Below are 69,478 nucleotides of genomic sequence, written 5' to 3' on the forward strand. Positions count from 1 at the left end.
CAACAGTAAGATCTCGCAGTTTCATGTTTTTGCTACCTCTTGTTTTTGGCAAAGTCTCCCAGGAGAAAAAAAAAACAAAACAGTGCTTGGGAGCATGGTGGGTGTAAGCACCTGCAGCAATCCTTGACTGATGTGCACTGACTATGCCAATCTCCAGCCTGACAGCCCTGGCAATCCATGGGGCTGCTGCTGTGGCATTCCTCATGTGGATAAGGGTTATGCCAAATCAGCCTTGTGTCATGCATGGATTGAAATCCTTGTTGAGTCTTTGAAGGCAGAGGTAAGATAAGCTCAAAGAAAGCATTCTCTGTGGAATGGTGTTCGGTGTGTGAGGACTGGCAGGGCTGGGTGACCCACAGCACCTGCACAGCACAGCCTGTGGGGCCATGATTTTCCAAGGACTCCAGTTCCACACAACTGGTACCATAAACCCACAAATGGCTGGTGTGCACATCCCAGCAGGCAACATCATTACTTTCTCAACAGAGTTACTTGTAGGTGAGTAAAGGTTAGAGTAAGGAAGGTTCAGGTTATGTAATACCCTCTTAAAATATGTTTCTCTCTTAATTGCGTGTTGCCAGAGTCAAAGCCCCTCGGGTTGTTTCTCTTTCCAGTGGCCAGTGGAGGCTGTGCAGGCTGAGCCCCAGCACCAGGCAGTTTAGCAATCTCATGTTTCTGGTTCTCGTGCAAGCCTGTTGCTCTGTGTCCTGTGGGTAACTGCAGCGCTCACATTCAAACCACGCTGAGTCACCAGGCTGGTTCCTCCCCAAGTGTTTACTCTGTTGTCACAAGAGCACTGACGTGTTATTGCTGGGGAGTCCAGCAACTACAGGGAGTGTGGCCAGGAGCAGCAGGAGCACATACAGAGGCTGGAGGTCAGCCTGAAGCTCTGCCTGTGCAAGTGTGGGCTCACCCATGGGCTTCCACACAACCCACATGAGGAGCAGCAGGAGGGCTTCACCTCCGATGTGCTGGTGCCCTTTTAGGGGCAAGTGAGAGGGAAATGAGATTCACCCATAACTGTTGCATAAACTGCTTTTAGCCACCCTCCTTGCCAAGCAACCTGCAGTGTCCCTGCCCAGACCAGCACAGGCTAGGGCAGACCTCTCTGCTGTCTTTGCCAGGGCAACACTTCCAGTGATGCCATCCCAGTGGTGTCAGCCCTTGGAGCACCTTTGCTTATGGATGCAGACAGATCCAACCTTCCTTCAGCACAGCCAGCACCTCTGTAGGGTTCTGCCAAACACCCACCTACCCAGCCTTGATGCTCCTGCTGCTCTGTGACCTGCTCAGCCCTGTGCAGGGATGCCAGGCAATAGACACATCTTTCCTACCCCTCTGAGTGCTTTCCCTCTCTTTCCTTCTCTGCTCACCTTCTGCCTGCGTGTGTGGGACTTTGTTCTCCCTGGCTCTATTTCTTTTCCACTCAGAAGCTAGTCATCCACAGTGAGGTCACATGTTTCCAAGGGAAGCAATCAATTCAGACAAATAAAAGACAAAAAAAAGCACAGCCAGATTTTTAGAAGACATCAGAAAACTAAGGCCAAGGGTAACTCTCTTGGCTTCGTGGCTGTTCACGGACCCAGGCAGAGAAATCCTACCAGCAGTGGACCCTTCTGGCACTTGATGGATTCTTGCTCCTGACAGGGATTCTGGACTCTGCTCAGCTACACTACATGCAGCATATTCTTCCATCACATCTAAACAATCCAGTCAGTAGTTTAAATATGCAGAACACGCAGCACAATCTAGTCAACTGGGTTTTTAAAAGCTTTTGGAACTGCTTCATCCTGGCTGCTGAAGCTTGGGAGGACAGGGAGGGGGTCACCTTCCCCTCTGTCCCAACACAGCAGCATTTCAGGGGCTTTGAGGTGATCCCTGTTGGGCTTCTCAGTGCGCTGAGGCTCATGGACCTCTTCCATCAGGCAGTTTGTTATGATAATTTTAACGCACAGACTGTCGTCATCTGGCAGCACAACCGCCTGCCTTATGAAATAACTCAGCTTGACAGCTCTGCTTGCTAGCGGGCAGGCCCATGTCTGGCTTCTAATCTGGCATCAGAAAGCACTCCCCTTCCCTGAGCTGCAGACTAATGTCAAACGTTTCATTTGCGTTACTCCAGCTAATCTGCTGGAGAGCGTGGGGAGAAGGGAATGGCAGCCAAGCTCTCTCAGGAGCCCACACGTGAAGCATCGCGCCACTGCCATCCCTGCCATGCCGAATCCGTTGATGCCGTTTGCCGCTGGCACCGCGGCCATGCCGGAATTCACATTTCAGATTCCCAACGTCAGCCAGCATTTGTGAGCTCTGTGGATCGGTTCTTATGATGCCCGGGTGACAGATCACCCGTGACTTTCTTCCCATGTCAACAAAAGCAAAACCGTCATGAGGACAAACACAGAATTGCTCGGGGCCCAGCGTCTGTTCAGCTGCAAAGGTCTCAGTGACTCCCCAGGCATATGCTGGGTGCTGCAGCAAGGCTCTCTCTCGGAACAGGCTGTGTGACACAGGCTGGAGGGATTAATCTAATGCTGTGTCGAGATGCTAATACAATAAGGGTTCTTTGTGGCATTAGCTGGAATCATGAGACCAGCTCTGAGATGTCATTGCCTGGCAATCGTAGGGAGTGCTGGCCAGGAGCTCTCTGGAGAGAAGGAGCTTGTCTCCTACTTGAAGCCCTAAAGCTGCTGTGGGACAGTGAAAGGGCAGTGAGACTTCCCAATCCAGGTGGGAAGAGTGTGAAATCTCTGTTGGTGAATCCAAGGAGAGCTGAGGAAATAAGGCTTATTTTAAAAGGGACAACACTTTTTCTTGATTTATCCAGGAGAGCAAAGCTGTGGATGCCAAGAGGATGATCAGAACCGCAGGATCACATCTTACCCCAGTGGAGTCTCCGCCACCCACGGGACTGGGGTTTTGCTATAAAAAGTGTTGCAAAACCTGCCAAAGCCAGCAAATGGTTTGTGTCAGTTCCAGCAGACACTTTCATCTCTTGTGCCAGCTTCACACCCACAGAGCTGCTGGGCCGGATCCTGCCCTAACTCCAGTGCCAGCAGGGAAAGCTCCATCCCACTCAGCACATTTGTCCCACTGGAAAAGCAGCATCAAGCACTAGCAGAGAAGGTGAGAGAGATAAGGGGAAGGGAGGTGTGGGGAGGGAGGATCTGTCACCAAAATTCACAACTGGCCCATGTTAACCCATGAATTTTTGTGACAGATTCAAAGACCCCACACCATGCCACAAAGGGATCCAAAAAGCCCATATGGCACCATGAGAACCCCTAAAGAACCCATATGGCACTAGGAGGGAACTGAGGACACTACATGGCACCCAAAGTCCCCCGATAGGGCTCCGCAAAGGGACCAAACTCCCTCCTCATTGTGCCATGGGGCACTCACACCCCCGCAACACCATGAGGGAACCCCATTCCCTGAATGTCCACCATGCCATGGGGCACCCAGACCTGCACAGGAACTATGCTGCCCCAAGAAGGAACCCCACTCCACGAGGGACATCCCCAGAGTGCCCACCGTGCCATGGGGCACCCAGACCATGGGGCACAGCACCATGAAGGAACCATGCTGCCCCAAGAAGGAACTCTGCTCCACCAGGGACATTCCCTGAGCTCCCACCGTGCCATGGGGCACCCACACCTGCACAGCACCATGAAGGAACCATGCCGCCCCAAGAAGGAACCCCACTCCACGAGGGATATTTCTGGAGTGCCCACCGTGCCATGGGGCACCCAGACCTGCACAGGAACCATGCTGCCCCAAGAAGGTACCCCACTCCACGAGGGCTATTCCTGGAGCGCCCACCCAGACCATGGGGCACCTGGACCATGGGGCACAGCACCATGAAGGAACCATCCTACTCCAAGAAGGGATCCCGCTCCAGGAGAGACACCCCCGGAGCGCCCGTCCCGCCCCGCGGACGGAGCGGCGGGGCGGGACGAGCCGCCCACATAAGGCGGGCTCAGGCGGGGCTGTTTGGGGAGGCGGAGGTGGCAGTGGCAGCTCGTCCGGGTGGAGCCGTCATGGAGCTGGGCTGGCTGCTGTGTGGCACGGCGGTGCTGCTGCTGCTCCATGTCCTCATGGAGCTCAGCCCCGCCGTCAACTTCGCGCTGCGCATCGGCTTCTACTGCGTGCTGTGCCTGGTGTCCTCGGCGCTGGCCGCCGCCGCCTGCCTGCTGGTCAACGGCGGCCGCACCGTCAAGAACATGCGGTGAGTGAGGGGCCACCGGGACACCGGCTGAGACACTGGCTGGGGACATCGGGGGCAGCGCCAGCCCCTGCCCGGAGTCTGTGGCAGGATGGTGGTGGCCTCTGTTACATCATCCGGGGGTCCCCCCTTGGCTCATGGGAGTTGTACTTGGCCATGGGTGAGCCCTCACCCCCAGCGAGCCGCGTTTGGGGATGAGGTGCTTGGAAGGGGAGCCCTGTTGCCTTATTACATTTTTTGGGAAGCTACAGGACAGCAGTGTTTGAGGGTGGCAGAGCACAGGAAGCTCCTGGAGTCTCCCTCTCTGGAGATATTCCAAACCCACCTGGGTGTGTTCCTGTGTCACCTGCTCTGGGTGAGCCTCCCATGGCAGAGAGGTTGGACTGCATGGTCTCCAGAGGTCCCTCCCAGCCCTAACAATTAATTCTCTTCTGTTTTGGTTCTGGTTGGGGTGTTTCCTCCCTCCAGAAGCAGAGGCCATGCCCAGCAGTGTGCCATGTGCTGCCAGAGCCGGGAGCAGGGCGGTCATGCAGCTGCTGTCAGACCATGTGTCCCCTGACAGGACGCCCAGGGCAGGGGCTGAGGAGCTGCTCTCATCCAACAGCTCCCCTACATGCCAAGGCACGTTTTAAGGGCAGAGCTGGCACTTTTGCTGGCAGCACAGGGCAACTCGTTTCCTGAATTTGTAATCCCATAGGCAAGTTTGCACCTCCATATCCGGGCCAGGTTGTATGGATGCAGGGGAAAGGGGAGCCCTGTTGCCTTAGTACATCCTTTTGGGTCAAAGGTTGGGCAGTGTCTCAGCAGGTAAAGCTGGACTTTGCTTTGCAGTGTGGCTCTCACGAGTAGGACGCAGGGCAGAGTGAGAGGGCACAGGGCACTGATGTGCTGCCTTGAGGGCTCTGCCCTGCCCAGCCCAACCAGTGCCAGGATCTCAGGCACTGGAAACAGCAGTATGCTCTGAGATGTCCAGCCTATCCTTATCTCCAGCTTTGGTTGTCTTGGCTTGCTCAGCAGCAGCTTTCCAATCCATAACCAGCTTTGCAGCTGGGAGAATTTATGTCAGTGATAGAGACATTCTCTTTTTAATTTCTCCCCAAGAACAAACGCTCTAAATTTTCTGTAAACTTAGAGGAATTATTTGGGAACAAGAGCTTCTTGCATTGGATAACTCCTCATGTTGAAACTCTGAGCTGAATTTTGGCCAGAACCACCCTTTTCCTGTAACTTAAGCCTGTTGTTTCCATGCCCTGGCACTGATGATCCTTGTGATGTATCCCAGCCCCTGCGAGGTCTGTGAGTGAGGTGATCCAGCAAGTTCCTTATTTCACCATCCCAGTCTGCTTATTCCAGCTTGGGAAGAGCAGCTGGAGCAGAGCATGTGTTGGTGGACAGACAGTGATAGCAGTGTCGCTGCCTGGCGCAGAACACCCCGTTCTTGCTGTGCTCTTGGCTCCAGTGCCAAGCTGATGTGGCTTGGAAGAGGTTGCCCTGGGTGTCTGATAGAGATAGAGCTGTTTATCTAGTGGTGAAACCTCTTGCAGTGGCTTCCAATCTGGTAAGCAGACTTCAGGAGACCTTGAAAATGAGAGTATCCTAAACAGGCCTCTGTGATAGCCTGTGGAGCACAGCACGTGAATCTGGGGGGCCTGCTGGCTTTCACACTCAGGCTGTTATGAATGCACTGAAAAAGCAACATTCCCTCTCATTTTTGTACTCCTTGTGTCTGGCAATAAGTGCATTGGATTTACAGCTCTCTGCAGCTGTGGTTGCACCAACAGAGAAGCTGTTTGCAGGGTTGGAGGGGAGTCAGATCCATCCTCTTAACCCTGTGGATGACGTGGCCAGCTCAGCAGGGCTGCTGGGCTCCCGGTTCTTTTTTGCCTGCTCTGAGCTCTGCCCCTTTGCCTCTTTCAGTGGCTCACACCACATCTTGTGCAAGGAAACACAGGCTCTGGGCTGGCAGGAGGAAGCTGGATGGTTGCTCTTGAGTAATGTGTAACCAGCCTCTCCCAGCAGCCACTGAGCAGTGTGACTTCCAGAGCAGTGACCTCTTTTTTGGTTGGCAGTCAGAAGGGAGGAGAAGTGTGATTTAGGTCAGCTTGGTGGCATGGCATCCCAAATGACCTCACTGGTTGGTGTCACCCTGTCTCTTCTCACCTGCAGCCTCGTCTCTTCACCTGGACTGCACCCCCATAACCTTGGAGTGGGCCTCAGGAGCTCTGCATTCCATGCACCTCCCTGTGTCCTTTTCCTGGGTGTGCCTCTAACCTTTGCAGCAAGTTGAAATCAGGACTGATAGCAGTGTCCCTTGGGGGCTGTGTCACCTGGGAACATTGGCCTGGCCTGAACTTCAGTGTCAAATCCTGTGCCTTGGGTGGTCTGCATGGTGGGACACCCCATGGACATGGAAACCCTCCCCGTGGGCAGGAGCAAGCTGGTGAAAGTCATGTGGTTCAAGAACTGATGGCCAGGATGTGGATACTTTTGGAGAGCAGATGCTGGGAGCTGCTGCCTTGCCGGGTTGTGATGCTGTCCAGGTGTTCCCCTCCTGCTCTGGGTGACAAGGATGCATCCCAGGACGATGGTGTTGCACAGCTCTCCAGCTGGACCCTGTGGTGGGGTGGTGGCGAAGCTGACACTGTCCCTCAGTTTCCTCCTGTAGAGAAGCAAGCTCCATTTCCTGTCTGCCAGGAAGGTGCCCCTGAGGCAGGACATCCAGGTGCTTGCTGGAGGGCAGGTCAGCTCCTGAATCAGCTCTAAGGGAGAGCAGAGCAGAGCTGGTGACTGCTCCTGGGAGCTTTGCTCACGTGCAAGTTCCTCTGCCACCTGTCCTGGTAAATAGCTGCTCCTCTGCCCAAAATAGCCCCTGTGTTCTGCCAGCTTCTGGCTGTGTCCTTTGGCCCAGTTGGAGGGTCCCCAGGTCCCACCTGTCTGGGGGGTGGCCCTGTTCCTATGGGCTGGCAGGGGCTCAGCCAGTGGGCCTGGGCTGGGTGTGCTTTGCAAGGGCATGGCAGCCTGGTAGCTCCATGTGTTGGCACGGCTGAGTGGAGCTACCAATGTCTCCTAGCCGGGCCCCCAGCCCTGGGAAAAGCTGGGAGCTTCGTCAGACCTGTAGATCCACTGGGGAAAGGAACTGACAGGCAAAAGCTTGAAGATGTGTTTGCCGGGGGGCACCAGGCTCCTGCCAAGCTGTGTGGGGAGCCTCCTGATTGCTGCTCACATCCTTGTGTTGGGCAGGGAGGTGTTTCTCACCTTCATGGCCCTCCTTTCTTGGACTGCCATGAGGTAACGGCACCCCAGGTTTGTTTGTATCATTGAGCAGCAACTTCCAGCACAGCAGAAGAGATCAGGCAGAGCCTCCCTTGGGTGCTGGGTGTGCAGGCTGATCCCTGTGTGCTGGGGAATGACAGCTCCTGGGAGAACTGTTTGAACAACCTGGGGGACCCTGCTGATTGTAGGAGGAAGATACTGGTAGCACTGGAGCAGTCCAGAGCCATGGCACAGGGGAAGAGAACAGCAGCACTCCATGGGTGGGACTGGCTGCAGGAGGAGTGGTCCTTCATCCAGTGCTGAAAACTCTCCTGGACTTTGGGGGGTTTCCAGTCTGCCCTCTTTGCAGAGATCTCACAGCTGCACTAGGCTGGACTTGCGTCTTCCAAAGAGCCTGTTGTGAGCTGATGCTGTCAGCTTGGAGGAAGCATGGGCTATTGAGTCTGGCTGAACCAGCCTCAAAATTAGAATCAGCTTCCCCCAGGCTTCCAGTAAAATCCCCACACTGAGAGTGGAGAGGACTTAGAAAGCAACTTGAAGTACCTTGAGCATGCGAGACCATGAAGGGCAGACACCTGGATGGACCAGAGGGCAAATGAGACTTGAAGGTTTCTGTCCCAGAGCTCTTTTTGTCTCCTCCCACCCACCCTGGGTGTAGCAGCCCCTGTCATCTCCCTGGCCACAGCTGACTGCTCTTCTCTTCCACAGAATCATCAAAGCTGTGGTCAAGACTTTCAAGTATTTCTTTGGACTGAGGTTTGAGGTGAAGGGACTGGAGAACTTCGAGGTGGAGGGCCCTGCTATCATTGTGTCCAACCATCAGAGCATCCTCGACATGATGGGTGAGGAGCTGGTAGGAGGGAAGGAGCATTTCTCCTGCTCACCATCAGAGAAGTCCTGCTTGTTCCTCCTGGCCAGGCAGCTCCTGTCCTGGCCAGTCTCTGCTGCTGAGCCAGCTGGTCCAGCTTTTGTGTCAGTGCTGGTTGTGGGAAGGGTCTCCCCTTGCCCTGTGCAGCACCCCAGGTACTGCTGTCCCTCAGGTGTTTCTCAGCTCCCTTTTACATCCCTGCCTCTCTGGTGGCCTGGCTGGCCCAGCAGGTGTGTCAGTGGCCCTGCTGGGCTCCTTGGGACCAAGGACTGAGCTGCCTCTGGGGGGTCTTGCTGTCACCTGCAGCCAGCCTGCCCCAATAACTCTGCTATGTGCCAAGTCTGCTGCTCTGCTGATGGCAGCAGAAGCCAGGATTGAAACAAGGCATCAGCCTATCCCTGGTACCCCTGCCCCTCCCTGCCTCAGCTCATGTCCTTGTCCCACCTGAGTGCAGGCAGGCAGGGTGACTGCTGGGTCTTGCCCTCTGCCATCCCATTAGGGCTGATGGAAGTCCTGCCTGACAACTGTGTCCAGGTGGGCAAGAAAGAGCTGATGTACACTGGCACCGTGGGGCTCATCATCTACCTCGGCGGCGTCATCTTCATCAACAGGAAGAGCACCAGCAGCGCCAAGATGGTGATGGCTGAGGTTGCCAAGACTATGGCAGCTGAAAATGTGAGTGTGACTGTGGGGCTTGGTGTGGTGGCCTGTGTCTGGGCATCCTGGGGTGGCATGTGGGGATGTGGAGCTCCTGGTGCTGGCTCACCTGGAGTTACAGCCACCTGCAGCTCTTGGCAAAGCTGGCTGGTGGCTCAGGGCATTGCAGGTGGATTGCTGAAATAAAGCCTTGTCTTGCCATGTGCAGCTGAAGGTGTGGGTGTACCCAGAGGGCACGAGGAACTGCACAGGAGATTTACTGCCGTTCAAGAAAGGAGCGTTTCACCTCGCTGTCCAGGCACAGGTAATGGTGCTTCGGCCCTGCATGGGAACCCTGAATGCTTTTGCAGTGGCATTCCAGACTGGTCATGCAGTGTGTGGTGTGTTTGCTCCCAGGTGGGCTGTGTTCCCAGGTAACACCTCCTCAGATAAACCACTGTTAGGTGTCAGAAGTGCTGCCCAGAAGGAGCTAAGAGCCTTTTCCATTCCCTGTGGGATGGCCAGACCCCGGGGATGAGTGGCTGCAGGCAGCGGCGAGCTACCTTTTCCTCTCTTCTGCCTGCCCTAGTCCCAGTGTTCCATCTGGAGGGAAGTGTGAGGGACAGGCACACCTGACCCCTCACCCCAGGCTTTCCTGGCAGTGCCTGTGCCCAGGGGTTCCTGGGGGCATGGCTGCAGCCCAGAACTCCTTCCTGAACAGGAGCCCAGTGGGTGTTTTCCTGGGGGATCCCAAAGCTGTTGATGTGTTTCCCAATCCCCCAGATTGCAATAGTGTAGAGTTGATTCAGGATTGTTAATGCTTGTGCTTTAGAGCAATATCTGGGCTTGTTCTGTGTGGAAATAGCTGCTCCCTCACTGACAGCCGTGACACTCCTTGGTATGTCTTTTTTTCCCAGAAATAACAATATCCATGAGCAGCCAGTGGGGGAGCAGGCAAACAGCAGCTTGGCTTCAGCCAGCCAGAGCTGCCTGTGCTCTCAGGAGGAGGGTGCTTGCCTGGGCACGGCACTGGGGCAGTGTGCCAGGGACTGGAATGACTTGAGGCCTCAGAGGAAACTGGTTTTCTTAGGAGAGATGTTATATAGCAGGGATTCTGTAGAAGGGAGTAGGTGCCAGATCTGTTGCTGGGTCCAATTGGCCAAACCCAGGGTGTAGCCTGTGCTGTACCATCCCCATTCCTGCCTGGGTGATGCAGCCAAGAAAGGGCCTGGCAGCTGTTGGAAAGAAAAAATTACAGTGGAACTGTATTTGCCTCTGCTACACCCCCCTGAGTCAACAACTATAAATCCTGTCTGTGTTATCAGCACTGGAATAGCGACTCTGTACCTGCCCTCCTGGCCCTGTCTCTGCTTGAAGCTTCCTTGGGAGCAATTGTTGGCAAATGGTGACTTCTTGTCTTAGAAGCTGAAGGCACAGTGAGTGCCCTGCCCCAGACTCGTGCTTGTACAGCAGGCAAGCCCTGGCAGAACAGGCATCCTGCAGTGTTTGTTTGCAGAACAGACAATACCCACGGTTTGAATCCTAGCTTGGGATGAGAAGCCCTAAAAGGCAGTGCTGACCTGAGGCTAAAGTGGAACTTGGTCCTAGTTCCTTGAGTATCCCTATGCCTTGAGTTGCTGGGGAGTGCTTTTGATGCCATTTGACTCCTGATTGTCCTAGCCTTTGGAAGTGGGTCTTGCTGTGTGTGCCCTGTGTGTCTGAGAGGCCGGGTCAGCTCTGCTGTGTGGGATTTGCTGCCTGTTTCTGACCTGCTCTGAGCTGCTGCAGTGCAAGTAACTGCTCTTTTTCTCTCCTTCTCCAAGGTGCCAGTGATCCCTGTGGTGTATTCCTCCTTCATGACCTTCTATAACCCAAAGACAAACCTGTTTACATCAGGTACCAAAGTCACTTAGAGACAGTGTTGATGTTGTCCTATGTGAAGCTCTGGTTCACAAGGGTGTGGGAGGGAAGCAGAGCTGGGGTGAACAGGAGGAGTCCCACTGGGAGATGTTTGGAGTCAGTTCAAAGCACTTGGCACCAGAGCCTGGGCTGGGTTAGCTCAGGAAAGGCTGTAATTAAATACGCTGAGGGATGTTTTCATTAAAGATTGGATACCAGCTCTCCTTTTCTGGTCAGGCTTTGGCTGGGATGGCAGTTTGGGACACAAGGGGAATACTCTGCTTGGTACAGCTGTTGGTCTGACCCAGAGCAGCCTCTGCCTGTGCTCCAGGGATGGATGTCTGAAGCCCTGGGAGGGGATGAGGGCTGTGCTGCAACTGCCCAGGCTGGGGAGCAGGACAGAGAGCAGAGCTCCTGTGGCATGTGAGTTTCTCACAGGCTCCTCTCTTGTTCACAGGCAAAATCAAGGTTGAGATTCTGCCTCCAATAGAGACCAAAGGCCTGACATCAGACGATGTCACCGACCTCACTGACAGATGCTTCCACACCATGAGGGAGACCCTCTTCAGGCTGTCAGGCCGTCCAAGCGAGGCAAAGGACTCGTCCTAGAGGCTTCTCCAGTGGTGTCACCGTGTGGTGGTGGCTGAAGGGACCTGTTTGTTGTTGCCAAATACTGAAGGAACTTCTCTTCCTCTGCAGTGATTTCTAACTCTGGGAACACCACAGACTGGCACACGCAGGGTGTTGAGCCAGCGTTGCGGTTCCGCTACGAGTGGATTTCTCTTATGGGTTCATTTTCTTACTATGAAATGTATCCTTCTTCTGAATTTCTCAGGCATCAAACTTGTGTTACCAAAGGGCTCAATGACCAGAGAGGTGAGTTCCCCCAGCCCAGGCATCTGGCATGGGGTGACAGCAAAAACCCATCTGGAGTCTGGGCTCTGCCTCACATGAGTCTCCCTGCACCTGCATTGCTGCAGGCTCAGTTCATGCTGGCCTGCCTCTGTGATGTCCCAGATGGTCAGATGGAAACCACTGGGCAGCAGTTTGTATCTGCACAACCTTGATGCCCAGACAGGGCTGAGAATTGAGTGAAAATCAAGATTTTGGTTTTTCAGCAGCACTAGGAATGCAGTGCCCTGCCTGCACAGCCCAGAGCGCTGCCACCCAGCACACAGGGGGACTCACGGGCCTGTCTACTTGAGATGCCAACAGCATCTTGTTTTGGGAAACTCCTGGCAGCTCCCTGCCGTGGAGGTGGCTCAGCCTGGTCACAGCCCAGTGCAGTGTCCCTTACAGATGCAAAGGGCTCTGTCGTGCTCGTCTTGTCACTTGTCATGGTCAGCACCGGCCGAAAGATGGTGCCTGTCCCGCGTGTCTTTGCTGGTCTCAGCAGAGCTGCCGCTCTCCGAGGCTTGTAAAACCCCCTCGGAGCCACAGGGTGGGTGAGCTGCAGCTGGAACGGGGCTTGGGAGGCTCCTCCCTTTGGGGGACATGAACTCCTTTCCCAGTCAGATAAAGGGGGTTCCTCTGTGCTTTGGGGTGTTGGACCAACAGAGCTCCCGGATCCCTTTCTGGGAGTTGTGGCCTTGGAGCCTGGGTCAGGTCCATGGTTCCTTTAGCTTTAGCTCTGCTGTTCATGGCACAGGGGACCTTCAGATAAGCCACCTGGGGCTACTCAGGTAAGCAACACAACCAGCTTTTGCAGGCTGTGTTGGTGGAATTGCAGTTATACGGTATTTTGGGGTTAAAGCCTCAACTGGGAAAGGCAGGGAATTCTGTGGAGGAAGCCCTTGGGCCAAGCTGGTGCTGGCAGGGGGCTTTATTGGAGGGGCCTTACAGTACAGACTCAGGGGTCAGACCCACTCTGGGATGGGTCGGGGTGGGATGATTGGAACTAAACCAGCACTTTGTGAGATGGCAGATAAAGGGATGTCATGGAGAGTAAACCCAGGAGAGCCCTGGGAGGGCTCCTGGGGGATGATAACCATGTCTGACTGCTCCTGGGAGTGCCTCTGTGTGTAGTTGTCTGCTGTTCACTTTAATTGGGTTGAGGATGTTATGTGCTTTGCAAAAAAAAATTTACACCTATGGTTATTTAAATAAAGGAGCCTCCTGGTCTTGTGTGGGAGCTGAGGGAGGGATGGGCACCCACTCCCTGTCCCCAGCCAGTGCAGTACCTTTGCACCTGTCCGCTGCCATGACACCTCGGGGCTGCAAGGACTTGTCCCCACCTTCTTCATGTGACAGCAAGTAGGGGGAGTGTGGGGAGGCAGCTGCCCTTGGTGGGCCAGGTCTGTGCTCTGCAGGGCAGGCAGCACAGCCAGCCCTGTGCCCAGGGCTCCCTGGGAGATGATGGCCCAGGAACAATGCTAAGGAAAAGCAGACAAAGCTGAACACCACTTGGCTTCACACACAGCCAGTCTGGCACAGCCAGGCACTCATGGCACGAGGTAAGGCATTTATTTGCTGCCTCTCCAGCAGGAAAGGGAGGAGATGTGGAGGGCTCAAAGTCAAGTTTGGAAATAAATGCATGACCTTTGATAAGGTGAGCTGGAAGAGAAAATGATGGAGTTGCTGATGGGAAACCAGCCTTCTCCTGCTACCCTGTGCCTTCCTGTAGATGATGTGGCTTTGTCCCCAGCCTGGGGCTGGAGAGTGAGATAAGAGTTGCGGATGCACTCGGCTTCTTCCAGGTCCTCGGGGGTTCAGCTAGAGCTCGTTCTTGCAGGAACCTGGGAAGGTGGGGAAAAAAAGAGAAACAATCCAGTGACATTGTTAGCCTGGGTTTGGTTTGTCTCTTTCCCAAGTAGAATGAGATTGACCTTAACCCACTGGGAATATCACCCACACTTGGAGCTTTCCCTTGGACAAACAACCCCAGGCTGGCTCTACCCCACCATGCTCAGGAGTGTCATTCTCACCTCCCTGGTGTGTGCACAGGGCCCAGGCAAGGACTGTGACAGTGTCCCAAAGCCAGTGACAGTCACTGTGACAGGCTGTGCCTGTTCAGGGCTAATTCAGATTTAGAGGGGCCAAAGTGGTTATGGCTTCAAGTGCTCTGATCTGGTGCATTTGTGGGTGGTTTAAAGAGAAAATAGATTTTTTTTTGGTCCTTACACATATCCCCACTGAGCAGCTAATTGGGGAGTGCAGTTTTATTGTAGAATTCAGTTGTGAAATGCTTCAGCAGACACAGAACATGGATGACTGAGTAACTCCATGGGATGCTCTGCAAGTCTCAGGGCTTGCTGGAGTATGACAGGACAGTTTTGTGTCCTCCAGAGATTGCAAGACCATAAAAAGGGACAAAACCAAGGTTTGCTTGCTAGAGCAGGCTTAGTAGAAATTCATTTCAGGACTTTGGAGTCATCCCTTGGAATAAATCCATGTTACCTTGTGATACTGCTCACATTCCTTGGTGCTGTCACTAATAATATGTACAGAGCACTACTAGGAAACTCGGTCTGCTGGAACGCTCCATGGTTCTGATAATTACCCCTTTCTGAGATGTTTTTTAACTGTCTATTTGCAGCTATTTTGTCTTCAAACAAGTTCTTTGAATTCTTTTCTATCTAAGCCATTACTGAAAGCAGTGAACTGGGACTGGATGTGCCCTGAACCATTTTCTCTTGAGTCTCCCGCCATGAGCTCCAGGCACACCAGGAGCTGCACACCAGCTCCCAAGCTGGCCCAGCCATGCCTAGTTTCTGGAATTATTTAATGGGAAGATGAGCTGCAAAGAGCTGCCTATCAAAATGAAGTGTTCATGTGGTTGTGCTCTACTTGAAGTCAAACTGCCGTGCTCCAGATCACCACAGGGACATAAGGGGATGCTGTCCTGCTCTGTGGTGCCATGTGGGGTACAGCCCCCACATGGCAGCTCTCACTGAGGTCTCTTCCTCAGTTTGCTACTTGGGAGACCCTCTCTGGTCCACTCCTTGGTCTGTAGACTTCAAAAAGAAATGCCTAAAACTTCCCAGGCTCGTAAATCTGCCAACTTTTGCACACTCCCTAAATTTCCCTGATAGACTTCTTGGACTGTTAATTTCCTAAGAGCTGGAAGTTCTTTTCTAGGGACCACTTTATAAGGACACAAGAAGGGACTACAGCCATGAGGTGCTGATTGCTCCCAGAGGCTCACTCTGCTCTGCCCCAAAGCCACGTTTCCATGTGCCAATCTTACAATTTTTGGCTGCCACAAGGGCAGTCAGATGGCGCAATGATAGAAACAGCTTTGAAATTAAGCTAATTGGCTGTTTGTGTTCATCTTTTATTAATTACAGGCTGCTGAGCTTGAGGGAGATCTAGATTAACTGTGGCATATGTGTTACTGATCTTGCTGGCCCACATCTGCTCACCGTGGCCAGCGTGGGTGGAGGGAAATCCTTCAACCCTGCTTTTTCCAGGTACTTACATGTCTCCAGCCGCTCCTCAAGGAAAGAGATCTGCTCGCTCAGGGAGTCGATTCTGTCCAGTTGCTGGAGGGAGTGGGACAGTCGGCTGATGGGGTCTGTGCCCACGTCCTCTGGCGCTGATGGCATGAGGTTGTGGAAGGGGGCCAGCACCAGCTGGAGTTTCTGCAGGTAGAAGAGGAGCCATGAGTTGTGTCCCCCCACACCAGGAGGAATGCAGCACCCACCAGCGTGGGCTCATGGGGCTTTGGTGGTGTTTAAAGGGCTGTTGGGCTGGAAAAGCTGTGGTGTGGGTGCTGCCGGCAGCGCGGAGCGCAGCTGGGATTGCTGCTGGGATCGCTGCCGAGGCCAGCACCATGTTAAAAATAGAGCTGGGGCGGAGGGAAACACTGGCTGTGAACAGACCAGGGTGGGAGCTGGCTCAGCACAGCCTGGAGCAGCCACAGGGCAGGGCAGGGCAGAGGAGTGTGCTGAAACTCACCTGCTCCAGCGTTTCCACTCTGCTCTTCAGGTCGTTCATTTCTTCCTTCATTTCACTGGAGGGACCTAAAAAAGTGACCAGGGGAAGGTCAGTGAGTAAAACCCCATTGCCTGAGGTGAGGTGGAAGGTGCTGGAGAGAAAGACATTGCTGCAGGGCTCAGGACAAGCTCTGCTGTTTCCCACTCCCCTCCCAGGGAGCCCTCAGGGTCTGCCTTGTTGGGACCAATCCCCAGATCATCAGTTGGATCCAACACCTGCTGCAAGCACTGGCTTCTAGTCCAGCTGCTAATGGCTCAGGCTTCTCCTGCTGCTGGAGCACCTGCAACAAAGTGGGGGATTCTTCAGGTAATAGGGTGATGCTTGAAGAACAAGGTGTCTGGTGAAGCCTGACCTTTCGCACCCATGTTGTCAGAGAGCACCCAGGTCTGCCCTGTCCTGTGGTGGGCACAGGGGGTCATTCCTGCTGAGGGCCCAAGATGGGGATAAAGGCAGGTGTGGCACGTGCAGGCGGTGCCCTGCTCTCCCAGATGTTTGCTGCATGATGCCCGTGTTGGCCACAGCGCATTATTACTCACGGTACGAGTTTGAAGTGTCACAGCGCGTACCAAAAGTAATAATGGGCCGTCACCAACGCTGCTCCTTGTGGCTCCGGACCTGCCCTGTGGGAATGACGATGGTGATGGAGAGAACAGACACATCCCGGACACCTCAAGCCACAGCCAGGCTCTGTTACCCTCACAGATGGATTTGTGCGCAGGGCAAGTTGTTTGGGTACAAAAGGGACTTCTGGGCCATCGAGAATAAAGCTGAGGGGTCCTGGCTGTTGTCCCCTCTCCTGTCTCCTGCCACACCTCTTCAGCCAACAACCTGCTGAGCATTAACCCCAGCTCTCTGAAGGCCCATAGCAGCAAGGAGGGGACAGGTTACCTGCTTGGCTGAGGGTGTTCATGTCGGGCACTGGCACCAGGGGCTGGCACTCCTTGTCATCAGCAGTGAGGGTGAAGCCGTCCCGGCAGGTGCAGTGGTAGCTCCCGGCTGTGTTGATGCAGAGCTGGCTGCAGCCATGGCTCTGGCCAGCACACTCATCCACATCTGAAACACAGCAGTGGCTCGGTGAGGACAGGGTGGTGAGGAGGGGGTTGGGGTGAGGGGCACAGGTGGCTTAGGGGCTGCAGTGGAACTCCAGCAAGTGCCCCTTGAATGACCTGCAGTTTATGGGGCACAGCTTTGGATGTCTCAGCACCACCAGCGCCTGGGACAGCCCAGCTGGATAAACCTGTGCTAAGCCCAAGGGGGATTCGGCCTTCTCCCCTCTGCCCACTCCCCCCACAACAGAGCCAGAAGCAAAAGCTGTGGTCAGAGACATCCCAGCTCTGGCCAGGCGGGTGCAGGCAGCACTCGGCTCTCATCCTGGATTTACGGCCGGGGTTTTGGTTCCAGCCAGCTGTGGTGAGGAGCTATCAGCCTTTCAAGTGTGTACAAAACCCAGTAACCTCTCCTCACACGGGGGAGTTATTAAAGCTGTTCCCACAAAGCAAAATGAGCTGAACTGCTTCCCACGCCTGAGCACTCTTTTAGGCAGTGGGAAAATCCTTTCCCCCTGCACTGGAGTTGGAGCTGACAGCGATGGGTTCAGCCCTGCCTGGCCCAGTGTGGGTCAATGCCATGCACTCCTCCTCTGCTTCACAGGAGGGTGGAAAGCTGGGAAAAGCTGGGAAACACTGTGGCAGGGGTTTGCACCACCCTGCCCGATTTCCCTGTGCTGTGAGAAGCATTGGGCTGCTCCTGTGCTGGAGAAAAGCCTGGTTCCTGGAGATTGCCAGGCTTCCCTTCCACCCTGAGATATTTTCAGGTCACAGATTTAGTCTGCAGTAAATGGGCCTCTTAGTTTACAGCAAGTTTACAAACCCTGGGAGAGGGAAGATCACAAATGCATGATCTCAGGATGACCCCACAAAGTTTCTGTGCTGCAGACAGGCTTTTGCTGGTGTGCTTACAGCTCTGCCTACACTCACCAGCAGCGGATGGAAAATGTGGATGACAGGGCTGCAGATGAGGGCTCGGAGCACCGAGGCAGCCAAAGGGAGGTCAGAACTCCCCTGGGAGCCACACTTCCCATCCTCTCCTGGCATGAGGCATCAGTGCCATGGAGTGATACATGTAGATATGCATGTGTATGCACAGGAGTAACACACCAGTGCCCCTCTATGACCTATGTAGCACCAGGCATGTCCCAAGGTCTGGTGAGGAGCCACAATGCTGGTCTCTATCCCCACTGAGTGTATGGGCAAAGCATATCCAAAGCTGTGGCTGCTCTGATGCTCTCCAGGGCAAGGTCTCCCAGCAGCAGCAGGGCAGGCAGCATTGGGAGCACAGAGAGGAGTGACATGGCTGTTACCTGTCTGGCAGGCTTGCCCCGTCCAGCCCGGTGGGCAGGCACATCTGTCAGGGAAGGCGCAGGTCCCACCATTCTGGCACGGCACCCAGCAGAGAGCTGTGAGAGGAAACACCAGCACAGCATCACCCACCAGCTCTGGGCATCCTGAGCTCTCCCCCTCCCACCTCAGATGCAACTCACACACTGCACACCCCAAAACACACACAAGCACCAGCCCGAGGACAGGATGGGGTTGAGCTGTCCTGGGTCAACATGGCACAGGATGGGGGGATGAACTGGACCTTGGATTTGCCATCTGGAAAGAGGCCGAGGCACCCACAGGCAGGAAACACAGAGGGAGGAGGCTGATGGGCAGCAGCAGGCCCTGGGAAACCCCTGGTGCCACGCTCTGAGCTTGTCAGGAGATGGACTGATTGCTGCTGTGGTTTGCATTTGTTGCCTCCTAACAGCATTTCTCTTTCATTACTGTTGATTTATGTGGAAAGGAATTACTTGCTTTATTTATCCTCTGTTAACTATAAAGGTAATGAGCGATCCCAAAGGAAAGAGGCCCAAGAGGCAGCATAGAAAGTCTGGGAATTAATCATGTATTGAACCACATTTAGTTGTGATGCTTAAAATTGAAATGCTTTCCTAGAGGGAGAATCCACCTGACAGGCAAATTGTTGGTAAATGAGCTTCTGGGGTTTCCTCCAGGGACATGAGGGATGGGCACTTGCACTGAGGTGGCCCAGCAAACTCTTACCTCTGTTACAGCTGAGTGTGTGGCCATTTGCTCTGCTCCAGCCAGGACAGCACGAGGCTGCAGGCTCAGGCAGCTGTCTGTACCTCTGCCGATAGGCAACCCTGTAGATGGTCCTGCAATGCAAGAATGGGGCTCAGCTGGGTGCCAGAGCACCTTCCCCAACCCCTATCCCATTTCCTGTGCTGGCACCCACTGCCCAGGCACTCGGAGCATGATCCCTGTGGATTGTGGCAGAGTTCCCCCCTCCTGCAGACCCCCAGTTGCTGCCACGCTGGGAGCAGGTTTGTGGCCCAGGCAGTGCCCTCACCTGTAGGTGCTGCAGAGGCGGTGGCCCTGGCAGGTGGTGAGGTAGGGCTGGTAGACAGGCTGGATGTGGGACTCGGTGTAGGCGCCCATCTGGTGCTGCGGTGCCGCGGCACAGACCCTGCGGCTGAGCAGAGGGGACAGGGTCACATGTCACCAGCCCAGGATGGGGCCTGACAGGCCCTCTCCACAGAGGGCAAGTGAAATGGTAATGGCTAATTGCCCCAGTGACCTGGGAGGCCACTTCAAGCTGTTTTGGGGCAGTGACACAAATCTGGAGTGCTGTGGGCTGTGCAGGCACTTCCTTCCCAGCCCCTGTGCCAAGGCACTGACGCCTCCTTGAGCACTCACCCGGCACAGTCCCTGTCCCAGAGGAGCACTCAGGACCCAGATTTAGGGATGATTTACTCATTCCATTCATTGCTTCCCATTCCCTAAAATCACTCACTTTCTGGGTGGATTTTTCCTTTCTGAGACTTTTGCATTCCTGAAATGGACATCCCTGTGGTCACCAAGAAATTAATGATTTCACAGGAAGGGTCAGACTCACCGCAAAAAAAAAAATAGAGGTTAGATGAAAGGGGCCCTCCAGCCTTCCTAAGATAACTGTTATCCAGCCAAAAACTTTCCCAAGGTTAACAGCCAAAGTGGTCTTGGTTAAATAACCTCTTTTTCAACATTTTCCAGCCCAAGCAGCTCAGTCCCACTGAGGAACTCATCTCCTCATTTCAGCCTCACAGATCAATTAGAAACTAAAACAAAAAGCCTGGGAATTATCATGGACATCAGATGGCTTCCATTAACTCCAGAAAACTCCTCTCAACCTCGTGATTAATGTTATAGAGGATGCAATTTTTAAATGGCAATTGTTTGCTTTGCAGAATTTAGAATAAAGCTCTGGTTGCAGCCTGTGCGTGCGAGTGAGGAATTCAACTGTGGTTTTGGGCCCAACCAGCATGCGAAAGGTTTGACACTGAAGGAGCCACTCAGTGTAAAAACAAACTTTGTAGAAAATGTGAGCTGTAGCTGGGGGTGGATGTTGAGCTCCAGCTCCTCTTGGCTGGGAAAGAAACTGGGGCACAGAGCTCTGGGGTTCCTCAGACCAAGCAGGAGGTGAGCTGTGCCTGCCCAGGCTGTGCCACGGCAGACCCATTGCCTGGAAGCTGGAGCTGTCACTCTTGGGCTTGCAGGGCCATGGACCACAGCAATATCCTGGGGAGCACAGGGCACAGCAGGGCATTCCACACCTGTGTACCCTGGATGGCGTGTCCATCAGAGCTGGCAGCTGCATCCTCCTCTGATGGGAGCTGCATCCTCCTTTGACAACTTGCTCACAAGGCTCAATCCATGTGATTGCAAGATTTCACACATATTTTTGTGAAGGATGTGCTTGAAATAATTCCTGAACAGCTCAGGGCCTTCTGTCCCTGCATGGAGCTAAATGGGCATTTTGTCTGAGATTTTTTAGCTTCAGTGACAAACCAAACAACCAGCAAAGGGCTGCCAGAGCCTTTTCCCACCTCCTGGCCACCCCAGGGAGCTGCCCATGTCCACACTGACCAAACAGGGCTCTTCACCTGGAGAGGATGTGCCTCACCATGACATGCAGATGGGCACACCTGAGAGGTGCAGACAAAATGGGGCCTTACCCTGGCCGGGCAAAGCCATCGGTGCTGGTGGTGCTGAGGATGAGGAGGAGTCCCAAGAGGAAGCAGCTGAGGTGGCACATGTCCCGTCGCTCCCGTGGCACCCCGGGCGGTGCGGCACGACCAGGTCTTGCTCTTCTGTGGGATGTACTGGCTGCTACCACATGTCCTGTCCTTCAGCCTGGAACCCTGCAAGCAGGAGAAGAGCCCTGTGAACATGTCGTGTCCCTCCCCAGCTGGTGACATCCAATGGAGCTGTGGGGACAAACCCTTGGGGAGGTGGGAGCTCCTCCAGACACAAACCCACTTCTCCTGACTTGTCTCAATATTATGGCAGTGCTTTACCCCAGGGGATGCCTGGAGGTGCTCTCACAGCACCAAAGTCCACACAGTCACGTGTCAAGAGACAGGGAAGGGACCTGTGTCACTTGAAACACACTGCCAATTCCAGGCAGAAAGGGCAAAACAATGGCCTGTAATTTCTTAATCCATACAGCATTGTAAAGCTGAGTTTTCCCACCACATAACACACTGAAATCTGATCTTCTCTTTAAAATACAAGTTCATGCCAGAGAAAAGTGCTGCAAGGGCCATATGTACCATCTGCAGAGTCAGATCTGAGGCACAAATAAAGAGGTTTTGCTTTTCTAGCAGAGGACAAATATGAAACGAGGCTGAAGAAGGTCAGTAACAATATCTAATTTAAACAGTCTTGCATTTAAACAAACCACTTGGCCTCCGGATGGCAGTAGCTGAAGGAGGAAGAAATAAAGAAACCCACCTTAAACATACACCAAGTAAAGTTGTCCTGATTAAACCTTGAGAAGGGGGAGGTAACACAACAAGAAACCTCCCTCTAAGACTGCAACTATGGTGACTGCAAACCAACTTTCTAAAATGCACAAGTGCTGGGGGATGTGACTTGGAAAGTTGCAGGTGGATCCCCAAACTTCATTAGGATAACTCCTAAATCTGAGACAAGTTGTTAGGGATAACCATCAGATATCTGCAGACCCTACAGGTCTCAAACTCTCCTTTGAGGCACTCAGGATGGTCCTTTCCTTTGTGCAAGTGGAGAAACTGAGGCATGGAAAGATGGAGGCTCACAGCTGGAGAGAAACCAGCCTGGTGCCTTCCTGTCCCTTAATATCAAACATCAAACATCAAATATCACATCATATTTCCATGCAAGCCCAGTTTTGAGGATGTAAGGAGGATTTTGGTGCTATAAAGCCTGTAGTCCTCCATTCCCCTCCAAACATGGCAATAAATTTCATCTCCTAATGATTGATTTCCAATATCAAGAAAGCAAATCTTGCTTGACCTGCAGAAAAGTTTTTTAAAAGTAGAAAAGAAAGCTTCTTTCTCCCCAGTCCTCCTGGAGACATCCCAAGGACACTATTCCACATTAACTCCTCTCTGCTCTGGCTTTTCCCAGGGCTATACTGGGGCACATACTTTCCCTGCAATCCCAGATCCCCAGGCTAGCATTGCTTCTTCTGAAGTCTGCAAGTCAAACTCTGCCAACCATCTCCATCCTCCCACAGGATTCCCGTGACTGCCACTGGACCCTGTGGGGATGGCAAGAAACACAGGGCATGAGCCTAAAATACAGACGGTTTGTTTTTTCACTTTGAAGTGGAGCAGCACTGCCCTACCTCGAGTGGTCAGAGGATCCCTCTGGGTCATAAATTATGATTGCCTCATACCAGAAAAATCTGCAAAAGCGGGAAACAGAATAGTCTATTTTTTGAGTTTCTGAAGATCAGCCTCTTTAAAGCCACTGTAAGTCTTCCAGCCTGTTGCCACCACCTATTCTAACACGGCTCTTTTGAAACACATAACTTAAGGAAAATCTTTTTATGCTTAAGAAAAAAAATGGGTTTTGCCACTGCCTTTCTAGTCTCTTAAATGAAGAGGTGAAGCCTCATGGCATGGCAAGTGAAATTATGTGGGTGCCCCTGAGCTTTTGCTGTTTCAGGGGTCAGCAAAGCCTCCTTGGCCAGCTCATGCTCCTCTGAGTCTGGGGGTCCTTCTCGCGCCAGCCAGAAACGTTCCCGTAATTCTCCCAAGTCTTCCCTTGCCGCACCTGCCACAGCAACCAACAGGAAACACAACACACTGTGCAAGTGAGCAGCACTTTGTCCAGCTTTGCCCATGGAACCAAAACTAAACCACCAGCTGGCAGCAGCAGGAGGAATCGGGCTCTGTCTGCAAAGGGATGTGAGACAATCCAGCCCCTCGGGAGGATTCAATAAACCTCACGGGCTGCACTTTTCCGAACAGCCTGGCCTGGTTTTGCAGCTGAAACGGCGGCTCCAAACCGTGCGCTGGCCCTGGCCTGTGCCCTTAGAGCCAAACCCCCCTGGAGAGGGTCAGCACCAGCCGCAGGATGGATTCTCCCTTCCAGACACCTCCAGCTGTTCCCTGTGCCGGCAGGGATGCGGCACCGCTGGGCATGACACGGGGTTCGCGCGGCACGGAGTGGGGCACGGGGAAGCGGGCACTGTGGAGTGGGGCACGGGGATGCGGGCACCGTGGAGTGGGAAGAGGGAAGTGGAACACGGCGGAAGGGGCTACAGGGGTACAGCACAGTGCGGCGGGGCACAGGGACAGGGCACCGCGGAGGCTGCAGGGCACCGTTACCATGCAGGGGGGTGCAGGGACCCGGTACCGCCGGGGTCTGCAGGGACGCGGGTGTCACGGGAGGCTGCGGGGACTCAGGAATCACGGAGCGGGCTGCAGGGACCCGGAGGGGCTGCGGGGACGCGGGTGCCCCGGGTAGCTGCAGGAACCGCAGGGATCCAGGTATCCCGCGGAGCTGCAGGAACCGCAGGGACACGGGAATCCCGGGGGGCTGCCGGGACGCGGCGGCGGCCGGCGCAGGGATGCTCATCGCGGCCGCAGCAGCCCCAGCCCCGCTCCCCCGGCGCTGCCCCCGCGGGGCAGGAGGAGCCCTCCCGCCGGCCCCGCACTGCCCGCAGTCCCCCCGGCCGCCCCCCGGCGCTGCGGTACCGAGTCCCGCTCCGCCAACAACCCCCGCCCCTCCCCATCGGGGGATGCGGCCGTGCCCCCCCGCGGCCGTGCCGAGCCCCGGGCGGCCCCGCCGGGACTCACCGGTGGCGGTGCCGGAGCCGCGGAGTCGCCGCCGCGCCGCGGCCCCCCGCGCATTTCCTCCCCCGGCCCGAGCCGGTCCCTCCGCCCCGGCCCAATGAGCTCCCGGCGGGGAGGAAAGCGGAGCCTCCCGGCCGGGGGAAGCGCCGGGGCCCGGGGATCCTCCGCCCGCCCCCGCCCCGCCGGCCCCCGCCGGCCGCCACCTGCCCCCGGAGCCCCGGGGGACATGTAGGGACAGGGCAGGGACCGCCGGAGAAATCGGTTCGTGGCCGTGGAGTCATGCAGGACCCCAGAGAAGGCTGGTCCTGGGAAGAGAACCCCCCGAGGAGCCCAGCCCGGGGTGGGGGGACACGCCGGTGTTGCGTCCCGTGTTTTCTCTGCCTCGCTGATGGAGACAGGATTGCAGGGGATGTCTGCCCTGGATTCATCTGGAGCCTTACCTGGTGACTCCACGTCAGGCTGAGCCTCACCAGCCCCACACTGCGAGGACACGAGGTCCCTGAACCCCCCTAAGGCCCGGCCCGCCTGGGTGGGCAGGGGATTAATAGCAAGAGGGAGAGATCCCAGCTCAGCGCCCGGGACCCTTGTCCGGGGGTGTTCAGCCCCACAGGGGAAATGGTCCATCATCAGTGCAGTGTCCAGGGCAAATTTATTTCTCTTTGCTACAAGATATTGTGGACCCGAGCATATATCGTTTTAAGAGGAGACATCATCTTTCCCTCGGTTAGAGACCTGCTCCACAGCCTCCCGCCGTGCCCCGTTAATCCCTCTGAGCGCATTACAACAGCAAAGTCCTGCAGAAGCCAGCGATGAACTGCCAGGACAGGGAGGCTGAGTTCCAGCGAGCCCTGTAGGGTGATTACAGGATTCCTGGGAGGCCCCCCAGCTGTGGAGCAGTGTGAGGATCGACCCCGAGAGACTCCCAAGAGTGACACACTGGGCTCAGCTCCGGCTGCCCAACACCTGCCCCGGGACAGCTCAGCCCCATCCCAGCTGCCTACAGGCTTCTCCTCTTAAATGCCCAGTTATTTATCAAAGCAGTTCGGTTTGTGCCAAATTGCCACTTGTTTTGTCTACATTTTTGTCTGGAAAATTAGAGCACAGAGGCTTATTGTTTTTCAAATGACTTAGGCGCCTGCCTATGCACAGAGTCATTCTTAAAGATAGCAGGGATCTGATGTGCAAATGAATGGCAGGATACAGCCCCCTGGGGATATTTGTTCCCATTAAGTTTGGTAATTTTTTGAAAGCATGTAAGCATTTAAAGGAAATATTTACTAGTTAAACAGCAATGTCGTCAAAAGAGCAACTGAGTTCGCTGGACCATCCCCTCTGTTTCCTCAGGGACACGCTGAGGCTGCTGATGGGATTGGAGCTGTCTGGAGTCAGGCTGCACCCTCTGGGGAAGCTGATGGGTGCTGGTGCTATGGAGTGGGCTCTCAGATGGACCTGTGCAAAGGAGCTTTGATGGGATCATCCCTGAGGAAGGGAACAGAGGGAATCTGCTCTGGGATGTGCTGGTGGAGATGGGGCTCCATGCCATGGGAGATGGGATCCCTCCCATCAGCAAAGGAAAGGCTTGCTGGTGCTGGTGGGAGCACAGCTCCATGTGACACAGCACCTCATACCACACACATGGGGTTGCTCCCCCTGTGAATCCATCCATCCTACCACCTGGGAATGATTTCAGCTCACTTAATCTCATAAACACGAAGCAGAGGCAACTTTTCCCAAGAGCCTTGAAGGGACGGTAATTATCTTGTTATGAAGAGTGTTACTGTTTTTTCTGGTGTACGGGGGAGATGAACAGAGCCTGAATTAATGTCTAATAATTGCAAAATGCATTTGGAAACCAAGGAAAAGCTTCTTTGTGTGGCCATACTGAAAGCACAGGATCTTATTCTGCAGCCGAGACACTCACCTTATCCACGGTGCTCCATCATGTGTCCTGAGCAATGATCCTTTTCTTAAGGAGCATCTTGATTTCTTCCTGTCAGGACAGAAAAAGCCCACTGTTACACAGCCCTTGTCAGGCAAGCAGAGACCAGTGACCCAGCCCTTGCCCATGATGGACCTGGTGTGGGATGCCCTGGACACTCCCAAAGATGTGGAGCTGTGGAGGATGACACACTTGTGGAGTAGGGTGGAGGATGAAAGCAGGATTGTGGCTCCAGAGTCCCTGTGGCTTTGGCACTGAGCTCACACCTCTGGTGTGCCAGAGGGGCATGGACACCATGGCAGGGCACAGGGAGGCCCATCCCCACCCTGTGGTGGGTGTTTTAGGAGCATCCTATGGTCCTGATCCTCCCTCACTTTGCTGTGATCCCAGTGGAAAAGACCAGGCAGGCCCACAAAAAGGTGTGTTTGCACCTTTTAGGACTGAGCAAGGCAGGGTACGAGCAGAGGCTGAGCAGAGCAGAAGCCCTGGTTCCACCTAACCAGGGCTTTGCGGAACAGGATTTATTCCCTCCAGCAGTGATGCCAGTGCCCAAGGCTGGGATTTCCCAAGAAATGAAGAGAATGAGGTGCCCTGTTCCTGCTGCCATGATCCTGGGTATATCCAAGTTCCCTTACACTGATTTGTGATCCCATCTACTGCTCCCCAACACTCTATTTTACCATCATCAGTAGATATACTCTGTCATTTAAGGACAAACATCCCTAACTGCCCAGGAAACCTCCTTCCAGGGTCTCTGTTGGAGCTTTCTGAGCCATTAGGAAATTCCTCCCTAAGTGCACCAACCACTTTAAAATTCTGCCAGTATTTTAATTGCAAAATGTTTGCTTTTCAGTTTCATTTACTGGGTCAAATCTTTGCTCAGGCAAGTATCCATGTCATCTGCTAAAGAACTGCATATAGCCCATTAAAAAAGCATTTAATCCTCCATTCTTAGGGAGGGTTCTGTGTCTTATGTGCTAATATTCATTATGCTGGGAGGAAATCCCCCAGGACACTGCCTGGCAAAGTTCCCTTGGAAGCAGAGGAGTTATGCCAGTTCAGATGGGGGAAGATCAGATCTGTTGGCACTTTTAATGTTGGTGTGATGAGCTTCTGACAAAGGCAGCAAGGGATTTTGGCTCCTGCCTGCAAGGCTGTGTGAATTTGAAGCCCTCCCTTGACCAATGTTTTACATTTTTCCCCCACAGCTTTCTCCCTCACACACTAGAAGTGTACTCCTACGACATCTAATATTAATGCTTGTCTCCAGGCCAACAAAGAAACGTTCCTGCCCAACCTCCCCTCTTAGATTGAGCAATGTCAAAACCTCCTTGTTTCCCACTGGTTTTACCACCAGTGTGAGCTGTGAAGGACACCGAGTGCTGGCCTGGAGCAGGACAGGCTGAGCACTGGGCTGGCTGTGAAAGTGAGATTGTCACCCACCTCCCTGTTTCCTAGACCCTGTTCCATGGTTCTGCCAAGCCCATTGCACCTGCCCAGGCACCCAACATCCCCCTGAGAGCATCCATGGTTGGCTGAGAGATGGACTGTGACAGGAAGCAGTAGGAGAACTTAGAGGGTGTGAGGTATCTGGGGCTGGGGGGACTCAACTTTTCTCTGGCTCTGTAGGCATGAAAAAGGAATTATAACAGAGGAACATTCACAGGAGATCAACACTAAAGCCCCACATCAGGAACCCTCTCTTAAGAGAGGAGCATTTCCATCCCATCACAGAAAATGGGACGTGCCCAGGCACACGAGCACTTCCCCAGAGTGGGGCCAGGGGTGCTGCAGTGGCAGATGGATGAGGAGACAGGCAGGAGAGTGACACACATACACATGCAAAACTTTTCAGCTGCTGCCAGCCCTGGCTGACCCCATACCTGCTGCGTACAATGGGCCCTCGCTGGCCTCTGCGGGGGTCTGGCACAGAACTGGAAGCACCAGCTAAAGCAATAGAAATTTTTGGTGCTTCTCAAAAAAAGGAGGAATGGCTTTTCCTGTTCTAGGACAAATTCTTCTGCTCAGGTTTTTCATCAGGCTGTTTGTAAACTTTACACTTCAATTTAGGCTTTGGAGCAGTCCCTGTTCCACAGAGCTGTGTGAGGGAAATGACCTCCCACTCTTCTATTATGTCCTATATTGTTCTTAGCTGTGTCAGCTGCAGACCAGCTATCTCAGTGGAAATCTAGACGAGTCCACTGATGGCAGTGGAATAAAAACAGGTCAAGGCAAGAAAAGTACTTGGCCTGTGGCTCTCAGTCTGTTGTCACCAGTTGCCCAGGGGTCTGTGTATTATAACCGAGATCTGAGCTCCACAAAGTGATTTTTTTGTGCCTGAGTAAGGACTTCACAAGCATTAAGTGTCTCAGGACCATAGTGTTGTAACTTAAGGGGACCATGGGGACAACCAGCAGCTGAGCTGTAGCTGTGCAAAAACAAATGCAGGAACAGGACAACATCCCATAGCCAGGTTTATTTTCCTTTGCGTGCACACTTGAGCTCTTATTTACATTTAGAGGAGGCAGCAGTGGCTGCAGTGTAAAAACTGGGAAATGATTCATCCCACCCAGGAATACATTGAATTTTGCAGCTTTCTGTGAAATTTCCCTGGCAAAACACAGTATTAGTCAGCAGGGCATGGTCCCCAACCCCACTTTCCCAGTGAATCACTCCAGAGAAGCTCATGGGAAGTGTGGTGGGATAACTGTGAGCCACAGGACAGCTCGGTCCCTGCACCGTGGCCATCCCAGGGAGCAGCTCAGCAGAGAGACTTTTACATAAGAAATGCTCTGATTTTTGCTCCGATTATCCTTCTCTTCAGGAGAAAATCCCCAGCTCCATGAGGAAGTCTTTAGCTCCAGGAACCTGCACTAAGCATGGCTCCTCTCTGGCAGCACCTCTGGGACTGTGAGCAGGATGGGGATCCAAGACCCCACTTTGGGAGAGAGGACAGAAAGTGAAAAAAACATTTCTGATCGTCCCTTCTCTTTGCAGAGACACTTTTCTTTCCCTGTCTGGTCTGCGATCGCTCCCCTTATGTTTTTCTATGCCCCCCTGCTGCTGGTGGGACTGAGGCAGGTTCGTTTACCCTAATTTGTTGCAGTTTGTAAATCTGCCTCCCCCGAGCCAGCCCCATCTGCAGCAGCAGACCCTGGGAAATGCCTCAAACGAGCCTCCAGACCAGATTCAGTTTCTTTTCCTTACCTCCAGGGAAAGTTGTAAGAGACGGTAGTGTAATAGGAGAGAGGGGGGAGTAACTCCATCGGCAGATCAGAGGGAAGAACGCTGGGAATCTGCGAGGGCAGACTCAGTGTTTTCCACTGCTGCCCAGAGGTGAGGTGGATTTTTGAGGATGCTCAGGCTGCAGTCACCACATCTGGGCTTCTGCCTCGCACAGCTTCCCAATCCAGTCTTAAATTAATTTTATTGCTGACAAAGCCTTGTTGTTTCTTCATACATTTTATTCTCTGTTCAGTGAATTGTTTCCATGAATAGCAGACTCTTGGATAAAGTATGATGAGTTATTTCTACCAAGAGCCATTCACTGGTGGGGTTCTGCTCCATATTCCTGCACTGCCAGCCGGTGCTGGGGTGTCCCAGCTGCTCCTTTATCCCAAATTACCCCGGATGCCTCACTGAAAGCCTCCTGCCTGCACTCTGCAACGCCACAGATTAAGACAGGAGGACCCACAGGTAGCTGAAAACAGCATGAAAATCAGCTGGCTCCATGGTTATAAATTTGCAAGGCTTTGTTGAGCTCCTGGAATGCATACCCAGCACACTCCAGGCTCGTCTGTTAGGCAGGACAAGCCTTGGACCTGTGAGAGCAGGACAGTCCCTGCCCACATCCCTGTCCTGCCCCTCATCCCACCCGGGTGTGGGGCTGAATTGGGCAGTGCAGTGAGGAGAGCAGCAGGCAGGGAGCACAGGGGAAAGATGGACAGTGTGGGGGTGTATCAGAGGTACTCAGAGAGCAGACAAAAGAAGAAGGGAAAGAGCAACGGGAAGCAAAGAGATTTGCTAAGAATTTCCAGCTTTATCACAGGAATTTGTGCAAGTGTTTGCAGCCTCTACAAGCACAGGAGGTAAAATTTAGCCACAGAGTTCTCTGCTCCTGGAAAACATCCTGAGTGCTGGTGGAGTGAATTAAAAATAACAGTGATGGAGGCTGAGCAAAGCAGACCCATCCTCAGCAGGAGCAGGTGGAGGATGCTCTATACACCCTTTTGCTCCAAAAGATTCTTTACACCCCTGTTTGCTCCACATTCCTCCATCCCAAGGGTTCCTGCCATCATCTCTGCCTGAGCAGGGGCAAAACCACCCAGAGGCTGCAGGGTCTGACCTGGCAAGGATACGCTCCTGCTGCCCCCAGTGCCAGCTCCATGTGCCATCCCATCCCATCCATCCATCCCATCCCATCCCATCCCATCCCATCCCATCCCATCCCATCCCATCCCAACCCACCCACCCCACTCCCACTGTGGCTCTACAGTACCTGTGGCACCCCACTGTCCCCCGCCGTGCTGGGAACAGCCCCACCACTGTGGTCCTGGATGGCTCCCGATGGCCATCCCTGCCCGGCCATCCCCAGTCCGGCCAGCCTGGGCACCCGCCCGGTGGCCCTGGCATGGCCGGTCACTGGCCGTGCAGAGGCAGGAGGTGGCTGTTGAGGTGGAAGGGCGGCTTTTTATGCTTTTCCTCCTGTATAAATCAGGCCGGGGATGGACAATCCCAGACAGGACTTCCTGTGTGTGTTGTGAGCTGATAACGGGCGCCGCGAGGAGAACAAACACGGCCGCCCCGCACCCCAAGGGGAGAGGGGCCGTGGGGCGGCACCCCCACACCGTGCCCACCAGGGATGGACACGGGGGGCTGAAATGGAGGGGAGGGACACACAAGTCCCCAGGGACACAGGGAGGGACAGGGCGGCTGCCCAGGCTCCCTCCTCCCCTCACATCAGGCCTGAGACGGCTCCTGCCCCTTCCCCTCCCACCTCGCTGGGGCACATTTTGGCAGCCCCCACCGCAGCTGCCTCTCATTCCCCTCCAAGGGGGTGGGTGGGGGGCTAGTGGGACCCCCACAGTGCCACGACCTCGCTCACAGCCCGTGCTGAGCATGGCAGGGCTCTCAGCCATCTTCTCAAGAGGGGCCATGTTGATGTTACGTTCTGGGGTATTTGCACCCCACTGAAATTTGGGTTACAAAACTGCAGTCAGTCAGTTTGTTGGATGGCTTGTCACCCCTGTCACACTGTGCCTGTGTTGGGAAAGAGTGAGGCATGTGCAGTTTGGGTGACAAAACCTACAGCAAAATGGCACCTTCAGGGCCAGGCAGCACAAGGAGGATGAAAACTGCCCTGGAGCCCTAATTTTCAAGCCTGTTCTGGTGCAAAACTGCTCAGGATTTTAAATTTAATGCAGGTGCATGTGTGACCTTGATTCTGGGTGAACAAAGGAGGAACAACACAGTTTTTAATTGGATTTTGAAACTTTGGTCTAGACAATGCTAAGAGAGGAGACATTTTGGGGCATGAAGGGTGGCAATTATTTCTCAGCCCTAGAGACCCCCATGCAGCCCGTGGGTTCTGCTCCTGTCCTGGCAGAGCACATGGTGTGGCTTTAGGGACATGTGCCACCTGGGGCTCCCCCGGAGCAGAGCTCTGTCCCCGGCTTGTGCCACACGTGCCGGGGTCCTCCCGACTGCACACGGGCTCACGGTGAGCACAGAATTACTCCCACCTTGATTCAGCAAAACAGTACTCTGGGCAAGACCCTTGGGAGTTGCAAAATATTCCTGTGTTTATTTATATAAATGCATGGCTAAAGAAAGCCCCCTCTTGTTTTCCTTGGCAGACAGGGTTTTCAAGGCTGCTTTCTGCTGCCCATCATCCTCCCCAGCAATAGGTGGTTGTATACATCGTGTGCTGCTGGCAGGGAGCATTCCCAGCTGATGGATTCTGGAGGAGCACACCTGTGCAGGGGAGTGTCCTCGAGGCAAAAAACTCCTGTGTGTGCTCAGTTGTGCATGAAACGTTGTGTGCACACATTAACCTGTAGGGAGGGTCTGTGTCCCTGTGGTTTTCTAGTTGGTGATGAGTTTTAAGCAGCAGGTCCCTGTGGAAAGGTATAGAGTTCACATGGATGGCATGTGCCACCTTGAGATGAGGCACTGACCATCATCTGAACGGATGGTGCTCCATTCAGATCAGAAATCCTGAACACTGGGAGCTCAGGTCCAGAGCTGAGAGCTTTCTCCACCATCAGCAGACATATAGGCTCAACCCTGTAATGTGCAGAGCCTTCACAACAGCTCCTGGAATCCTCCCCAGAATGCTACACTCAAACTTTATCATCTGCAACAACCATTGCTTGGTCCTGAGCCATCTCTCCCGTGTCCTCTGCCCAGGGATCAGTGCAGGTCACAGGCCATGACAGGGACATCATCCACCCACACCTCTGTGTGCACGCAGAGCCAAGCACAGGGAGGGACCACTCCGGCCTCAGCAGTGGATCTGCAGGAGTGAAATGGGACGTGTGGAAAACGTTTCCTGTTTACTCAGTCTTTGGAGTCCTCAGTAGTAGCTGTTGGAGCGGGAAGTGGTCAGCAGGGGCCACATGAATGGGTGTTTTTTAATTTGAAATCGTGACACCTCATCTTGCAGAGCCGGCACTGTCCTCCCGGGGAAGTTGGTGTTGGGAGAAAACCTGGATGTCAGCCAAGGCTCAGCCATGGTGTGTGAGAAGGAGGGAGGGAGGAAACCAGAGGGTGATGGTGCTGCACACCCAGCCATGCTGGCCATGCCCACAGCCTGCCTCTGCCTGCACCTCCCATTGTCCCCCAACCTCCTGCTGGCTCCTCCACTGAGGCTTCAGCTCCTCAGCAGCTCCCCAGCCCATCCTGAGGTGACATTTTGGGTAGCCCACGGTGGCAGGTGGTGGTGGAACCCACCAGAGCAGAGCATACAGATGGACAGGCAGCCCCAAGCCAGGACATGTGCTTTTCCAGAGGCTTTTCCAAGGGCCATGAGCCCCCTCTGCCACTGACCTGCTCTGCAGCATTCAGGGCCTGTCAGGCGTGAATTGAGTAGGAGGATGGAGGGGGCTTTAGCCTCTCATTAGCACGGGCCAATTAGTGTGGCATGCTGCTCTCCTGTCAGCTGATATGGCTGCTGTTGAATACACCCTGCCCACGCTGATTCCTTAAGGCTGAGGCTGTGTTTGGTTTATGATCAGTTTCCCCTCAATGTTTTGCTGCAGGAACTTTTACTGGTCTGAGGTTTTTTCCCCCTCTGAGTCTCAGCTGCTCCTGACAAACCAAATCCTGCCTCGTTTGTTTTATTGGCCTTTTTGGGCCACCCTGTGCCAGCATGTGCTGCTCACTGTGATGCTGCAGAGAGTCAGGACCAGGGCAAGATCCCCAGCAGCCACATTTCAGTATGTTTTTTCATTCCCTGTGCCTCACACCATCCCCTGGGTGAGCTGCACCCCAGTCAACTCATCCCCTCTCTGCTGTTTCTTGTGAGGCATTTGGTCTTGCACGCTCAGATCACACAGATCCCCAGTCTCCTGGGGATGTGTGGCATCTCTAAACCTACTTGGCCACTCTCCAGCCTGTCCTTGAGGTGAGGATGAGGGGAAAACAACAGACAACAGCTCTGGGCAGAGTCCAGCCCAGAGATTCCAAAGTGCCTCCCGCACATGGGGCAGGACCGAGGAGTTTTGAGGGTGCCCTGGGAATACCCGACAGTGCAGCCGTAATTAATCAAGTTCAGAGACTGAATTCTTCATTAGTGCTTCTTGCTGCATGGGGAGAGCCTTGGGAGTCTGTCAGGCAACCACAGCCTGGCTGGGAAACACATTTGTCTTCTCCTGGTGGAAACTTTCCCTGATAAGGAATTTTACCCAGGTTTTGCAGAGAATGTTGTAGATTTCAGAGAAATCAGAATTCAGGAAAAAAGTTCCTCCTAAACTATCAAAGTCTCCCAGCTCCAAAAGTGAGTTTTGAACTTTAGAGCCCCGAAATGTGAACGATTAGTTGGAATTGTATTTTTTCCACTCAAATTTCCCTAAGGGTTCCCAAAAACATTATTGTTAAACAAAACTTTGTTAGTGCAGTGTCTGGGGAGATGGTGAGTCTGGGCACACGATGGATGATTTGGGAAGGGGCCGTGCTGTGGGGTAATGAGCTGGGAGGACCAACAGGCTTCTGTTTGCAGAGGGGGTTTGGGTCCCTCTACGGTCCCATGTCCAGCAGGACCCTCCCCTCAGACACAAAGAAACAGCACTAAAGAAGGCTCGGAGCAATTTGGGGAATATTTGTTCCCTCAGCTCTTTGATTAAAAGCCTTTTCATTAAAAAAAAATACAAAGAGAAGTTAGGAAAATAAAAATGATAAAGAAAAGATGCTTTGGGATAGCTGCCTCTGCTGAGTCTTCCTCTGTTTCCAGCTTGCCCAAGGATCTTTGTGTCTCTAGGTTTTTATCTCACAGTAAATGCTTGTTTTATCTCTGACAGTGAGAGTCAGAGACTCCTCACTTTCAACACTTGGGAAGCACCATGCAATGACCTCCAGGGATGGCTGGAGCTGCCTCTGACACTGCCAGGCCCAGAGGCTGCAGATGCTGTTGGAGAGTGGCTGGGTCTCTCCCCCAGGGCAAAGACTTTCTTTATGTGCAGGTCTCTCATTCCTCATCCAGGTCTCCACTTTTGCAATAAAGACATTTTTCAAGGTTTTGTCACATCCATAAGGCTTCCTTTCCCCCCATTAGTACTAATAGCTGCTCATTAACACTAAAAGCTAATTGCTACTATTTTTTTAATTAGATATTTGACATCACGTTGCATAAGGAGTTGGGGTTGTGATGACAGAAAGCTGGAGAGTGACTTCTATGATGCTGATTTTAAGTAGTGCTTCTTACAGAAGATTGGCAGGTTCTTCCAGGACATCTCCAACATGGAAATAAGCCAAAGCAAAGGCTCCATGTGGGTCACTGCCCCTGGCCAGGGAAATATTTCTGTTGCAAGCAATGCCTGAGCACACACTTAAAGCCCTGCATGTGCTTCTGTGCTGTGTCAGAGGTGTGGGGGAGTTTATGCCATCAAGGTCAGCCTGTCCAGGGCCATAAATCAACTCCAGCAAAACGAAGACTGGCATCAAAAAATCAGCCAGAGCTTACTGTGAAGCAGCTCATACATCTGTGCTTGAATCAGAGTCACCCCAAGACACTACTGAAGCACCAACACTCAACAGATGTAAGATGGGAGTATAAGACCATGGTGGGCAGCTCTGGTGGGCTATTCCTGTAAGACTGAGGTGGGCAGTTCCCATGCAGGTGAGCTGAAAAACACTCCAGCCCTCGCTGTGCTTCATCTGAGCCACCCTGAGGGCTCAGCCTCCCCTCTCGCTCTTGACAAAGAGTTCAAGGAAAGCCTGATAAGAGAAGGGGAGAAAGTGAGGGAGACAGGGAGCAGAGACTAAATATTGTGCAATTTGGTGTCTTGCACGCAGGCAGCAAACCCTGGGCTGGGGGACAAACTCCCAAATTCCCCTGCTCTGCAGCAGAGTGGTCTGGGCTACCACTGGGACCCCCAAGGTCAGGGTCGTGGCTGTGCCTTGCTGCTGCTGTTGTGATAACATCGAGGGCAGAGATGGGAATGAGCCCAGAGCCTCCTTTTTGCTAAGCCAGCATGGTAAAGGGCTCCTTTATCTGCCCTTTAGTGTGAGATAAGGTTTCAGTGTTGTCCTGCTGGAGCAGCTTGTATCGCTCACAGATACCTCCCCTTGCTGCTGAAAGGTATCAGGCACTCAGAAAATATTTGACCAAGACTATATCTTGGAGAAACCTGCGTGCAATGGAAAGACACACAGGATGGATTAGATCTGCACTGGGGGGGGATTCAGTGCCTCATGTCCATGCAAAGACAAAGCACTTTTCCTCAACCAGTCGGACTGCAGAGGCGTCTCTTGTTCAAATCTCTATGCAGAAGAATTATCCAAGACCAAATAGGGACTCAAGTTTCTGGGCATCTTGGTGAGATGGCAACCCTGCCCATTCTCCCCCAAATTCCCTCAGGTGTGAGGAGATGCACGCCCTGTACATCACCAGTGTCTGCCTTGGAATGAGCTTCCAACACCACAGAAAGATGGGAAACGATTTTCCATCATCAAAGCTTCACATCTGCCCTTTTCTTGCACCAGGGACATCTCTGCAGATGGATGCATTTACAATCACTATTTTATTTTCACTATTCTTTGACAACAGAGTTCAAATCCTAAATGCAGAACTTTGCTTTCAGCAAAGATCCAAAATATGCATTTTGGATTCTATTCACAAAGAACAAATGGTCAATCAAGTAAGGACTCCCACAGACCTGCCACTTATTTCATAGAATCACAGAGCAGTTTGGGTTTGAAGGGACCTTAAAGATCACCCTGTTCCACACCCTGCCATGGGCAGGGACACCTTCCATTAGAACAGATTGCTCCAAGCCCCATCCAACCTGGCCTTGGACACTTCCAGGGATGGGGCAGCCACAGCTTCTCTGGACACCTGTGCCAGGAACTCAGCACCCTCACAAGGAAGGATTTCTTCCTACCATCTAATCTAATTTTCTCCTCTTTCATTTTGCACCCATTCCCCCTTGTCCTGTCACTCATGTCCTTACAGAAGTGACTTCTTCTGGGCTACTCCATCCTTCCCAAAGTCGTGAGGGCTAAGAGCCCTCCTCCTCCTCCTCCCAGCCTGGAGCCCACAATCTCTTTCCCAGTAACTCTTACTGGTCATTGCAGACAGCAATAATTGACATTTTATGTCTGCCCAGTTGCAGAACAAAACATTTAAAACTGATTAAAATTTTCCACCTCAAAAAAATACTTGGTATATGGAAAAACACACTCCAAAGGCCAGTTTGGATCTCGTTGTGTGGAACTAAGTCCAGAGCAGGTCTCCATGGAGAAGAGCTGAAGAATGGATAGGACGTTACACTAATGGTGTTCTACAGAAATGATTAAGCCAAATAACATGAGCTGAATAGAGCTCAATGTCCTTTTTATAAAATTAATAAGATGTGTAATAGATAACTTGTCTCCTCAGCAGTGGATCTAATACCTTGGCTTAAAATCCTCCCCAGGAAACTTTCCTGGCTTTTCTGCTGACCTCACTGGATTTCAGCAACATAATAGAGAAGTGGAATTCAGCCTAAAAGTCAGACAGTGAATGCAGAAGTCAAGACTTAGGGAAAAGATACAAAAAAAGAACTGTTGATACGTCTCTTCTCTGACACGTCGCAGTGTATCAAAATGGCCACTGCCTTTATTTTGTTTAATCACTTATCTCCATGGAGGGAAGAGGAAATTCCCAAGAACGCATGATCGTTAAAAATATTAGCCAGGGCCTGGTGATTATTTTTGGTAGCTAAAAACTTCCTGACTGAGAGGTTTGGGTTTGCATTGGACTTCAGTAAATGTTTTAGGATAACTTTCATAAATACCCATTATGCTCAAACCAGTGGGCAGTTTACAATTCAGCTGGGAAGGGCGGGGACATGTTTCTCTTTCTTTTGTTCTGCCGTGCCGCATGCTAAAGTGCATAGAGCCACACTGAATTAGCATTTGGCTATTTTCTTGTATCCTTAAATAAAGGACCAGTTCACACAGTCAGAAATCTCTGTTTCCTTTCGGGCAGGAAAAAGGAAGTGAATGCGAGGGGCAGATTTGGAGTTTGCTTGCAAGAACAATTGAACTCCCATCCAGAGGGGAAGGGGATCTGCGTCAAGAGGAATTCACTTTTTTTCTCTCTTTTTTTTTTTTTTCTTTCTGGAAGGGAAGAGAAAATGACCTTTAGTTTAAAAGCCTGAAAGAATAAAGGTCTGAGCCTTTAGAGCTGCCTGCACAAATATAGTCATGAAGGCTTTTTCCTGACAAAGGGCTCCTGTGACTGCTCTCACTGTCCTTCAGCGTCGGGACCCAACTGCGGACACGGCTCCGGGTGCTCCCCTCTTACTTATCCAAGGTGAAGGGCGGCACCAAAACCTGTCAGCAGTTCCTGCCCAGGAGGGACAGTCCCTGGGTAGTTTTGAAAAGTATTTACCATTTTTCTCTTTGTCCCTCCCCAGAGCTGCCAGGCTGGTGGGTTGGTTGAGACTCGGTGGATGGGATTTAGTGGATCCCCTTCCTTTTCTTTCCCAAAGTCCTCCTTACAGCTGTCTGTGCAAGCAGGCAGGGCATCAACTCAACCTCTTACGTGGCCAGGACCTCTCACTGGCCCCATTTTGGACGTTTTTCAGTAAACTACAAACCCTCTCCCAGTTTCTCTGGGAAGAGAATGTGAAGTGAGGCCTTAGGGACTTGACCAAGTGTCCAAACATTATCTGTGTGGTCTCATCCAAACCATTTTAGTCCTCACCACTACTTTCCATTTTAGTGTATCCTGACTATCCACTGAGTAATTTTCTCTGTATTTCTTTCTCCCCCTGTGCAAGCCAGATTTCCAAGGAATCTCCAGAGCTGGGGAATACAGGGGTTGAACCTTGCTAGGATGCTTAAGCATCCTATCTCCAGGGGCATTAAGCACTTTAAGATGTTGAGCCCCAGCATCAGTCAAGGGGAGTGCCCTCCCTGTGGTACCCAGCACTTCAGCAAAGAAATCCTGGGAAAACAGCATCAGGCTATGACCTGCTGCAGCTCAGGAACTCATCACCCTTCTCACACATCAGTTAGATCCATGACAGACCCTCAGCAGAACTTTCGTGAGGGGATTCTGCCCCAGAACCAGAGCCCAGACTAACAGCTCACATCCCACATCCTGCAGTGAGAGCATCACTTTCCCAGGCCTGCTTCCCTCCAGGGCTGCAGGTAATAAACAGGGCCCTGAGGGAGCACAGGGGATCCAGCTATAGTTCAGGTTCCCACATACTCACACAAGTTTCTCGGAGCAGTTTTTCTCCCATCCAAGCAAAATATTTGCTCGGAACGTGGAGCTGTGGCTGGGCAATGTCAGCAAGTGTCAGCAGGAGAAAAACTAATTAGACAAAATGGGCCAAACTTCTCCTGGGAGGAGCTCCTCTGTGATCACTGCAGGAAGAATGAATGTAGCCTAGTGGTTAAATTGATTATTTTGTGCTCTCTTGTTTCCTCAGTCCTGGTTTTATGTAGGCAGCCTCCTTGCCTGCCCAGGGGCTCACCTGGCTCTGGTGAGCAACGTGGGCAGGGACCGCCCTGACAGCACATCACGGACACCTCACAGCTGAGCTCGGGTGAAATCACCTCTCAGGGCTAAAGCTGTGGTTCTACAAACATATTTTGGCAGACTTCCACGTTTCTTCTCCGAAGGCATCCGTCCTCTGTTCTTGCAGCTGCAGGGATGCCCCCAGCCAGCACTCAGAGGGACAAAACTGGAGCTGACAGTGACCAAGAGGGACAGACACAGTTTGTTCTGAACGGGTCAGGCATCATCCCTGCCAAGGTCAGACACCTGCAGAGCCTGGCACTATGCAAAGGTGCATCTGACAACACTGACACTGGGATGACTCAGTGCATGAGGAAATGGTGTCACCTCCAGCCCTGTGCAGCAGCTCTGCTCCCTCACTCCAGCACTGCTGCCAGATCCAACATGCCATTTTACCCTTTACTACCACAACGTTTGGGCCAAGCTCCCCCAGCTGATATCTGATTGAGGTTCCAGGTCCTTGTTATGGGTCTGTTGACATCAAGGGAGCCAAGCTGGGGAAACCCATCCCTATGTCCAGTTTGGAATGTGAGAAGAACAGCAATGGGAAAGGAGTATGGTGAAGGGGAGTATTACAGTGCTCCACAAAAATGGGAATTTGCCTGCCCCATGATTTTTTATTCTTATTTCTGTTCTCCTTGGACTCCCAGAATGGAGCATGCATGGAGTGCACCTCCCAGCTTGGTGCATAAAGGTAATTCATTAACCTGTAGGAATGAGGAGGCCTAAACTTTCCCCCAGTGGCTGTGACAGCAGCAGTTTGTGATGCCTGTGTTGAGGACAGGCTCTGGAGCCGTGCCAGCGATGCAGGGGATGTGTACACAGCTCCTCAGGAATGCACCCTCCAAGCAGGAGTCTGGGGTGTGAGGACTGCAGAGGGACAAGGGAAAGGCACAAAGTCCAGGAGAGCCCAGTTGGATGTTTAGGGGGACTGGGTACCAGGAGGTATTTTGTTCCCCTCACAGGAAGAATGGGTTTAGCAGAGTCACGGCATTGCATATGGGACTCCAGGACAGACTGGAAGGACCAGGGTTATCATGGTGGGACCAGGTGGAATGCCCAGGTAGGGAAGATTGTAACAGGGTTCTGAGCTCATTCCCTCCTCAGCCCTTGATTTGCCCATCAGAAGCAGCAGAATCAGTCCCATCCAGGTCTGTGCAGACATTGGAATTTCTACCCCAATGCAGGTGTCCAAGTGTCATTTAAGTGCCCCAGCTTGTCTAGCAGAAATGCTGGGAGTGACCCAGCTTTGACTGAGCAGCAAAAGGCCATTTTCCCTTTACTCCTGAAGGATCCAGGGCTCCAGGAGGCGGCTGGAGGCTGTGCCAGCCCAGCAGGGAGCCTTCAGCTGATTTGTTCATAGAAATCCAGCCTGCACACCAGGCCTGGAGCTGCTGCCTCCCTGGCACCAGCCCAGAGAGGGTCTGTGCTCTGAGCAAAGGAGCAGATCAGCACAGGCACCACGGCCAATGTCACAGCAGGAGCAATAACATTGGCATCAGCAGAGAAATGGATCATTGGAGCACGACACTGTCACGTGCCCAGTTCCTCCTGCTGCACAAATGAACTGTTCAGGTTGGGTTGCCTTATTTTCCATGAACACACCAGGTTTTTAATCCTGGATTTGCAGGAGAGTGTTGCTGGGACATTACTTTGAGCTCAAGTGTCAGCCTTAAACCTGAGCTTTACTGTGATTAGTCCCAGGTACAAAGCCAGCAACACTCAGCAGGTTCTATATGAGCACAAAACTTGGTTGGATCAGGATTCCTGTGGCACACAGTAAGCGAAATTACTGGTCTGTTACTTCTGAATTCCTTTTCATTTTTGTTTCTCTGTTTTGATTTTGATTTATTTTTCTAACATAGGAAACAGCTCAGAGATTGGCTGTGACATACCCTGGGCTAATTCCGTGGAAAGTCTGTTTTCAAAAGGAAACTGCCATCTTACTCTCAGCTTTGATTTGCCTCTCCCTGCTCACTCACCAGAGCTTGTTCTATGCTGTTAATAGGGAAGTTTCTTTGCACAGAGCCAACCAGCAATTGTGCCCAAGTGATTTTGTTCAAGGAATAAAAAGCACATTCACTTTGTGTTTGAGATGACATTTATGTGATGGGGGAGTTTCTGAGCTCGGTGGGGAATACAGCAGAGAAAAAACATTCTTGTGAGGAGTTATTTCAAAAGAAAAGAAACAAGAATCCAGGAGAGATAAGAAAGCAAGTGTTTGCAGAATCTGGGAAAGCCTTGTGCAGAGAGACAGAGACAAAGTACGAGAATGCACTTTATTTGTGACAAGCTTTCCATCCTGGGCAGCCAAACAGGACATCCTGCTTCAGTTCTCCTTCCTCTCTGTAATTAGAGTTTTGTTCAGGACACTGCCATTAATGTCATCTCAGCATTTCCATGACAAAGCCCTGTTTTTGTGGGACTTTAGGAACTTGGCCGTAGAAAAATCTGTTATTAGATACTGGGGCAGGTTTGCAGGCAGTTGCTGTGACATTTCCATCACAGGGAGTGAGCGGACCTGTCTGGGACATGGGAGCTGGGAAGGGAACCCATCTCCAAGTGTGGTGGGATTAGGGGTGCCCCAACCTGTGCCCAAGCAAACATCTCCATTTTGGACCTGAAATGTGGCACCTCTCTGACCTCCACTAAAAATCACACCATGCACATTTCCAAATCTATAAATCACTGTGAAAACCTCTGTGTTTTCAAATAATTTTTAAAAGAAAAGCAGATTATCCAGCAATGGTGTTTTCACTATTTGAAAGCAGGGCCTGTGGTTGAACTAACCCCATAAATGGGACCTCTAAAATCCCTGTCACACCAGCAGAGCAGGTCCTCATGGTGTAGCCCACCCTGCTCACCCCAGCCTGGGACAACAGCAAAGCAAACAGGACCCAGCAGGGTTGTAAGAGTTAAAAGTGGCTGAAACCACAGTGGGCAGCACTGGCAGAGAACCTGGCTGACAAGTGAGCTATAAAACATCCATGTTTGAAAGAAGCTGAAATGCACCTTAAACCCCAGGACAGCCTGAGAGAGTTAAACCAGCTCTAGTGATAAACCAGATTCCTGTCGTGCTTGTGATGCTGTATAAACTCCTTCCTTCAGGTCTCCATGGCAGGACCTGGGGTTTGTACTGACTACGAGCACCCAGGCAGGAGAAATCCACGTTCCTGTCCCACTACTGGCACCAAGGGCTCTGTGACACCAGGCCAGGCAGATTGTGTGTGGCTGAAACAAGGGCAGCACAGGAGCAGGAGAAGCCATTGCTCAGTCCAGCCAACGCCCCTGAGGCTGGTTTTGGCTCGAGAAGTGCTAAACACTATTAGCAAAATGAAAACACTCTTTTTTTTTTCCCATGGTGGAAAAACTAGTCTTTCCCACTGAAAAAATTAGTATGATTCTTCCACTCCTAAAGGGAGAGAAAACAGATTTCTTTGTTCCTATCGCAGCCCCAGGTGCATCTCTGGCATCCAGAGTGGAGTGGGCTCTGGAAGAAGCTGTAAAGCAAAATTTCATCACAGGATATTCCAAAGCAGACAGGGTTAAGCTAAACATCCTTTTACCACTACTCTTTCACTTCCCATTTGAGGGAAGAGGATACAATGGTTCTGCACCCTGTAGGAAGGCTGGGCTGGGGGATCCCCTCCCAGTGCACCATCCCTGGGTCCCCCCTGGGGCCAGTTTGGCTGCAGGAGTGGGGCTGTGTTTCTCTGCCAGCTTCCTGCAGCTCAGTGGCTCCGTGGTACAGCCAGGCTGGTGCATTCCTGTCCCATGCTCCCATGCCCACCAGCTGGGGGACCACGTGCAATTCCCTGCCTTTTCCCACCCTTGCTGCTGCCCCACAGCTTTTCTGCCTTGGGGGTCTGCAGAGGAGCCAAGTCAGAGAAATGATCTGATTTAAACAAACTAACAGAGAGAGGAAACAGCGGAAAGCAGCTGATTTGGGGTTTTCCAAATCATCTGGAGCTATTTGACTGATTTCACACCCGCTGGAACAAGCTGGTTTGGGTAAAAGGCATTGATGCTCCATTGTCACCTTGGCTGATGAACTGCTCCATGTAGGAGAAGCCCACCTGGCTTCTGAACTTTGGCTGAGGAGATTTAGGATGTGCTGGCACAGGGACCCACAGGGAAGGCTGGTGGGCTCTGTCCCCCTTCCCAGACCCACTGAACCGCAGCTCAGGCGAGGCAGGGCAGGAAGGGAGCCGGCGGAGATGAGTGTTTCCTGACCCTCCAGAGTGAAACAGAAAAGCGCTGTCACTCAGCAGCTCCTGCAAGTGCAGCAGCAAGATAACTCCAGACACAGCCACCATCACTTCCCCCCTTTGTCCCTGGCTTTTTTCAGGCCTTCCTGAGCAGAAACGTCCCATCTCCAAAGGAATGTCAGTGCTGCTGGCCGCCCACGAAATGCCGAGCGGCCTCGCTGCCCACGGCTCGCTGCAGGCTCAGCTGGGATGTGGGTGCTCCAACCACCGTGGTGTGTGGAGCAAGTGGCAGCCCCAGGCTGGGAGCTGCCACAGGAACCTGTGGAGGATGGGCAGGGCAGCCCAACATGGTGGAATTGAACTGCCACCTCCCACAGCTTCCCAGTCTGAGTCATTCCTGAGTGCAGGACTGGGAGCTCATTGAAAATGTCACCACTCAGGAACTCAGGGCAGCCCCAGAGCCACAGCAAGCAGCCCTGGTGTTCTGTCCTACACAGCAGTGTGGTACAAGGTGGAGGGGGGGGGTCTCAACAGAAACAAGCAGGTGATGGGACACCCCTAGAGAGGGCTCTTGGACAGCACAGCATCAGTGTCCCCAAAGCCAAGGCTGGAATGCAGCGAGGCTGTTTTATTATCTCCTCCCCCACCTCTCAAGGACAAAATAATCTAACAGTTGTAGAAACACATTTTTCACCAAGGGATTCTTCATTAGTGCTTGTTTCCTCTCTCAGCTCATTTCCTGGAAGCAGTTTGTGCTGATGGAGGTGGGCAGGAGCTGTGTGTGTGCGTGTGGGTGCACACACATTCCTTCCATGCTCCACGGCCCAGGGTCACAGCCATGCTGGGGACACACTGCATTACAGCTGACCACCAGTTCCCCATGCTTGGAAACACAGACAGATAGTGACAGGACAAGAGGGGATGATTTTAAACTAAAGAGGAGAGATTTAGATTAAATACTAGGAAGAAATGCTTCCCTGTGAGGGTGGGCAGGCCCTGGCACAGGGTGCCCAGAGAAGCTGTGGCTGCCCCATCCCTGGAAGTGCCCAAGGCCAGGTTGGATGGGGCTTCTGATCTAGTGGAAGGTGTCTCTGCCCATGGCAGGGGGGATGAAACTAGGTGATCTTTAATGTCCCTTCCAACCCAAAACATTTCCATGATTCTAAGCACCTCACAGACAGATCCTGATGTTCATAGTCCAGAGCCCACCGGGTGTTGGAGCTGAGTGTGCACAGGCACAACATGGATGGCCAGTGGTTCCCACTATAAAACCTTCCTCACGGGTGTTTACAGGTCAGTCATAAATATTTGCTCCTGGCTGCAGCTTTCCCAGGAAAGGTTTCAGCTCACTGAGCCAGTTCTTCCCTGGTTGTTTACTTTTGGAGTTCCCCAGAATTAAACACAGCTTTATTTCTAGAGCAACTGGAATGCAATATCTATTATCTCCATTGATTATAATAAGCCAATTATGGCAACCAAATAACAAAACACGATCCTGTAACTGGTGCCACTGATCAGGCACTGAACTGGTGAGCCAGGGTGTTCCTACAGCCCCCTGTGCCCTCAGTGGCAGCCAGCCTGCCCCAGGGAGGGAGGGAGCTGGCAGCGAGAGGAAAAGGATATGGTGCTTCTGGGAGCCGCGGCCGTTTGAAGGCTGCAAAGGGAAACAGGCCAGAGGGTTATCCAATCTCTCAGAGCAGACATTTCCGCCTGGCACGCCCCAGCGGCACAGTCACTCTGCTTCATTAATAAATCACTAATCCCGCCTGTTGTGGCCACCTCGGGGAGGAAATGGGAGCCAGGGCGTGCGGGGCCGCGAGTGGGGCGCGTGTGCGTGTGCCCGTGTGTGTGTGCCCGTGTGAGTGTGCCCGTGTGAGTGTGCCCATGTGTGTGTGTCCATGTGCGTGTGCCCATGTGCATGCGTCCATGTGTGTGTGCCCATGTGTGTGTGCCCATGTGTGTGTGCCCGTGTGTGTGTGCCCGTGTGCGTGTGTCCGTGTGTGTGTGCCCATGTGTGTGTGTCCGTGTGTGTGTGCCCATGTGTGTGTGCCCATGTGCATGTGTCCATGTGTGTGTGCCCATGTGAGTGTGCCCGTGTGCATGTGCCCATGTGAGTGTGCCCGTGTGCATGTGCCCATGCGTGTGTGCTGGAGCAGCACACGCAATGGGCATTGCTTTCTGCTTGGGTATATACTAACCCATTCCATGGTGGCATCCACAGTGCCCCGACCCCAGCAGAGTTGGAAGCAGGTGATGGCAGACCCTGTGGCACTCAAGTGCCTCACTTGGGGTGTGAGGACTCCCCTAAAAGACACCTTGGCTAAAGCAGGAGGACCAGGGACACCCAGCATGTGACTGCTCAAGACCTGGCCTCTGGCAGCGTGATGCAACAATCCCCACACCTCCCTGGGACATGAAACACTAAATGAAACAAATTCCTGCCACCAGCACCGTTTCCTGTTTTCCTACTACAACGGATCACGCTTCCCTGCAGTCCTTGACCCCGGGGACTGTGCTAGAAAGGATGCGACAACCTGTCCCTCCAGCCCCAGGGCTGGGCTCGGGGCTGCCCCATGAGTGCTGAGCCCGTGGCTGGGCTGTCTGTCTGTCCATCTGTGCAGACACAATAGTCACACGGTGCCTCCAGAGCCCACACAGCTGCCAGGGCCTCGGGGGAGAGGATCTGATAGCCAGGGGGAAAGCAGAGCTGCAGAACAAAGCAAAGCCTGGCACGGGAAAGCAAAGCTCAGTCTTTGATTCAAACCCCTTTTTTCCCTCTCTGAGTAAGACAACAGGGTTGTTTTCTCACTTGCCCACAACTGCATGTCCATCCTTTCCTTGGCCCTAGCAAACAGAACCAGCTGGACCATAGAATCATAGAATCATAGAATCAATTGGGCTGGAAAAGACCTTCAAGACCATCAAGTCTAACCCTGGGTCCAACTCCAGTCCCTTTACCAGATCATGGCACTCAGTGCCACGGCCAATCTCAGTTTAAAAACCTCCAGGGATGGGGAATTCACCCCCTCTCTGGGCAGGCCATTCCAATGTCTGATTACTCTCTCTGTGAAGAATATAAAATAAAAATTGATCAACCCAAAATTATGGATGTTTTGCTGTCTTTATCTTAGGTTGATGTGACATTCAGCTCCAGTTTTGTTTCATTTTCCTTCTCATATGGGAGTGTCAAGAGCCAGAAATCCCTCCACAGACAATCCAAACCCAGGTCTTCCTCAGCAGCTTCACCACAGGAAACTCCCCACGCACACATTACTGAAATCAGGACAAGAAACTTGAACCAGGCTCTGGGGAGGGTGGAAATACAAGGGCAATGGGTACCAGTTCAGCCAGTATCGGGCAGACTCAACACTTGTGACCCTTCCTGAAAAGAGGGGCTGCAACAACCATTTATTTCAGGGCTGAAGGCCAGCTTTGCAAGCTCAGATCTCCTTTCCCCCCCACAATGCTCAGCCAGATCACCCAGCAGCACCAGATTGTCCCTCAGAGATGTCATCACAAGCTCTACAAAAAGGCTCAGCTCCCACAAAGTAGATGTGAGGACATGGTGCCCCATAAATGCTCTCTGAGCCATCCTCTGGCCACATGTGGCTGAGTCCTTTGCTGAGCACAGGTCGGGGGAGCTCAGCCCTGCTCCCACTGTACAATCACAGCCAGATGAAAGTCTCCCTCTCCCAGCACCAGGCTCACAGCTCCAGTTACAACATACTTAATCCTGGAGCCAGTTTGACATTGCAGCTCGGGGCTGATTGCGTGACCCAGTTGTGAGACAGCGAGGCCCCGCTGAGCTCAGAAATGTTAAATACATTGTAATTGGACCCCCGGTGCCTCCACTTTTCTTCCGATGAAGAGGCCCTGGTAAGTGAATTTTCCAGAGCGTTCCTGTGCCGTGGCCCTGGAGTGCAGCTGATTCTCAAACCACCTCTGACAGAAGACTTGGAAGCTCTTCCCCACCTGCGGGGTGGTCTGGGCTGGCCACATCAATTGCAAAGTGAAGGAAACCAAATCCACCCGTTCCTGGTTTATCCCAGTAGGAAATGGGAGTGGGGCTAGATAAGGAGTGAACTCCCCAGGGAAGGGAGGGGAGTGCTGTGCACTCCCTGTTCCTACTTTTGCTCTTTGCTGTACCTTTCATATTAAATCTTGCCCGTGATGCTGCCAGCGTGCAGGGTCTGGTACCTCCATGGCCATGGGACAGTGCTCCCAGGTGCTATTTTGATATAAAAAGTAGCTCCTCTCCCAGCTTTAAAACTCTTCTGCTCTTTGCCAGTCCAGGTGAGTGCTCTCATAACTGCTGTCCTCTCCAGAGGGGGTTTGAAGGCTATTGTCACAAAATCAGCAAACTGGGGCAAAAGACTTTGACAGACACACAGACAAAGGAAACAGATGCAAAGGGAGTTCTGTGACAGCCTCACTTTGCTACCAAACACTCCCAAACATTGTGAGGACAAACCCAGCAGGAGTGTGAAACATCTTCACCTCTTGGGCACTTTAAAAAAGCCAGTTTGTTCTCCTGAAGTTTCCAAACTCACAGATTACAGGCAGGAGGTCAAGCCCTTCAGAGAAAGTGCCAGACAGAAGCTGCTCACTGGTATTTTGGATACAGATGGAGGGAGAGCGAGTTCAGTGGGCCATGGAGAGCACCCACATGGGAAGGAAACAGGCTCCAGGCATGTTACAACATGGCTGTTGTGGGTCCAGATTTGGTGGCCATCCAAGCAAGAACAGTTTTGATGCTCCTGAATATCCTGTAGCATCTTCCATGGGCTGTGAGGTGTGTGGGGCCTGAGCCAGCTCCCAATCCCTGCACCAACGGGAGAGCTTATGGCACCATCGTGGCTGTTCCTCTCTGGCCATGGGAGGGTAGGACATGTCCCAGGGCTGGGCTCAGCAGAGAAGGGCTGCCTTGACATGATACCCGAGGCACTTCAGGGAGGGAGATGTCCTTGTTGTTTGCCTTCCTTTGAAGCAAAAGCCCTTGGAAAGGAAGGAATGTCAGAGCCTTCTCCAAACACACTTAATTAATCCAACTTGTCACATTAACAACATCAAAAGAGGACAACTGCAGCAGAGTCTGGGCCTCATCTCACACCCACTAAGCCAAGAGGGTTCTACAGAGCTTCTCCCAGAGCTGGGCTGGTTAGCTGAGGAGCAAAAACTCAGGCAGCATGCAAAGGACTCAGGGCACCAGTTGTGCCTCGATGGCATTTGTACAGCATTGTGGACAACAGAGCCAGGTCCCCACTAACCACGTGTGGAGCCCACTGGCAACACAGATGGCACAGAGTGTTCTCTGCTGTCCTGCTTCCTCCAGCTGGGAGGTTTGGTTTCCCCTCAGTGTATCTATATCCATGAATCTGTGTGTGCCCTTTCCCAGGAGGTGTAAGGGACCAGTGTAAGGATGCCTGTTGTGGTAACCGTACCCAGGACATGCTGCTGTCCTGCTGTGCACCAGTGCAGGCAGCAGCCAGGTCAGAGGGGTGCCTTTCACTGAGTGGGGCTGAGCCCCCCTGACCTGGTGCCCAGGCCCCCAGACTCCCACTGCCTCCCTCCCAGTGGCTGACCCCAGCTGATAACCCTGGAAAGCTCCCTCTGACCTGGAGGAGCTGGGAGAGGGAAAGAGGTCGACTTTTAACCCCCTGCTGTGCTTCATCCTCCTCCTAAATGGGCTGAATTCCCCCCTGCTGCCTCCTCTCCACCATGAACTCATCCATCTTTCGGCTGCCAGAGGGGCTGCTGGAGCTGGAGGCCTCCAGGTCTTCCCACGATCCCATCTCAGAATGAGCAGGAAAGAGCTTTATTTACAATCACACCTCAGCTGGACCCACAGTTCCCTCCTCACCCTTCATGGGTCACTGCAGGGTGATGGCACCCCAGCAGCAGGTCCTTGGAGAGGCTTGGTCACTCAGGGGGACCTGGGGGGAGTGGAACAGCTCTGACAGGGCTGCTCAGAGATTAAACCACAGACCTTGGCCAAGTCACCAAGTGAGACAGACCCTGACCCCTTCCCCTCACAGCCTGTCTAAAGGGAGCCCCACACTCAGTCAGGACCTGGCGATAAACTCAGGGCTTTGATGTAGAGGGGAAAAAGAGACATCCAGTGCAGCCTCTTATCTCCATTTTCTTCTATCCCTGCTGCAAACGAGTGGTGTTGGAAAACATTTTCCCAAAGGCATCTCTGGAAAGGAGGGGCTGGGCAGAGCCTGGGTACCCCAAGAGCCACAGGACAAGGGAGCTGTGACCGAAGCCCAACAAGGCATGAGGTGACAGCTGAGAGACACCCACCACTCCAGGCCAGGCACATCCCCAGGGCCACGCAGGAGCTCAGGCACAAAGCTGGGACACACAGACTGATGAGAGGAGTCTCCAAGTGACTCTGTGGGGCCTTGATCCTCCTGCCTCCTTCTGCCCTCCTCTGGTGTCTGTGGGAGGTTTTCCTTGGATCAATCTCATCACCAGCTAAAGCCTGTTTGTTCACAAGGTGGCAGAGCTTTAACAAGCCCCCAGCATGGCAGGGATAATTACCTTGTGCTCCAGGAACTGCCCTGATTATTTGACATTAATATTGGATGGGGTGTTCTCTGCCCAAAAGAAATCCCAGCCCTGATCCTGCCAGGCACTCCGTGGGAGTCGTGAAAAAAGATTTGCAGCATCTTGGACTAAATATAGACTGTGATGAGAAGAGGAGAAAGAGGAGGAGAAAGCAAGGCCAGGAGTTGGGAAGGGGACTGACATACATGTGGTTCCTTGGGCGGAGCAGGAGTTGCCTGTACTGCTGCCTGTGCCTGCCTGTCCTCTCTCCCGGCTTAGGAAGGAGAAGCACACCCCACCGTGGCTGCTCCTGCACTTGGAAGGGCTGTTGGCATCCCAGATCTCACTGACGGAGAGATCATCTCAGCTCCTGATGCCATCCATCAAGGGATCCCCAGGACTGTCCAGCTGGAAAACCCTGACGTGAGGAATGAGGGGCTGGGAACTGCACTTCACACGGCATTGCTCTCCGAAGGGAGAGGAGGCAGGGAGGAAAAGAAGAGCTGTTGGTGGGAGGGGTTTCCCTCCTTCAGTCTGTCTCCTTTGGAGAGTCCAAGATTCTGGAAAAAGAGTGCTCTGGTGCAAAAAAATCAGTGTATCCCCTCTGGCCAGTGCAGGCAGAGATGGCTCTCCAAGGAATGTCCTTCTGCCACTGCTGCACAGAGGGGTCCCCACCTCGGGGCCACACATCACAACATCTGGGTGCAAAAGACAGCAGGGAGAGTGCTGAGGGTCCAGAGATTTGGGGCTTGGGGTTTTTTTGTTTGGTTTGGTTTGTTTTTTTGACACGGTTTTAAACCTCAGAACATTTCGGGAAACTTTAGAGGAGAAACTGTATAAAGCAAAGAGGAGCAGCATCTCCAGGCGACAGGAAGGTGGAGTGGGAGAGCCACGGTAGCAGGCACTGAGCAGTTAGAACTGAGGTTTCTTTGGTTTTACAAATAGGTTCAAAGTTTGCAAATGTGTGAAGCTGTCTGCTGGCATGGGTCAAAGTGAGGCAGCAGCTTCACAGGGAAAGGGGAGGGAGGATGGATGATATAAAAACATTGAAATACTTTGCATCAAGGCTCGCCAATAACAAGTTTAATTCTGGAGCTGCTAAATGTTTTGTTTCATCATTCTCAGATATGAAGCGTGCTTTTGGTGAGCAGCATTTTTTCACTGAGAAATTGGTCCCAGCCTCAAAAGAAAGAGAAAAAGCCTTTAAAGGGTATTAAATGGCCCCCAAGAAAGAAAGGAAGGTTTTCAACATGGAATTTGCACAATGAACCAGAAAAGGAAACATGGCAGAAATTCTCTCCTTGGGTCTGAGCCTGACTTTGTCCTTGTGGTTTTTGGTTCAGCTACAGAGCAGAAATACCCATTTCCCCCCCATTTCTCTCTCTGAGCCCTCAAGTACAGCCTTGCCACAGACACTGGCATGGGAACTCAGAGCCTGGCAGTGCCCATGGAGCTGCAGCAGGGTGTGATTCACTCCCTCTGGATGTTGCTGGTTAAGATCCCTCCCCCAAATCCTAGCTCTCAGCTGAGGTTATTGCTTTTCCAGGCTCAGCCATGTGTTTCTGTTTACTCTCTGTGTGTGCCAGCAGAGCCTTCACGTCCACACACATCATGTTTGCATATAAGCTGCAAATTTGAGTTTGATTTGGTGGGCTGGAGCCCCAGGGGCCTCTTGGATGCCTTTGAAATAGTTGCTGGGTCTGAGAGGTCTCTAATGCTTGGGGATGTGTGGTCTAGGAGAAGTGCTGAATGGGGGGGAGTGTGGGAAGTAGACCAGGAGGAAAGAGAAAGGAAAAGGAGAGGAAAAGGATGGGAATAATTGAGAAATTCCAGGGAGGAGAGGAACAGCATCCAGCATAGCTCAGTGCCAAGCCCATCTCATGGTGGGAACATGGTCCCCCATGTGGCACAGCCAGTGCCCAGGTCACAGCACACACAGACCCATCTTTCCATATCCTTTCCCAAGGGATGTACGTGGAGTTCAGCATTCCGACAGCAAAATTCCCTCCCTCAAGGCACCAGAGACAGACCCGTCTCTGGCCACCCAAGTCCAGCAGTGACCTCCTGGTCTCGTCCTCCACCGCAATCTGATGGCAGCTTTTGCAGATCCCAGCAGCCCATCCCTGTCCCCCCACTCTCCCCCCAAAGCCGCGGGACCGCCGTGCCCTCGCATCCTCCAGCGCGCCCGTCTGAAACACCCAGCAGGAGGCTGGGAACGTTTGGCTGCTCTCCCAAGGAGATTTTCCTTCATAAAACACAAGGCAGGCGGGGGCTTTTCACATGCAGTGGGCACGGCTGAATCCCTTTTCTCAGCAGCCAGCGGGAAGAAAATGGAGGGGGGACAAGAGACAGGCCGGCCACTGCCTTTGTTCAGTTTTTGAGGCAGAAAAAGGACGTTATGGGGGGTTTAAAGATATAATGACAAGCCTGAATGTGGTGAAGGAGCACCATGGGATGGGAGGGCTTTGGGCTGCCATGGCTGGGGACAGGCGAGGTTTGGTTGTCACTGTTGATGGCTCTGGGCGAGGCCATGGCTCATGCAGGATATCCATAGGTTTGGAACATTCCTCTGGGCTTGTCCGGTTTCACTCCTGGGTGGTGTTCAGGGGGAAACAGCCTGCCCAGTGCAGTGGTGGAATCACCATCCCTGGAAGTGTTCAAAAGGAGTGTGGATGTGGCAGTCGGGGACACTACTAGGTGAACATGGTGGTGCTGGGTTAATGGTTGGACTCAATCTCTGAGGGCTTTTCCAGCCTTAACAAACCTATGAGCTAATTAATTAATAAATAAATACATACATACATACATACATACATACATAATTAAAACCAACACTGTCTTTCACTTTGGTGTTTCTGCACTGCCTCACCCCAAGAGGGTAAGGAGTGGAGACCCCACTACTGCTCCTGCCCTTAGTTCTGGCTTTGCCCCCTCCAACGCTGAGGAGGACAGTGCAGACAGGGATAAGGACAGGGACAAGGCCACCACCACCCCAAGGACCCATCAGGGAATGGGGCCAGCCCATCTGTGTGTCACTAGATGGCAGCTGCACCTCAGGAATGGCCATCAGGGTCTGGTGTGGGTCAGCCTGGGGTGTCCTGTCCTCACAGGGTGACCTGAGGGAACTCCTGCCCCAACGGGGCAGCTGGAGGGGCCCAGCACAGCCCCACATGTCCCCCTGACACTTGTGTCCCCACAGGCACCAGTGGGAGCCATTGTGGCCATGCAGGAGGAACTCCTTTCCCTGTTCACTGCAGCTTCACCTTCCAGGACAATTCCTGCTGGTCAGGACCTCAAGTAGCACCAGGGGAGGTTTAGGTTGGATATTAAGAAAAATTTCTTCACTGGAAGGGTGGTCAGGCTGCCCAGGAAAGTGGTGGAGTCCCATCAATTTAAGTGTTCAAAAAAACACTCCTGAGGGAGTCCTAAAACAGAAAGCCAGTATCTTCTGAGTCAGGAGCAGACTCATGAGGCAGGATAAAATACTTCCCTCCCCTTGCCAGACTGACATATTTTGTCATTCACTGCATTTTAAACAAGCAACACCTTGTGGAAAGTGAAGCCAGAGTGTCTCAGAAAGGCTACATGATGTAAACCTGAAGGGTGTTGTGAGGTTGTCCCACAGCTGCCAAGCTGATCCCAGATGAATCAGGACTAAACCTGTCTCTCCCCTGAGGTCTCCGCATTTTACCAGGTGTTGAGATAACTCCTGTCCTCGGGTTTTCACACCTCCTTAAAAAGGTCATTTGGGCACATTTCTGACCTCTGCTGCTCTGGGTTCACAGGTCAAGATATCCACTCCTGCATTAATTGCCCTGAAGAGCAGGCTCTGTGTCACTTAACCAGGACCATCCCTTCCATGCACTCCCCTCTGCACCTCCCATGTCTTTTGGAAGCCTTTTTGAGCTGCCTACTGCAGCACAGAAGTGGCAGTGAGACAGCTCACAGCCTCCTGGGAGTGGTGTGAGCATGGACGCCCACCAGCAGGACATTTGGCACGTGTCCTACAACCATCAGCTCCTCAAAACCCATCCAGGCTTCCCTCAGCCCAGCTCCTTCCTGCAGGGCTGCTCCTGAGTCACAGCTCAGCCTGACCGTGGCTGAGGTCAAAGAACTGCATCCCTCTCATTCCCCCTTGAGGAAAAGCAGATGGAGAGATGGAAAAGATCTCATCTCATGCTTAGACCACCCCAGGCTGAAGAGTATGAACCTCCCACGGTGGTCTGAAACACCCTGCAGCACCACAGAGAGAGCCCCTCACAGCACTGAACTCCCAAGACTGGGCAGATGCAGGCGGGGAGTGTGGATGTGCATCCCACTGAGGCACAGTCTGGGCCCCCCATCCATGGAAAACCAGCAGTGATACCCTGGGAAGTACACAAGCCTCAAAAATGGAAAGAAAACACCTCTCTCAGCAGCACACATCCCCCAGTATGGCCTCCAAAAAGCTCCTGTGCTGCCCCACTCTCAGACACATGCCATGGTGTTTGTGTTCCCAGTATGGCCAGTTCCCTCCAGCATCTGGGCCCACCACTGGACAGACCTGCAGCTTTAAGGCACAGCCAGGCCGTGGAGCAGGTTGCTCCTCCCAGCCTCCACTGACCTGCCAGAGTCAACTTAGCTGAGAGTAATTAGTGTGGTTATCAAGGGAAGAGGTGGATTAATGTGGGAAAGTCATTGATGAAGGCAGAGAAGGGCAGATGCTTTCCTGGAGTCCCCAATCAATACAGACCTTGGAGGATGAATGAGGGCTTCAAAGAAAAGCATCAGTGAACAATTGGATGCTTTTAGCTCCCGGATGGCTGCTCTGCCTGAAGCAATGAGTGAAATATGGCACAGGGCACCCTGCACACTCTGCCAATTATCCCTCACTTGTGCCTCGGAAGGAACCTCTGCCGACCAGGTGCCCATGTAAGGGAGAAGGGCACTGGTGGGGTGGGATGAAGATGGGCACCAAGGATGTGGAGGTGGCTGTAAATCTGAGCTGAAGATATTCCTGCCCCCTCTCAGCTGTCTGTCTCTGCCCCACATCTTCCCTTCCTGGCATGGTGAGTGGACACCAGCAACGTGAGTGGGGCTGTCCATGACCACCAGCATTCAGAGCTCTCTGGAACAGCCACAGCCTTGAACGTGTCCTGTGGAGGGCAGTGGGCAAGAGAAAACCATCCTTGCAAGCCCTGGTCCTCCACCATCCACCATCTCTCAGCCCCACGCCCCTGCCCTGTCCTGTGCCACAGCAGTGCTGGAGGGCTGTGCTGCCAGCCACCACACAATGTGCCACTGGCCTTGCTTTTGCTTTATTGTGCAATGCAAAGATATAAAAACAGGGTCAGGAAGAGCTGGGAGGGGAGAGGACAGAAGGAAGGAGGGAGCTGCAAGGTCACAGGCTCTGCTGCAGCCCCTCGTCAGCGTGGGACAGGGATGCCAGGCTGGTGGCCACCATGGCTCCTGTGTCACCACTCCTGCCTGCACTGAGTGCAAGATGCACATGGACATGTCCCTGTGCCCAAAGCCGGTCCTTTTCAAGGCAAAGCTTTGCTGGTCTCTAAGCTGCAGAGATGTTTTTAGCTTGCACTGAAGGGGAAACTGAGGCACAGAGCAAGAAATAGCCTGCCCGGAGTCAGCAGCCTTGGCAGTACCTGCTGGCACGTGGGTGCTGAGCCATGGGTGCATGGGCCCTGGCACATGGGCTATTGGCAATGGCCCTTAGTGCCCTCCGGGTGGCAGCTGGTGCCAAAAGGGTACGGCCACTCACAGCCGGTGGAGCTGGGTCCCTGTGTCCCAGATCCTCGCCATGAGGAGCGTGGCTGAAGCTTGGGAGGGGACAGCAGAGCTGCCCTTGACCCCGGTGCCAGCAGGGCAGCGCTGCCCATCCAGGGCTCACCACGTCGCAGCTCCAGCCGTGCCACCGGCCCGCAGCACCCAGCAGCTTTACTCGAAAGCCAAGCGGGGCGGGCCAGTTCTGCAGAGAGGGAGCAAAACCAAAACAAATCGCAGCATGGTGTTTTTTTTTTTCTTTTGCGCTCCCGGCCCAGCTCCCAGCTCCTCCTCTGTCATCTCCGCTGGAATGTGCCTCCAAATTCCTCGCTGGCTCTCTGCGTGCTGCTGCCGGCTTTACCTCTGATTGTTTGCAGCGATTGCGCTTTTCCCACACTCCAGATCATGGCTCGGAATCACCGTGGCTCCGTGCCGGCTCCGGATCACCCCCAGCACAAAGAGCGAGCGCAGGCTGAGGCGAAGCGCAGTTGCCGGAGCCGGCGGGTGCAGCGGGCGCTGCGTGACTCGGCCCTGAGTCACACCTGAGTCACACCAGCTCAGCCCCTCTGATCGCAGCTCAACACCTGCATCCCGCACAAGGGCAACAGCACTCGCCTCCCACCCCTTCGCCCCACGTCGGACACCGCCCCGGGCTCACACAGGCTTGACCAAGCAGGGTGTGGGGAGATGCTGAGCGAGCAGGGTGGGAGGGAGAGATGCGGCTGCTGCCCTTTCACGTGTCCCTGATGGAATGATTCCAATTCAATCGCCATTTCACAGTCCTGGCACAGCACGGTCCCAGTTTCAGGTGTGCCTCTTCCCTGGTGTGGGGGCTGCAAACAGTGGGATTTCTTCACTTTGGGAATACTTTTCCATCTGAACACCTGGACTTTGCTCTCTGCAGCCCTTGAAGAGGGAGGTGGGTGGCTCCAGGAACATGTTTGCCTCCCACACTTTGTTTTTCCTGGCTGGGGCCACATCCCCCTGCCTGGTGTCACTTCCCTGCTCCACACACGCAGGGCAGCTGCCATTTCCATGTATCTGGACACACCCTCAAGCTCCAGTGCTGGGACATCACTAGCAGCAGGATGGGCTCAAAAAATGGCTGAGACCAGCTGTGGTTACACGGATCCCTTGTCCATCACAACTCTGAACATCTGACACCTCTAATCTTGAATCCATCTACTCTCACCATGGCATCAGCTGAGCACCTGGCAGCTTCTTCCAACGCCCCAAAACTCCCTTATCTGCATCATAAAGTGGGGAAGAATCCCAAGGAGATTTGTTATCTCCTGCAGACAGGTCAGGAAACACCTGGGAGTCAGTGGCCTGGATTGACATGTTGAATCCAGGCTTCCCACAGCTGAGGCAGCCTCTGTTCACTCCCATTAATGGACTGCATTTTACAGTGACTCCATAAACTAGTTAATCCTTATCTGCAATTTATAAAAGGATAAACTGCACATGATTAAGACCATATTGTGTAAGGCACCAGCTCCAAAAAAACAGCATTGCAGCCTGCAGCTCCTCCAAGGAACCAGCACACAATCCCAGGTCCCTCAAACCATCTGGGACCAGAGAACAGGGGCTTTCCAGAGGTCACCCAGAGTCCTGAGCACCCTCCAGTCTCCCATCTCCCAGCCCTGCTCTAATCTCAGGGCTCAGCACTCTGAGCATGAATAAACTCACCTGTTATTTGCAAACAATTCACCCACAAGTACTCGACAAACAAAAACCTGTAATTAAGCAAATAGCACAAACCCTCTCCCTCATTGCACAGCACTGCAAACTGGCTTCTGTTTGAGGTGTTTTATTGCAAAGAGTTTTAAATCACTCTTTTTATTTGAGATGAGGTAAAGGCTAAACATATTAAAAAAATCAGGGAAAGAATAGCTGGATGGGAGCCTGCCAGGACTCTATCTCAGCTTTTCTCATAGGAAACCCCCCTAAACCTGCTGTGAACTCACAGCATCGCCTTCTGTTCTGCTCCTATCACAAACCAAACACAGTGGAAGGTGAATGTAAACAGTTTCTTTAGCCCGATCAAATCGCCAGATGCCAAATTAGCACACTGAGTTAAGCCTCGGCACTAATTGTGCCGTTTGTGAGACGCTGGAGCAGGAGGTGGCACAGCACATCATCCCCCCAGCCCTCGGGGGGGGGGGGGCAGGGACTCCCAGCACTGTGAGTGGGTTCTGCCCCCCCAGAACAGCACTGCACCCTGTGGATGAGGGATGGGGCAGGGTCCCACAGGAGAGAAGCCTCCAGAGAGTGAAATCCCACCCTGGCACCCCCAGTCTGGGGACAGGGAAGAGCCGCTGCAGACTTGCCCTGGAGCAGCTCCCCAGCGCAGCGCCTTCCCCCTCAGTTCTCCAGTCCTGGCTCCTCCAGTGAGGTCTGTTTTTTTGGGTACCAGGGCTTCTTCTGGGGCAGCAGCCAGTCGGGAGCCCCTCTCCCCCAGCCCCAATCCCTGTCACAGTCCTGCTGGCTCCAGCGCTGCTGTCCCAGACCGCCAGAGCTCGACGTTCCCCTGCTGCTGAGCACAGACAAACTCGCTGCATGTGCTGGCACGTGTGGCTCAAACCCAGCGTCGGTGTCACCCCCGGGGGCTCTGGCAATCCTTATCACGTTTTCCTTGTCGCTCACTCCTTCCCCACACAATGAAGGTCAGGGTGCAGAGAGACATTTGGTATCTTGCCATCAAAACAGCCGGGTCTGGGGCTTTTTTTCCTTCTTCCTGCCCATCAAATCCCATCAGTTCACCATATCCAGCAGCTCCAAGGCAAGGTGGCTGACAAGGTGTGTGGATGTTGGATGGGGCAGCCCCGAGCCAGCCCTGCAGTTGCTGCTCCATAGCAAAGCCCTGTGCTCTGCCCTGCACAGATGGGATCCTGCTCACAGACTGCCACTCGGGAGAGCCAGGAAATGACCAAACTGGGAAATCTGTGTAGTCAACAAGCATTTGCAGCTTTGCCTGTTTTTTGACTGCTTAGTGTGTTTTTTTTTAAAGGCTCAGTTTTTTTCAAGTATTGGAAAGCCTGCCCCAGAGCAAACCTGCTGGGACAGCCAGGCCTGGGGAAGCAAGAGGGTTCTGGTAATTTTAAAATAAAACTATTTCTTCTGTTAGAAAAACAAGCACTAGGCTGGCCAAAGACAAATACTCTGTTTGCTTGTAACACTTTTGGCACCAGCTGGGCCTTTTCATTGAACAGCAGCTTCTCACCTTGCAATGCTCTTTAAATGGAGGGTGCTAGTTTTTTACTTAACTTGAAATCAAATACAAAATGGTTTCACTGGTCCCAACAGAACACATTTTAATGTTTGGCTTTGTGAAGAGAAACGTCCTTTGGCTGTGTGGGTTTTGCACAAGACAAAGTAGCTTCTTTCTTCCCCCATGCCCCCCTTGGCCTCACTCTCAGCCCTCAAATCACCCCCACCCCGTGCCCAGTGCAGCTCCATCTATGCAGGACAGTGAGAGGCCAAATCCAGCCTCCCCTGACCCAGGAGTGACACTCTCAGAGCTGTTTGCTGCCAGTAAATTTTGGGCATGTAGGCGGTGAAATAAGAGGTCAGAGAGGCACTAGTGGTGTCACTGCTGGTGTCACCTCGGAGACACTGCGTGGGGAGCTCAGCCTTCTTATTAGACAGCAGAGCACCCACACGTGAGAAACTATCTGAATAATAAGTGCATAGGAAACCAGGCGGGTTTCCTGTCTTAGCCTGGCTGCTCCTGGCACTGCCTCGTGCCATAAGCCCCAGCTGAGCCCCAGCTCCATCCATGCCAGCCCCCATGCAGTGTGGCACCACAATCCCACAGGCTCAGGGCAGTTCTGTCCTGCTGGGGGGCATTGCCAGCCAAGCCCACCATGGTGCCCATGGCTGTGCAGCTCTGTCAGGAATCACTGCAGTGTCACATAAAGCTTTGCTGAGCTGCTTTTTTCCCCTGTTGATAAAAGCATGTTCTTGATCAGTGGCCAGGGCCAGGTTTTCCATGAAAAAGGGGACCCATCTGACAGGATGGAGGCACAAGCTTCCCTGGGAACTGAGGGATGGGGCATCTCCTTGATTTGGGTGTAGTGAGAGGTGTGAAGGATCAGATTGCTGAAATTTATGATCCTGGTGGAACAGACCATCTCCACAAGCTGATGGTGGCAGTGCTGGGGCCAGGAGGGTGCAGGGCAGGGTGGCTGGGTTTTCAAATGCATTGGTTCACGGAGAAGCCAGCAAGGGAGGGGCAAGGAGCAGCCTGCCTCGTAATTGCATTAATTACCCAGGCTTGCTCCAAGCAGGATCCCTCACTGAGCACAACGCCATGCGGTCCATGCTGAGGCAGGTGCCTCATCATCCCCTACCAGGCAGCTGTGCCACCATCCCCTCCTGTCCCCAACATCCCAGCAGGAGCATCCAGCCAGGCCTGGACCACAGTCTCCTCCAAAGGTGGCTCCCAACCAGCCTCCTTGTTCCTGTCAGACATCAAAGGTCACATCTGGACTCACCCTGAGTGTGCAGTCCTGCACCTGATGACTTTTGGGAGAGGTGCAGAGCAGTCACACACTGGTTCCTTGCAGGCTGTTGGGAGTGCAAGGCAGGGATCCTGGTGATGCTCAGAGGGGTCACCAGGGTCCCTGACTCCTGTCAATCAACTGGGATGCTGCTGTGCTTTGCAGGACCAGGCAGGGTGGTGTGTGTGGGATCTGGCCCCGGGGCGTTTGCTCAGCCCGTGTCCAAGTGACGCAATGGAAAGCGGCAAGCAGGAGCGTGCCTTGCCCCTACTTGCAGCTCTTCCAGCTCTAGGGCTTGATGGTGGAGATAAACGGCCTTGATGGGACGGCAGGACAAGTTCCAACACTGCTTCCCAGTGTCTGCTGCCAGCTTCAGAGCGTGAGAAAATACCAGGCAGGGAGAGAAGGATCAGCATCGCACGGATGTTTAGAGATGATTGATATTTTTATGGTGAATTTGGGATTTTTGGGTTCCTTCATCCCTCCACGTGGCAGATTCCAAGGCTTGGGCTTGCACGCACGTGTTTGGCACTGTGCTGCCCACAGCTGCTCAGTGACATGCCAAGGGATGGGCTGCACCCCAGCTTCTCACCCCTGCACCCACAGCTGGGTGCAGGTACCCACTGAGACCATGAATAGCTTCACACGTGACTCAGCAGCCTCATCCCTGTCCTCACTCAGCACCAATGCACCTGGCTGAGCCCTCAGACCATCAGGTTAGGATAGGCCCTCATAACTAATGGGCCTGAAAATAAATCAAGCAAAACACCAATATCACAAGTCCTCTATAGATGTCAATCCATCTCCATGGCCGGAGAAACCTCGGGGTGTCTATCATGGATGTCTATCCATCTCCATGGACAGGCAACCCAAGGAAGGGTGCCTGCAGGGAGCTGCTGCTTCCCTGCCCACACTGCAGCCAGCTCTGGGACTGGCCACAGGATAGGGCTCTGCTTAAAGAAACAGCACAGACAACTTATTGCTTCTCCAACAGGCAGTGAAATAACCTTTCTGTGCAGATCTGGGTGACAACGTCACAGGGATCAGAGCATCCCAGGGCAGCCCCACTCCTCCCACATGCTTTGGCTGTCTGATTTACAGCAGTTCTAGCACCTATTGAGAGAGTAAATCCTAAGGGACCAATTCTCCTGGCCACCTGGGAAGGACCAGACTTTTTCCGAGATGTTCTAGGACATGCTATTCTACTTCCACCAGTGCTCACTTCATACCACCAGGGAGACAGAAACCAGCCCAGGGAACACAACTGTTCTTTTCCAGCAGGTTGTGGGACATGTCTGGGCATAAACCACCTCCTGCTGCAGACGAGGAGCCATTGTGTGCTCCAGGGATGCTGCCTCTGTGCAAGGGATCTGACATGGACAGGAGCTCCAGGACAGGTCCCCAGTGGGGTCTTGTGCCCTTCTGGATCCCACTGGAGAGGAGAAATCACAGAAAGCAAGGTTAGCTGTCTGGGAAATCTCCCTGCCTGCTGTGCTGCATCCCTTGAGATTGTCCAGAGGAATTCAGCCTGATTATCATTAGAATAAAGGCCAAAGGAACCCAGATCTCCCTGGCTCCCTGCTGTCAGGTTCCCACCATGGGTCTGGCTTAGGGACCTGCTCTGGGATAGAGCTGGGAGCTCTGCCTTGTGCAGGAGCTTGCTGTGGAGCACGCAGAGCTGCAGTCAGAAGTCCTTGGCTGCTGTGAAATAGCAGGAGAAGGGCCACAATCCCAGGCCCTCCAAAATCAGCCACAATCCAGTTCTCTGTGACCTGCCTCACCATTGCCACATGAAAGTCAGGAAAAGAGAGGTGTGAAAAGGTATGAGCTCCAAAAAGATGCAATCTTGATCATCCTGGAGCATCCTGATGCTTCCACACGGACATGGGTGAGGAATACATGGAGCTGACTGGATTTCTGTTCCTTCCCAGATCTAAGTCAGCCCAAGTGAAGCTGCAACTGCAAAGAGGGAGTTTCCTCTAAATAAACATGAGGCTGACCACAGACAGCAGGAATTGAACTAAAAAGACAGTCTGTTTCAAAATTAATGTCCAGAGCACTTGCCCTGAGCAAGGAGAGCCTTCAGACAGGCACTCCCAACCCAGCAGTGCCCCCAGCAATCCTTCCACCTGTGGGTGCTTTAGGAAAGGGAGAGGTAAATTTACCTGGGTAATTGGGTGTTCTATCAATTAATTTGGAACCTGCACGTGGTTTCTATCATTATTTATGTCTGAGTGTGCAAAAAACGACAACCACGCACCTTGGAAGCCGGGCACGAGCTTTTTGCCCCCGGCGCTCCCAGTAAATGCGCATTTCCGACGGTCCCGAGGCTTTGCTCCTGCCTCCTTATCGGAGCCGGGACGCGTGTGGTTTTTTGATCCGGAATTGTGGCCCCGGGCACTCCACCTGCCAGGTCGCCTCGCCACTCCCCGCGGAGGAGGAGGCTTCACACCGTGGGATTTTCATCCTGCAGAGCGGCGGGGAAGCGGCTGTGCCCAGGCACGTCCCTGCAGCAGGCAGTGCTCGGCTCCCCCGGGCATTGGGATGTGCAGCTCCGTGGCCATGAGCTCACCCCGGCCAGTGATCCCAAAACAGTCCTTTCCTCTTGTTCTCCTCAAGCTGGGACCTTGAAGGATCAGGGTTCTGCTTGGAGGTGGTGGAGAGGAGCCCAAATCAGTGGGTTCTGCCCCAAAGTGGGACTCAGAGCCTGGGCAGGCCAGTCCCTTACACTGCCCTCAAACATTGCACAGCCATGCTTTAACCCTACTCTGCTCCCTCTCCATCCCTTAGGCTACTCCCTTGTGGGCCCAAAAGATTTCCAGGAGGGATATGACCCTGCAAAGACCTGCAGCCAGGCTGGAGCAGAGGAAATATTTATACCCAACGGTTAAACCAACGATTTTCAGAGAATTGATCTGCAGGTCCCTGAGTGCTGCAGCCTGGCCACATCCCTGTGAGTCAGTGGTGCCAGCAGCACCCAAACCCTGCAGCTGGGGAGCTTGGCAAGTGCCCCCTGTCCCTGCCACCACTGCATTGGCCCAGGGCAAGGGTGCTCGTCATGCAGCACCTGACACGGTCGCACCTGGAAAACCCCAACCAGCCATGCCAGGACAAGCAGAGGGGACTCTGAGAACTTCCTTCATGTATTCATGCTTGTTCTGCACCATGAAAGTGCTCCATGCCACCCTGGATGAAAGGGGAAGCAGTGTGGGGCTGGGCCTGAGGTGCCCAAGCCAGGGCAATGCCTTGGAACAAAAGGTTGGGAGTTTAATATTACACCAGGAAAACAACTCCCTGGAAACCTGCCACGGTTCATAAATAAATATGGGATGAGCCCTGACAAGTCCAGCTCACAGCTCCAATGATCCAACCGTTCTTCCCCTTGCCCTTTAAAAAGCAGGGGCATCCTCCAGAGAGCATCTCCAGGATCAGGGATTGTGCCAGGCAGACAGCTGCTGTACTGGCCAGGGTCAGTGCATTTTCCTAGTAACTGACTATGGCTCATGCTGGCAAAGCCGCAACACTTGTGTCCTGACTCCTTGGCAGAGCCCCTTTGCCCATCCCTCATCCCCTGTGCTGGGCACTAAGCACGTCCCTGCGAGGTGGGAAGTGGTACCCTGGAGTGGTGTGAGGTGACCCTTCTCTGGGGAATATCTCTACTAACACTACCAGGGAAGCTCAGGGCAAGGGGAAATTCAGGCTCCAGAGCATGCTTAGCCCCTGGGAGTGGTGACTGACAGTTGTCAATCAAAAAAAATAACACAATGGGGGCTGGGAAAGGCATTTTGGGTGCACCTGGCCTCTGAGAGGGGCCCAGGCCAAACATCTGCCTGCCAGGCTCCTGATAAAAAATGATGTTTTCATAAAACTGAGATTTCGGGGGTGGGGGGTGACATTTTCAACAAAACTCTTCTCTAGTGCCAGAACAGCAATCATTTTTATCTCTTTTTGGCAGCCAACCAGCTTTACAATGGCCTTTCACTGAAGAAACAGAGCTTCAGTTTGTTTTTGGGACATCCACATTCCCAGGGTTTGACAGAAATGACTATTTCCCTCTTCTTTTCTTCCAAATGTTGACACAGGAGTGAAACATGGCCTTTGCTGCCAGGTCACCAGCCAAGTTGGGAAAGGGAAATGTGTGTCTGGGATATGCCCCTGGGATGCTCCACCCGACCAGGATTGCTCTGAGCTTGGAGCAGCTGCTCTGGCCCTGCTGCACCAGCATCACATCCCATAGAGTGCCAGGGGGTTTGCAGGGATCCTCATGGTGGTCACAGATTTGGACAGGCAGTCATGGCTTTGCAGAGACTTCTCAGCCACCTCAGTCTTCATGTCCTGAGGTGCCACAACTGCCCAACCCAGCACAAGGCACAGATCCCTTGGGAAAGGAAGTTCCTGGTGGAACAGGGAATGAGGAAGGCATGGCCTAGGACCCCCAAGTTTGAGAAAACTGAGCACCAAGCCATGCCCAAACCCTTCTGTGCCCTAGAACCAACCTGCAGGCAACCTCAGTAATACCCGTGGGTGAAAGACTCAGGTCTGGGTTTTAATGCACCCACTTTAAGAGGGAAACCCAGTTTCTCCCTCAACCTCTGCTCACCCCTCCAGCTCTGCAGCAGCCTTTTCAGGGAGCCTTTGGGACTGCTCATGGCCCTGACACCCTGTCCTAACCCCCAGAAGCATAAGCCTGTCCCTCCCTCCAGCCAGGAGCCATGCTGAGTGGTGGGAGAGCAGAGGTGTGTGCACCTGGCCCTGGGCCCAAGGAGGTGAGCAAAGACATGACGGAAAAGCAGGGATGGACTGGGAGAGCAGCATCCCCTGGCTGGGAGGGAGAAGACTGGAGAAGGACAAGCTGAGGGATGTGTTGTGAATTCATCTCTTGGTCCTTTGGAGAGGGCATGAGGAGGATGAGCCACTGGATGCTCATGTGACACCCTCCCTGCACTGAGGCTGAATCCAGCTGTGAGACAGGTGCTGCTGAGAGGCTCTGGGCCGACCCAGCATGTCCCTGCACGCCTGCCTGTGTCTTTGTCTCCTTCTGCAAGAAACTGGGACCAGCACCAGCATCCCCATTTCCTGCACACAGCTGGCTGCTTGCATCCCCAGGAATGGGGGGAGCACATCCCACTGCCCACCAGCTGGCCAAGGGCAGCTGTTTACCTGCCAGTGATGTGTGCGGAGGAGCCAGACCCATGCAAGGATCAGTTTGCAGCCTGGGGTTGTGGTGCTGGTGACTAGTCCTCAGTGAAGCCGTGGGTTTGCATCTCGACTCTTGGGGATGGTGGTTGCAGACCCAAGCCAGAACATCAGGGAGCTCCCAGGACTCTGCCCACCATGGCAAAGCCCCGGTGCTTGGGAAGCTGGAAGCACCCTTCCTCTGGGAAACACTAGTGCCAGATTCCCAGGAACTTGAAACAAAGCAAATCCAGTCCAAGACACGCATCTCCAAGCTCTGTAGCTGGAGGGCACCGGGGGGAGCTCAGGGGGGAACAAGACAAGGGGAATCAAAACCCTTTTTACAGCCAAGTGCGCGTTTTCCCAAATCCTCTGCGGCGGTTGCATCAGAGGCTGTAATTACCCAGACATGCCCTCTCTGTCTGCACGAGGCTGCTGTGCTGGATGCTGCCTCACACTTTGAAGTCACTCTTTGCAGCAGGGTGAAGGTTCATTAACTCTTTTGGAATGAGCAGGGAGACCTCCATCATCTCCTGGATGGTGAGCAGTGGGAGCACCTGCAGCATTGTGCTCAGAGCTCGGCCTCCATCACTGCGGCCACCAGTGCCAGACATCAGTGCCAAACACTCAGTCCTCCCACAGCTGTGCCTCAATAGGACCATCCCACCGTGCTCCTGTCCTGCTGCCAGCCAGGGAGAAGTTATCCCAGCGAGGGCAGCAGCTGACATCCCACTGCCTTTGGAAATGGTGGCCAGCAGCATGGCCAGGCCCAACACAGCGCGCCTGGACGTGTCAGCAGATGGCAATGTTTCTGTGCTCTGCATATCTCTGCTGGTGGCTCCCTTTCAGCCCACAACCCACTATCAAACCTCAGCAGTATCAGCTCCCATGGAGCCCAACCAGCACCCAACTCCAAAAGTCCAGATCACCAAGGTTCAACAATGACAACATGCCCAAACAACTCCAGCACCCTGCTAGAAGGATCTCCCACCCTTTCTCCTCCATCCATGCCCAGGACACAGTCATCTCATCCCCTCTGTTGTGGCGTTGCTGTTTCTGGTCTCAGCCCTGGCCAGGAAGGGCAGAGGCAATGACAAAAATAGGCAACAAACTGTTCAGTGAAGCTTTTGCAGGCACTTGGGTGTGGTGTGACTTTTGGGCAAGAGATCAGGGGTTGGCTTTTTCCATCTGGCACTGCTCCGCTGCACTGGCTTGGTTTGGCTCAGGTCAGCTCAGCTTGGCTGCTCCAGGAGCTTGGGAGCAATAGGACAAGCAAGCAGAGGCTGGGAACAGAGGAGGAGGTGGAATAAGGCTGTTCCGGTGGTGGCCTTAGTTAAATGTCAGCCAAAACATCCCTGTGGGGAGTTCTGCAATGCCAGGTGTGAAGGGCAGCAGGTCAGGGCTCGGAGCTTCCCGTCCTTCTCACCCTCCCCCGGCCAAAGCCAGCCCTGCGCGGAGCCGCCGCAGCCCAGCCCATCCCAGCCCGCCTCGCTCGCAGCAGCACATTTCGATTTCCCAGACTTCCTCTTTCGGGTGAGATTTATGAAGGTCTGATCACAGCAATTAGGAACCGGGAATGACCCAGCGTGGCTGCCCCGGGGGGTAAAAATAGCCCTGGACGGTGACTCATCGGCTGTGGTGTGGAGCCCCGAGGCTGTGGACACACTCCAGGCTGGGGATGCTGCCACACAGCCCCGTGTCACCCGCGCTGCACCAGCCTGTTCTGCAAATGTGTCAGGAACCTGCTCCCTCCCACCAGACTAGCTCAGTTGGAAGGTGCTGGGACTATCGAGCCATGCCCAGGTGGGGCAGTTTGCATGTTGGGGTGCTCCAGTTGTGGCCCACCTCCCTGGAGCTGATGTCCCATTGCAGGTCTCCACGTGCCCTGCGAGCTGAGCCCTGAGTGCAGCCACATCACTGCACCCAGCTTTCGACAGCACCTGGCAGAGCCTGCCCAGGGGTGCCCACAGATGGGGGCTGCTTTCCAAGGAGCCTCACACCCTGCTAGTGGGACAGCACCATGACACTGAGCACCTGGGAGAAGCCAGGCTGGGTGTTGGGAACGTTTAGGGATTATGCTTTACCTCCTGATGTAAATGCCTGCACCCCAGCAGCCCTGTCCCTCCCTGCCCGCAGGCTGGGACTGGAGGGTGGCCAGACCCTTCATGTGGGTACTGGACGTCCCTGCCATGTCTCTGTGCTGTTCCCTTTCCCTGTCTGATCCCATCAGGCACCAACCTTCGTTGATGTGATGCCCCAAGCAGTTGGGCACACTTGACTAAGTTGTGTGTCAACTCAGCCGAGCAGGAGTGTCTGTTGAGGGTGGGTGTTACCACGGGGTAATGTGTGCTTCCTCCAGGCAAACTAAAAATAGATGGCAGAGCTCAAAGAGCAAGGTGCTGGATGCATCTCTGCAGTGCAGGGCACAGGGAAGGAGTATCTGTGTAGACAGTGCAAGAACAGCTTAATTCAATGCACCCTGCACTCCAGTTTCGGGACTCCCTTTTGTTTTCACAAGAGATTTGCACTTGAAAAGCCACTGTCAAATTTGCATGCACAAACATGTAGTCAGACCAGAACCGGGAATGGTGCCCTGTGCTTTCTAGAGCTATTCCACTGCCTGTTGCACACCCAACTTGCACACCCACAGAGCAGCACTGGGCTCCCAAGCTGGCCCAGAGCTCCTGGGGAAGGCCATATGGCACATCCACTGTAAGCACTGTGTGCTGAACCCACATCCCATCATGGAGCACACAGCACTGCCCTGCCTGGTGATTAATGACCCTCTGTTGAGATTTCCCAGAAGGAAACAAGCGTCTTTGCATTGGAGGGAGCTCGTTTCTAATGACACAGCCCTGACAGCTCACGCCATCCATCGCAAAAGGGGCTTTGACCATGACCTCCCACTCTGGAGGCCGACTTTGCATTCCTGATTTAGGAAAAGCAGCAATGCCAGTTCCTCCAGCCAGCAGCCCTGTGGTGTCCCAGGACTACTGTGGAACTGGGAGCAGCTCAGTGCACAGCACCCTGGAGCAGAACAGAGCTGATCCCTGGCTCAGCCTTTCTCTCCTTTGATACCAGCAGCCCTCCCGCATGGTGCTGTTCCCTCGCGTGGCTACAAGTCCCCAGGCGAGCCACTGAGCACACGAAGCAGCAGCAGCAGCAGTGCTGGTGCCAACTTGTATTTAAAGCTGAATCCTCGGCGGCTTAAGGGACCTGTGTGGTCTGAGCATCACTTCAATCCGGCCCCACGGGAGCTCACTCCCAGCACATGAGGCTGCATGGGGTGAGTGGTGCCATGCCAGAGCCCACAGGGAGCTGTGCTAGCTGGGCTGGAGGTGCTGAAAGGAACCAGCTTTTGGGCCCTTTGCCTGGCCAGGGTCTCCCCACCCATGCAGTTTGCACTCCTGCAGCATGGAGCTGGTTTTGCATCATCTCAGTGCCATGTCAGAGGGGAAATAGGGGAAACCACAACCCTGGCCATCCTCAAACCATCCCACTGTCTTGGCTGCTGCCCATCAGGCAAGCCACATCCAGCCTCATGCACAGGGAACATTTGCTCCAAGTCATTTTGGTCAAGCACAGAAAGCTGGCCAAAACTGGAGAGGATTCATGCCAAGAGCTGATCCTCTCCCAGTCGCCGCTGGAAGGGTTATCAGGACAGGAGTGAAATCTGGAGCAGAGCCGAGGTGGGAGAGGTGTGGGAACACAGACAAGGCAGAGTTATTTCCCCTGTGCCGCAGAGAAGTGAGGCAGGAAAGACACACAAATAGACATAATTGAGGCTAAATGTCTTAGGTTTTTGAATCAACATGCACCACTGAGAGCACAATCAAAGGCTCTTTAGTAATTTATTGACTTACCCTGAAGTAAAATTATCTTCGTGTATTTATCACACCCACACCCACACCCACCCCTTCCTCTTAGGTAACTGAGTCCTTCCAGACTGCTTAGCTCCCCAGTGCCATGTGCTGGTGGGAGGATGGGATGTGGAACAGGGAGTTTCATTCAGGAAACAGCCTCACACCAGTCAGATGCACATCAGTATCCATGAGAGTGCATATTTGCCACCTGCCCACTGCTTCAGGTCAGTGGACGTGGCCAGATCCTCCTGCTCCTA

At 53.3% G+C, this 69,478-nt stretch overlaps 2 protein-coding genes across 3 annotated transcripts; one reads left to right on the forward strand and one right to left on the reverse strand.

Annotated features, from left to right (window-relative positions):
- The first annotated feature begins 3,973 nt into the window (after nucleotides 1-3,973).
- Nucleotides 3,974-13,005, forward strand: AGPAT2 (1-acylglycerol-3-phosphate O-acyltransferase 2). Its single transcript, XM_071574129.1, has 6 exons — nucleotides 3,974-4,225; nucleotides 8,204-8,337; nucleotides 8,863-9,038; nucleotides 9,229-9,324; nucleotides 10,823-10,895; nucleotides 11,356-13,005. Exons 1-6 carry the CDS (start codon nucleotides 4,038-4,040, stop codon nucleotides 11,505-11,507), a joined length of 819 nt encoding a protein of 272 aa, XP_071430230.1. The 5' UTR covers nucleotides 3,974-4,037; the 3' UTR covers nucleotides 11,508-13,005.
- Nucleotides 13,006-13,338: 333 nt separating this feature from the next.
- On the reverse strand, nucleotides 13,339-30,608 carry EGFL7 (EGF like domain multiple 7). Of its 2 annotated transcripts, XM_071574127.1 has the most exons (10): nucleotides 30,438-30,608; nucleotides 25,922-25,990; nucleotides 20,890-21,075; nucleotides 19,245-19,367; nucleotides 18,938-19,050; nucleotides 18,193-18,288; nucleotides 16,722-16,886; nucleotides 15,795-15,859; nucleotides 15,316-15,478; nucleotides 13,339-13,633 (listed from the first exon to the last, which is right to left on the reverse strand). In XM_071574127.1, exons 3-10 carry the CDS (start codon nucleotides 20,967-20,969, stop codon nucleotides 13,611-13,613), a joined length of 828 nt encoding a protein of 275 aa, XP_071430228.1. In that variant the 5' UTR covers nucleotides 20,970-21,075; nucleotides 25,922-25,990; nucleotides 30,438-30,608; the 3' UTR covers nucleotides 13,339-13,610. The 2 variants fall into 2 exon arrangements, with proteins under 2 accessions (XP_071430228.1, XP_071430229.1); XM_071574128.1 differs by lacking the exons at nucleotides 25,922-25,990; nucleotides 30,438-30,608 and adding an exon at nucleotides 22,345-22,409.
- Between the last annotated feature and the right edge of the window lie 38,870 nt (nucleotides 30,609-69,478).

This window comes from Pithys albifrons, chromosome 20, assembly GCF_047495875.1.
Source record: "Pithys albifrons albifrons isolate INPA30051 chromosome 20, PitAlb_v1, whole genome shotgun sequence".
In the NCBI taxonomy this organism is placed as follows: domain Eukaryota; kingdom Metazoa; phylum Chordata; class Aves; order Passeriformes; family Thamnophilidae; genus Pithys; species Pithys albifrons.

Excerpts from the sequence above, each read along its gene's own strand:
- AGPAT2 (XM_071574129.1), top strand. The coding sequence starts at position 4,038 with ATGGAGCTGGGCTGGCTGCTGTGTGGCACGGCGGTGCTGCTGCTGCTC. Across the intron at positions 8,338-8,862 it reads GAGCATCCTCGACATGATGG|GGCTGATGGAAGTCCTGCCT; the intron begins GTGAGGAGCTGG and ends CCATCCCATTAG. Across the intron at positions 10,896-11,355 it reads GACAAACCTGTTTACATCAG|GCAAAATCAAGGTTGAGATT; the intron begins GTACCAAAGTCA and ends TCTTGTTCACAG.
- EGFL7 (XM_071574127.1), bottom strand. The coding sequence starts at position 20,969 with ATGTGCCACCTCAGCTGCTTCCTCTTGGGACTCCTCCTCATCCTCAGC. Across the intron at positions 16,887-18,192 it reads GGGGCAAGCCTGCCAGACAG|ATGTGGATGAGTGTGCTGGC; the intron begins GTAACAGCCATG and ends GCTGTGTTTCAG. Across the intron at positions 15,860-16,721 it reads GAACACCCTCAGCCAAGCAG|GTCCCTCCAGTGAAATGAAG; the intron begins GTAACCTGTCCC and ends TCACTTTTTTAG.